Below are 60,004 nucleotides of genomic sequence, written 5' to 3'. Positions count from 1 at the left end.
CATGCAATGTTCTAAGCACTCCTGTTTGTACTTTTTCCCTTATTAGGTGACAATTTAATTCAATATGCTTTGTCTTCTCGTGAAAAACAGGATTAAGTACAACATGTAAACCAGTTTGGTTGTCACAAAATAGTAACAAGGGATGAGAATGATGCTGATGAAGATCAGATAGTAAGGACTAGCTATATTAATTCACAAACAGCATAAGCCATAGATCGATACTCAGCTTCTGCAGACGATCTTGAGACTGTTGTTTACTTCTTAGATTTCCAAGAAGATGAACTTGTTCCATCATCAAGTAACTCACCATCATTTTTAGACAATTTACAATGAGAATCCACAGGAAAATTAGCTAGTTTACAGCCTAGCAAACCAGTATTTGAAATCAACTCCAATGCATATTTTCTTTGACATAAAGAAATGCCATTTTTGAATCGAGCAACCATGCCTAAGAAATATTTAACAGGACCTAAGTCCTTTAATTTAAAATATGTACTTAAAGAAAATGTAATGTGCTAAACAACTGACATATCAGTACTTGCTAGAAGTATGTCATCTACATACACCAATAGGGCCACAAATGAGTCTTCATTCTTTCTTGTAAATAAAGAGTAGTTCGAGTTGGATTGAACAAAACAAATCCAGCAAAGAACTTATAATATGTTGACGCTTTTGATACTTAAAAATAAACTTGTTGCTCCACAATTACAATTTTTATATGCCCCACATGTACAATTTGGCATCTAATTATAATTCGTCAATTCATCCCACAAACACTTAAATTTGCAAGAATAGATACTCATAGAAGTTTGATCTTGGAATAAAGATGAGAGTTCCTTTTGTAATTGAAAGATTCTTGGTCCATTGCCTTGACAGAACTAATTCCGTAATTCATCCCGCATTTCTCTTGTTGTTTTGGCATATACAATTGTTTCCCCAATACAAAATCCATCATAAAACCATGCTGTTGCATCTTTCCCACACATCATACAGAGAATTTGACTCATTCGGCTGAGTTACGGCTCCATTTATGAACCCTATCTTGTTCTTTGCCTTTAGAACCATCTCCATCGATCTACACTAATTCTCGTAATTGTCTCTTGTAAGCAGATTAGAGACTAACACAGAACCAGGCAAATCTCTGCTTTGCAAATGTTACGGACTGGAATTTTCAGCATTGAGTGAAACAGAGGCTGATGAAGCCATTCTTGCAGCGGAAAATTGATTCTTGGAATGAAAAATTGATTCTTGCAGTGGATATAGGCGAAACCCTAAGGTATTCGCTCTGATACAATGAAACAACTTCAGTTAATCTTTAGTTGAAGAGAAAAAAGGAAACTTCTGTATATTCGACTTAAGAGTTTACATCAGAGAGAGTTTAATATTTATACAGAGTAAAGCAAACTACTTAGTAAAATCACCTAATTGTAAACTTCTAACTAACTATTTACACTAAATACCGTAAGGATTAAACAGTAATTTTATATACATTTGATCTGTGATATTACTTGTCAGAAAAACTGTTTCAAAACAATTTTGTAAGAGTGTTTAAGAATGCCATGTGCTCGAACTGTTTTTATTAATCGGGCCGGCAAACGTTAACAATAAGCGATGTTCTAACTTCTGTCTCGATAACTAGGAACCCACAAATAATAAGGCCGGGTTTTTGCCAATTAGTGATGTTCCCGTCTCCATTAAGAGTTGCTTCTATGAAAGCTGGAAAAGCCACCTAGAATTTCTAAGCGAATGAGGGATGATCCCTGTATCAATCACATGCCAATTGTCATAAAAATATCAGACCCATCTCCTAGTATTGATTAGAAATACGACAACATTAATGTTTTAATCAATGCGACCAAAGTGTAGTCATTTCCAAGGCCATTAATGTGGCCAGTTGGGTTGATTGGAATCGAAGCTGCCCAACAGCCACGTGGGTTTTTGGTATGACATTAACAATACAATGAAAAACAATGGACCTGCAAAGGATATGAACTTATGTGAAATCTACCCACCCTAATTGCCTCGCTGTAGACCTCTTCCTGGCCTGGCCTGGCCTGAGCAACTTTTCGTTTTTCCTTTTAATAATGTATAAATTCATTGTATTCGTACCATAGACATGTTTTGAATCAGATCGAGCTGAAAACAATAAAATGCCAAGGTATTTCCAAGTTGTCTGCCATATGTTTACATTCCAACAAGAGCTAATCACATGCATCGTATCATGATTTGTTTATTTATTTTTTTCTCCTGTCAAAATTGAGGGTTTTTATTTTTATTTTTGGGATATCTGATTGGAATAATTCTTGCCAGTAGGAATCGGAATGTTTACGATGTTTCTCAGAGCAGCAGAGATACCCTCTCTCTTGATTACATTTACTGATTGAAAGAAACTAATGAAAGCGTATAAAAAGGGCTCTTCTGTGCATGAGAAGTGGATTTGAATAAGCCAGCTAAGATATCCCTCAGTGTATGGCTAGAAAACACATGGGAGACAGCAACAGAGTTCATTAAATAAAATTGGTCGGTGCCCTTGATCTGCATTCAACGTTGTCTTATTTGATATTTGGTCTTTTTATATGGCAGCATGTCATTGTCATCTAATAATATTCCAGATAGAAACAACCTTATGAATACTAGCTATAAAAATTCATTTCTATGGGCAAAATCAACTGCACCGAAACAATACAGAATTCATTCAAAAGAATCCCATCTTCATGTGAATGCCAAATTGACTCTAATATAAGGAAAAAAGCCACTTAGATTTACTGGTTGACTAAGGAACCAAACCTTGTTCGATACTTTTGGTCGCCGTTTAAAAAACTGGACTGCAACTTCTCAAATTCCACTCGCATCTACATATCTATAAAAAATTAGAGAGAGAGAGAGAGAGAGAAGCGTAACATCAAACAAATCGGTAACGTGAGTGGAATAGAACAGAGTACCTAAAGAATAACTGTCACATCAAATGGTGACTTTCTCCGCCATTGATCAATTTCTCATCCTTTTTGTCATTCCTGATGTCCATTGTAAAGATGCCCAACCCAGAAAGAAGTGCTTGAATTATTCGTTGCATTTAAAACAAGCCAAGAAAATAGAAACAAGTGATTTGGTAGCTTGAGCACTACGTCCATAAAATGATCCTACTTCTTTGGTGTTGATCATGCTATTACAATCTCGACAAGTGCTTTGTTCCCAATTCAAAAGGGTCAGATTGAAGTTTTTCCTTCCTTTTTTCGATCATCAAGTCAGAGGCTTTTGAAGGGGTAGTAATCGGATTAGGTGATGCATTGACATACGTAATACCAGTACCACCATTGCATTTTGATTTGAAGGCACAATAAAAGCAATTCCGGACGGCATGTTGCTTTCAAATTGGGTGGACAATGGACATTAGTCACTCCAACTTATGCTATAGAGGACGTTGCCGCAAAAAGTCCATCGTTGTCGCCCCCCGAGACTTTGAAGTCTCGATTGTTAGCCGCACTTCAAAGAAAAAGTCGCTACATGCTTCTGCTCATACTGTCCAAACACTCGTTTCGCTTATTATACAGGTATTTTAGTTGCTCCATCGGTCCACGATACCTTAAATTGGAAGAATTATATTGGGAAGATGTAGTCAAATATTATGCGAGTGTTCTCTGCATTTGAATAGATTGCATTCTTGAGTGAAGTGTAATAATTCAAACAACTTACAGCATGGACATTTTCTATATATGACTCAAGAAAACGAGCATTGTTTGTGGATCCCGATAGGGGGGGATGCACTAGCAGAGAGGACAAATCAAGAAAGAATCTCAGATATATATCCTCAGGTATCTTCAGCCACTTTTTTAAAACATGTTTTCATGTTATTCCACCATGTAAATGATTTTGCCGCAACGAACTCGAACAAAAGCAAGTGGCCATATGACTACTTTTAATAGAAATTGGACACCTAAGCATTACGAGGATGATATAATGGAAAAAGCAATATAGGATTAGTGCATGTCAACTTGTCTTGGCGTTTTATGAGCAAATATCGAAGCTAATTATGGCTTACCCGGGGACCAAGTTGTGTTTGTTGAAGATATATTGAGTTGATTTTTATAATTATTAAATTATTTTGTTTAGATTTTTATAATTTTTAATATATTTAACTTATTTTATCTTAATGTAATCTTTTTTATAAATAAAGACGTATGTATTATATTTAATAACAATTGAGAAAGTAAAGATATAGCCCTTAAAACATATTTTCCTCTTTTTCTTTTCTTCATCTTCTTTAATATTATAATTTATTTTCTGCCATAGTATTAGAGCCCTTACCTAATGCTAGGCTCAATCCTATAGAATATTTATTTTTCAGCTAAGTTTACCTCTTACAAACATTTTATTGCCGTTCAATTACGTATCATTTCAAATTAATGCATTTGGAGTATCTCTATTAGCTGTAACATTTTTTTTATAGGGTTTTAATCTATTGTAAGCATTGTTTGAAGCCCTAGATCCAATTTTGCCATTTTGATTTTGGTCCAATAGTTGACCAAGGCCATATAACGCCCATGTTGGCCATAACTTCAGATTTAATGGTCCTGTTGCCAGCCACTTCATCACCGTAGAGAGTACTAAGTTTCATAAAATTCTAAAATGTTTGAATTTCTATATATTTGAATTGTGCGTATACAAAGACTAAACATAACATAACTATAACTATTATCTTACTTAATTGCCTATACATTGTATGAATTCAAAATTTAAAATTGTCAGCTATACTTCTAACGAAATGGAGTCTATTGAGGTATTTTGAACTCCTGAAACAGAGGAGTCTTCTGTAGATGAACAATTCTCGTTGACCTGTTCTTCTACATGCCCCCTTAGTTGAAAGGGTGAGGAACAAACCCTGAGATTGTCACACAAAAGATGAAATCAAATAGAGGGCAGTGGCTTTGTAAGTGTATCTGCATGCATACTGGTCCTTGGTAGAAACAAGTTGAACATGAAGTTGACTACGAAGGACTTGATCACGAACATAATGAAAGTCAATTTCAATATATTTCATTCGAGCATGAAATAGCAGATTATTGGTCAAATAAGTGGCTCGTGTGTTGTCACATTAGAAAATCAGAGCACAAAGATTAGTTAACGACTTTATCCATTGAATTTCTGCAGCAACATTTGCAAGTGCCTTATATTTGGCTTTTGTGCTACTACAAGCAACAGCTACACGAAATTAGATTTTTGTCCAAATAAACATAGTAAGCACCAATGGGGCTCTGATACCATGTAGAGAGTACTAAGTTTCATAAAATCTGAAATGTTTGAATTTCTATATATTTAAGTTGTGTGTATACAAGGACTTTAAATAGAATATAACTCTATCGTTATTTGACTTAGTTGTCTAGATATTGAATGAATTCAAAATTTAAAATTGTCAGCTATACTCGTAAAAAAGTGAAGTCTGTTGAGTTGTTTTGAACTCCTAAAATAGAGGAGGCTTCTGCGAATGAATAGGTCTCATTGACATGTTCTTCTACAATCAACGACACTATTATCTTATCGACGATCAATTAATGCATATGAAGGCTATTTTTAAATTTCAAAATCAAGATTTCAAAATTCACATTAAATTTAAAGGGAATGCTAAAGATAATATCAAATTAATAATTATCAAATCACTTTGATTTGATTTTTATAATATTTAAGATATTTACCTTATATTATCTCGATGTAATTTTTTTTTAAATATGTAATAATTGAGAAAATAAAGACGTAATCTTTCCCTCTTTCTTTTTTTTAATCTTCTTTTATATTATATTTTAAAGGACCACCTAGTCACTTTGGGCTTGTCATTGTAGTCAGTCCACTACAAACAAGCACCGTTGCTGTCCTCACATTACCTTATGTCTATCCCCCTTCGCTCTATAGAACTGGACATCCAGTGTGTTGAAGATAATATCAATAATTTGATTTTCGCTACAGTGAGGACATGTGCTGGTGGCTATCCATTTCATTAACATTTTTTTTTTTTTTAACAACAACGGAAGATTTAAGACGTGTAAGTGTTATGCAAGTCATTTATAAAAATTAGACCCGCTACAAAAAAATGAATTTTTGGAGTTTTGGTGCACAAGTCATCGACGTGGTATTCCATCTTTTATTTTAAAATATTTATAAGAATCTAATGAATTGGTTGATCTTGTATGAACAAGTTCTCGAATGCAAAACAGACTGGTTTTGTCTTAAATAGAATTCAAAACTCACCGGCCTGGCTGCTAGGTGTAATTTTCGATATTATCAGTCTTGGCAGATAATAGGTTTTGGGTTTTACTTTTTCTGTTGTTAACGTTATATTCTGTACGTTTGAATAAGGTTTTAGCAACTCAAGCTAGATTTTCACTTGTGAATATAAAGAAAAAAGTGAGCGGGGATTGTTTGGAGAGTCTATGAGGCCTAAGTTAATTTCTCATGAGTATTGTGAAAGCTTTTATATTTAGAGTTAAGAGAGAGAGTCTTTTGTACCTGAGTGGGGAGCTTTTATACCAAGTCTCTATTATATTCTTGGTGTCAAGGTCAAGCCATCTCTTCTGTTTATCTCAACTTAAGTTTTCAATGTGACGTGACAATTTAGGTCAGGGCCTTCAATGAGGCGTGACTATCAAGCCAAGTTTCGGCAGGTGAAAAGTAAGGTCACTTTTAATCCCCTCCGTAAGAGAATGAAGGGCCGTTTGCGTCTTCCATTTTATTCTACCAATGTAAGTTTTTAAAGCTAGATATAACATGGGATGTCAGAGTCGGCATGTCTCAACTGTTCTTTATGGATGGTTTCCCGCATTCTATACCCCTCTTCCAACGATGCGACTTTTGAGGGCTTGGGCACTTTGGATGAATTTGGGACCTAGAGATAATGAGATCAAAATTGGACGCCCAACTTTGGGCTTAGGCTCAATCGTGATGAGTTCGGATGGGAAATACTTCTCCGCTATAATTATTGTAACTTGATACGATTGTACGTTCACCCTATTTATATTTGTAGTCCACAATTAAATAAGAATAATTAAAACATGGCATGGTTAAGTTTGTATGGATTAAAGCAATTAAAAAACGATGAATTGATACTATCTCAAAGATTAAAAGATATATAGACCTATGAAATATTGGATGCTACAATATTTATAACTATTTGAGTAAATTTTTTGAATAACAATAAATATCGTGATCCCACTTTTTTTACATCCCGCCCCCACTAAAAGCCTTAAAATTTTAGACAATATTTTAGAAGATCCAAACCCATAAAAAACGATATTTTTGTTGCCAAATCCTTTCGAATTTCAATTCCCAGTTAAAGGCCATTCAATTTTCATTTAGGAAAAAAAAATCAAGATTATATTATATATATTTATATATGAATTGGGCAACTTTTTGCTGGCGCTATGCAATTAGCTAGAGATAAGACTAGAGAGTTCATTAATGTCAACAGAAAGACGTGAATGGAGACATGGCCACGTTTGAGGAAAAAACATTTACATGCCGATGTCCGTCACCCGTCACATAAAATATTCGCCACTTTGAATATATAGAATTAGAAATTGGCAATTTGATCAGGTTGAAAGTTGGCATCATATCCATCCTTCTTAATTATATATATATATATATATATATATATATATATATAAATAATATAAAATAGGCTTCAACTCTATGAATTTCGCTCAAAGAGGTAGAGAAATGTAGGTATTCACTAGATAATATTGCATGCCTTCTTCTAATTTTCCTGACAATAATAACTAAAAAAGAGGATTGGAAAAGAAGTTGGCATCATGCCCTAATAAGAGGTGTCTATGATGCAATTAGAAATCCATTAAAATTTTATAAAGAATAAAAATTTTCCATTCTGAAATAATTTAGAATCTCACACATTATATACTATTATTTCTATTATATAAGATATCACAACAGTGCTTTGTATTTCCAAAGAAGCTGTGACTTTGTTTTGAATCCAATTAACTACCATCATTGAATCTGATTTCACAAACGTACAGGTCATCGATCAGGTCTTGAATGTTGAGTTTGATGGCACAAGATCTAGTAATCTTGTGGATGACAAAGGCTACTGGTGTTGAGCTAACCAAAGCTCCCGAAGAATCAATGGGGCCGGGAGGAGTTTACAGAGGAGGTTGATCTGGGGAAAAAAACAAAACAAAATTGAGGTTAATTCGTTGTTTCTTATATATAACCCAAAAGACGGAAAGGAGGAAGAGGGGATGGATTGATCCCTGTTTTGGCCGTGCCAAGTGACTAGCTAGTAGTAGTAGTAGCTGGGTAGCCTAGCCAACTCATCATCATCATCTGCATGCTTTTCGTTATAATTTGTTGTCCTTTTGGTTTGTGCAATAGAGAAAAAAGTGGACAGCACATTCTAGACTGCAAGTTGCGTACCCGCTTCTAGTTCTTCTATTTCGTCATCACTATTTTCTCATTTCTCCTATTTTTTTTTTTTTAAATTTTTATTTATCAAAACTTCTGAACATGTATATGTATTTAGCATTGAAAACCACAATCAAATGATTTAAGTAATTCTATCTATTTATTGTAACCTTTTTCATTCGTTTATACAGGAATTTCAACATCTATTATATTTTGGATTACACGAAAAAATCAGTTACAGATTTTTAATTGCTCGGCATTTGAGTCTATTGAAAGTATACCTTTTATTTCTTTAAATGTTGTGTAGGTGGGATCTTTTGGATTTTCATTACAAGTGGATGATATACTACAACTTGTACTAGTAGTAGTGGGCAAAAAAAAGAACCCCACATTGCTTTCGCGTTCCTTCAATTATTAAAGATATTTATGAAATGGAACGAATCGGTAGTATCGGGGAACAATTTCGTCATTCCGAACGACTGAACAGCACCACTTTTGGCAGACATGAGGCCTTCACTCGCTGCTTTTCTTTTCTTTTATTATTATTATTAATTTATAAATTGGGTTAAAGCCTCGTATTCCTTTGCATTACGACATGAAAAAGGACTTTGAAGACAATTATCAGAAGACAAATTGTTACAAAAGCATAATCCATAGTAACCCCACAATTTCATTAAAATCGTCCTTACGATGATTACTTGGAATGAAGAAACAAAAAGGGGATTGGGTCAACATTTTTAGACTCATTTTCTATATTTTATTTATTTTTAATTTCGTGAATTGAACGGGGGTGATTATTGAAACCCACTTCTCTATTGATTCTATAATTTTTTATAAAGTTTTTAACGTCTTAGTTATTTAAAAAAACTAAAAAATATATAATTTTATTAATATTCATTTATTTAATTATTAAATAAAAAAATTAAAATACTGAATGATAACATTCAAGAATTAAGTAGTATTTTTCATTTATAAAATGTCTAAAATCGAGAAAATAATACTACTGTTCTGTCGTTTTCCTATCATTTTTTGCAGTTAAAACTCTCCTAGTCAGACCATCTTTATTGGTTTGATCAAATATAAAGGTTGGTCAAAATTTAAATTATTTATATAAAAAAAATTTACATTAAATTTGATAAATCAAAATATTTTATATTTTTACTATAGTTATTAATTAAAAATGACTTTCATTCACCAAGTAAAATATTAAATATTCTATACCTTTATTTTGAATAATTAAATGATTTTTGAAAATATATTTTTTAAATATTAATTTAATTATAATATAATTATTGATAATATTAGATTAATAGAATTATAAAAAGTGATAAAAATAATTTTTTAAAAAAAAAATTAATTTAATAATATTTTATTATTATGTAGAGAATAAATAGTTAATTTAATATAAGAATTAAATTTAGATAAAATATGTAAAAATAAAAAAACGTTAATATTAGTTAAATTTAAAGATAATTTGATTAAGCCCGATAAGAATCCTCTCACCATCATGTGCAGGAAAGTGACTGAAAGCTTAACCATAACCTGCCTATCATGATCCACCACGTCACAGTCACACACCAAAATTTACAATAATTCATAAAAAGTTGTTATTTATTTCATCCTCTTGTAGCGCCGTCTCTCTCCATCTCCGCTTCGTTACACCGAAAGAAGATGAAAAATTTAGTTGTAAGTATATAATTTATTATGATTAATTAAAAAATAAATTTTATTAAAAATAATATTAATTTAAATTTTAAATATAAAAAAATTAATATTAATATATAAATTAATATGTGATTTTATTTGTAGGTAATAAAATTGAAAAGAAAATGGTGCTCCAAAATACAGAACGGCGGTTCAAATAACAAATTACAGTATATATGCATGTATATGCCTTCCTGCTTATCATACTTTTTTATTTTAATTTTATTTTTTAAAAACTAATTATGCTATTTTACTTATTATTCATACGCAATATATTTAATAAAAAATAAAAAATTATATTATGTATTGTGAAGAGAGTGACGTCTGATGGGTTGCGCCCAATATAATTTTGTCGTTTTGCCTTTTATTTATTTATTATGATTGATAATTTTTCCCACTCCGCCTCTTGTCCTTTCTTCTTTACACCCAAAATCAGCCGATTCAGCCCCCCTTTTGTTTTTACAAGGCGAATGATAGACCCCTCCCCCCAACACCCCTCGCCCCACGCTACTTACTAGGCTCTGATCCAATCCCGCACTTTAACTGTTTTCCAACCGTTGCCGTCGGATTCCTATACCGGAGATCCCTACCCTCCAATCTTTCTCTCACCATGTTGGTCTCGTTCGAGCCGCTTTTCGGCCTTGCCGACTTTCACTTCGCTCCGAGATGTTCTTCTTTCGTGCGTCGTAGATGAATCGTCATCTGTCGATTTGGGCTTTGTACGGATTTTGATAAGTGTTTCGGGTTTTGCTTTTTTAATTGATTCGTTCGACGGATTTCGGTCTCGAGATTTGAGGGGCTGGAAGCGTCTGAGGCTATCTTTTACTTTCTCCATCTTCTCCAGCGGGAGAGGAAGAATTATTGTTTCCTAAAGAAGTAAAAACAGTAGATAATTTTGTTTCCCAGGCGATATCGTGGAGTTCTGGTAGCGATGGAGGATCGAAACGTCTCCAGAGTGCGTCCCGGAATGTCTGAGGTGGTTATCGGCTGCGTGATGCCGTATATTCACGACCCCAAGGACCGGGATGCGGTTTCCCTGGTGTGCCGGCGCTGGTACGAGCTTGACGCGCTGACGCGGAAGCACGTGACGATCGCTCTATGCTACACGGCGAGCCCCGATCGATTGCGCCGGAGGTTTCGGCACCTGGAATCGCTGAAGCTGAAGGGGAAGCCGAGGGCCGCGATGTTCAATCTGATACCCGAAGATTGGGGAGGTTACGTCACTCCCTGGATGAACGAGATCGCCGAGTCTTTCAATTGCTTAAAGTCGCTTCACTTCCGGCGAATGATTGTGAGGGACTCCGATCTCGAGCTTCTTGCTCAGTCTCGCGGGCGCGTTCTTCAGGCGCTCAAGCTGGATAAATGTTCTGGCTTTTCTACGGATGGTCTTCTGCATATCGGTCGGTCCTGCAGGTAATTTTCTTTTCCTTTTTATTTGCGATTTGGATTCTATAATTGTTAATCAGAATATATAATTTTAGGATTGTATTAAATTTTAGGTCGGTCGTGAATGGTAGTTATCAAGTGAAAATGTGAAAGTGAATCTAACAATATTTGATGCTTTATTAAGAGAAATAAAAGGTAGAACAGCTTATTTAGGTGTATCAATCTGCTTATCTAACTCTTTCTTCCAGCTTACAACGTGATTGCGTTTTTTGTTATGACCAATAGATGCTGTAGTACGTGTAACTAGTTTAATTCTTCCGATCGCGTGGCTTAGCCGGCTCTCTCTTTTGTTTTTGGAGGAAAATCCGCCAATTTGATTCTTTATTGTGATTTTCTTCTTGTTGGATTGGTTAAATGTTAAATACGGTCTGCAAGACTTAATTTTCTTTTTGAGAGTGGGATTTTATGATTTTCCTTTATCTTCGTTTAGTTTGTACTTCCTTTTCAATCATTTCTTATCCAAACGGTGCAGGGTTCTAATTTTTGTTCAGGGGTTGAGACTTTACTGGTTGACTTGCTAATTTTTCTATTCATCCTTGAATGTCGAAGTAGTTTTCATCCTTTAATGTTGAATAAACTACTAGTTGTTTTAACGATTCACCAGAACAAAGTCATTAGACTATCATTAAGTGTTTATCCAGCTACTTGCTTGTGCCAAAGAAATAATGTCTCACTTCTCTTCGGGAAGTTGTGGTTATTGGGTTTGAGATAGGTTCAGCACTGAATAAAAAATTAGATAATGGAAACAGGGGAATGAAGATATTTTCATTTTTTTAGAATAATAAACATCTTTAAAACGCTGAATCATTAGTTAACTAAGGCAATATACAAAAATATATTATTTTTACTTACCAAAAAGAATATGCATATATTAGGAATACAAAGCCATTCTGCCTGAATACTTGGAGAAAGGATGGAATAGAACTAAGAATAATGTCATAACAAATTGTAAATAGTGAAGACTGATTATGAATCTTATACCCCCCCACCATAAAAAAAAAAAAAAAGAAAAAAGAAAAAGAAAAGCTGATGAGTCTCCGATATTAATTAACGCAAATGCTTCAAATGTAGAACTGAGACGAAAAACTTAAAAAAGTAATTTTGACCTGCATACGTTTGTGAAACATACATGCATGATGATTTAAGTGAGATCGAGAGGTTGCTCATGCACTGATGCCAAGCTTTTCATTTTAAGCAACTGCATCTAGGTGTCCTTTCTTGAATGGAAAAAGGTGAATTATATTTCTGCTTTTGCTTTCAAGTAAACTATCTAGTTTCTATATCTTGAAACTTCTGACTGGTTAAAGCCATGTCATTAATTCCATAGTTCATGAATGCGCTTGTTCTTGTAGAATTTATAGATTAAATTGTACTGAAGAACTAGTATTGATTTAGATTGGAATATAATACAAGTTGAATGTGGAGAATTATGTTGCACTCAGAAAATCTTTCACACCCTTGAAAGCTCTCTATGCTTTGTTTCTTCGTTTTGCTCTTATTTTTACTGTAGATCTTAGAAATTTCTATGCATTTCAATTGTGTGGAAAATCTGTGCTCCCTGTGTATGGCTTGCTGATGGTGAGCCTGGCCTTTAAAGAACAAAGAGAAAAAAAAGTGTTGAGAGAGTGGAAGAGAAATTATAACCTACTAAAGGCAATGTCATATATTTGGAGAAACAGGATTTGTACGGTGGTGCCACAAATTGGTTCAGATAAGCCTTTTCTTTTTAAAAAGTTGTGATGAATATGGTATTTTAACTGATCATGTAATTATATCTAGGTTGGTAACTGTGTAGTTTGGCCATAAATAGTATGAACACGAGTCATGTTTTGAAAATAAGATTTTACCATGTTAAAAATTTTAAAGCTTACATTGGCTGGACATATATTATATATTCTTATGAGTTTTTTCCTTTTTCCTTTTCATATCTATGCAATTTTGTTACTGTGGATTTGGAAGCACAGTTGTCAGTCGGAATGAATTGTGCTTTTGGCTCTGGAGCCCTGGTATATCTGGGTTTGCTATTGACTGATGTGATAATTCTTTATATGCTTCCTCAGGAGTTTAAAAACTTTGTTTATGGAGGAGAGCTCAATAAGTAATCGTGGTGGTGAATGGCTACATGAGCTTGCTGTGAACAACATGGTTCTTGAAACTTTGAACTTTTATATGACGGATCTTGTAGTCAGCTTTGAAGACCTTGAACTCATAGCCAGAAATTGTCGTTCTTTAGTTTCCGTTAAAGTTAGTGATTGTGAAATCTTGGGCCTCCTGCGTTTCTTTTGTGCTGCCCCTGCTTTAGAAGAATTTTGTGGGGGTTCCTTCAATGAGCAGCCAGACAATTACTCATGTGTATCATTACCCCCAAAGTTGTGCCGTTTGGGGCTAACATACATGGGGAAGATTGAAATGCCAATTGTATTCCCCTGTGCGCCCCTACTCAAAAAATTGGATCTCCTATATGCACTGCTTGACACAGAGGACCATTGTATGTTAATCCAAAGGAGCCCCAACTTAGAAATTCTTGAGGTAGAATCGCAAAACCATTTCTTCTTTTATCCTTTCTTTTCATTTTTTCCTTCAGGCAGAATCATCTTTAGATTGTTCTTGTTGCTATATATGTGTACATCTTCCTGACCAGTCTCTTGTTACTGCTTTTTCTTGTCCAGATTTTTTGCAGTGTTTTAACTTATCATTAAACTCCGTTCTTCACTAAGAATGTCTGGAAGTTCTTGATAATGTATTATTTGACCTTGGTGTCTGGGTTTAAAAGACTAGATTTCTAGAGTTTTAGCTTGTTTATGTCAATTTAAAACTTTCATTTTACCTGTAAAATCAAAAACAAAAACTCAAATTCACTGTTCACCTGGGTAATTGAATGCCATGGATTGGAAAATTACTATTTACAAATTCGAGGACGGTAGGACAATACAAAATGCCCAGATTCTGATGTTCTAGAAAGTTATTACTACCAAGGGGAATGGTTATTATGTGTTCTTTGGACTACGAACTACTTCTGAATTTTGTTTTTTTATTTATTTATTTTTTATTTTTTATTTGTTATATATATATATATATATATTCTTATCTGTTTTTCTTATGGACAGACAAGGGATGTTATTGGAGATAGAGGATTGGAAGTTCTTGCTCGGAGTTGTAAGAGACTAAAGAGGCTTAGAATTGAGCGAGGTGCTGATGAGCAGGGCATGGAGGATGAAGAAGGTGTAGTTTCACAGAGAGGTTTGATTGCTTTGGCTCAGGGCTGCCTAGAACTGGAATACTTGGCTGTTTATGTTACTGATATCACAAATGCTTCTTTGGAGTATATCGGTAAATACTCTAAAAATCTCTGTGATTTCCGCCTAGTCTTGCTTGACCGAGAAGAGAGTATAACGGATTTGCCTCTGGACAATGGGGTTCGAGATCTGTTGAGGGGATGTGAAAAGCTAAAAAGGTTTGCATTGTATCTCCGACCTGGGGGCTTGACTGATGTGGGTCTCAGTTATGTTGGGCAATACAGCAAAAATATAAGATGGATGCTTCTAGGTTATGTTGGGGAGTCTGATACGGGGCTTCTGGATTTTTCTAGAGGCTGTCCCAGCTTGCAAAAGTTAGAAATGAGGGGCTGCTGCTTCAGTGAGCGTGCACTGGCTGCTGCTGTATTGCAGCTGACTTCTCTGAGGTACCTATGGGTGCAAGGATATAAAGCCACCTCTGCAACGGGTTGTGACCTTCTGGCAATGGCTCGCCCATTCTGGAATATTGAATTAATTCCTTCTAGACGAGTTGTTGTCGCGGATCAACTTGAGGGGGCTGTTCTGGTTGAGCATCCCGCCCATATACTTGCATATTACTCCCTTGCTGGACCAAGAACAGATTTTCCAGATACTGTCATTCCTTTGGATCCAGAGGAATCCTTGGTTACTTAGATCTGTATATACCTCTTCTATCTATTAAGGAGTTTTTTTCCTTGTCATGTCTTGTTCATAAATTTTTTTTCCCTTTGGTAAGAGGTTTTCGATTTTAATTTAATCTTTTTCTGCCCTAGTTCTAGACATTAGTCCTGTAATAAAGTTGGGGTTTTCTTTTGTAATTTGGAAGCACTTGCATCCTTGGTGTTACCGTCTCACTTCATCACTTGGGGAACAGTTTGGCCTAGACTTCGACATTTTGGTGACTTGTATTAATATCCCGAGTCAATCTTTTTGGAAATCATTGTTGTTTTCTCGGTATGATGTTGGGACGTTTCAAGTTTGTGAATAAAAAGAAAGTTAAGTGTGGTTTTACTAGCCATGATTTTGTGCTCCCGCAATATATTTTCCCTACACGCATATACGTGCAATGCTTGCAAATAATTATTATGGTAAATACTAAAGATGAGCTTTGGATTTTCCGGATTTTGAATTTTAACTTTGAACGTGTTCTAGAGACTGATCGAGACTTGGTCCAGAAGGGTTTGTGAAAACGTACTGATTTCTTTTTCTTTTTCTTTTTTGAAAGGGAATCGTTTGGTGGGAGTTTCTGATTTGACAAAGAATCAGAAACATATTTTATTATCTTGAAAACGATCAAGACTTTCAAGTGGAACAAGCTAATCTCTCTGTTCTAAAAAAAAAAAAAAGCTCTCAACAAATTACGCTTCCCATGTGCAGTGATGGCGGAGTTACAGGTGGGTCACTGGGTTACACTTTCCATGTGCCATGTTGCCCCCCTTAAGGGCAGGATTAGTGCCGATGGGGAAACATCAATATTTGCAATCCCTTAAAAAGAAAGAAAAAAGTTAAAAAGTTAATGAGTAAGGGACAACGTAGCTTACTGTCTTTGCACACATGATAACTTAACTAATATGTCACCTTTGTTCACCACTGAAGGAAATCAAATGCAACCATATATGGTTAGCATAAAAAAAGTATGGTACTGTTGTTTTTATTTTGATTTTTTATAATTGTCATTGGTTTCACATCAAACAGTAGAATTTGAAAGAAAAACCCGTACAACAACATTTTGTTAAAAGCAACTTAATTCAGTTTTACTGGGGGGTTATTTATCAATATATAAGGTGGTGTCGCACCTCAATGCTGTCGGCATGTGGAGATTCAAATGGTCAATCTAAAGCAAATGCATAGCTGTAGAGGAAGAGGAGAGGGACACAAGTAAAATGGGTGTTCATCAAGCAATTATGTTTAAGAAGTCATCATCATCTGCGCCTGTGTATTAGAATCTTGAATGCATGGGATACTGAAATGCGCTCAATATATAAATTTCAATACTTCAATCATTTAACCAAGAAATTTTCAACGTAAAAGTTAAAATTGTAGTGGGCGACTCCATGGATGAAGTCAATTCCCATTCTGAATAGAACAGGTACTTCTTCCCGAAGAGAACCTATTTGCATTGATTTTGTCCTCATTCTTCAAAGATACTTCTTTTCACCATTTTGTGATGTCCAATTAGGAGTGTAAAAGACCAACAGAGTTATGTGCACGCTTCTTGTCATCGCACAGTATATATGTATGCTCCACTATATGGACAGGTCATTACCTAATAATAGAGATGTCGTACAGCTGTTTGGCTTTTCTGAGGGACCTGATACTGAACCTTCTATGTTGCTCTGTTCCATCCCCTCCAGACTTCTCTTTCACTTCTATAAAAGCTACAAAAATATGTAAACTGTAAATATTTCAGTAACTTAGTCATAATTAGTCCACAAGGTCTACCCATTATATCAATCTCAATTTGCATGGTTCTCAAAAGGATTTTGAAGAACAACCTAAAATATTTGTTCTTTAATTGGAGCTTCAACACAAGAAAGGATGGCTAAGTGTAAGATTTACCATCCTGAAAGGTTTTGATCAAAATTGGAATAAAGTGGCCAGGGTGCTTTCTGATGCAAGTTGCAGAAAGACTGTTTTTCTTGAAAAGTAATACAAAGTTGATAGTAATGTCATTTATTGAAGAAAGAAGAAACTTTAACATGAATAACCAAGTTGCTCATGTTGCTTTGGAGATTTTAATGCTAAATGTGTGGCTGAGAGATTGGTATATGCAAAGTGATTTGGGTGGGCACTAAGACTTTTTCAAAACAGTTGCAGTAGCAGCAACATTGGTGGTAGCAGAACCCAAATTGTAATGGCAACTAAAAGAAAAACAAACACAGTAACAGCATATCAGGAAATATTATTTGTTTATTTCATTTGACATTTGTGGAACGCCTACCTTTGAGATAGTGATCCACCATCACCCATTTCATGGCCCCCAAAAGAAGTATCCCTGTATTTTTTTTTTTTAATTAATTTCTCAAAAATAAGATTGTTATAGAATAATCTACTATTTTGCCTGGCATATATCTAAGTGAATTTTATTTTTGCGCACGCGAAGCTGTGGTAATTAAGAACATTCCGTGGATAAAAACTATAAGCATTAGTTCCCTGTTTATCTGCTCGAATTATCAACTCATAGACTGATCAAAGCTATTACACCAAACAAAAATGGGAAATTATACCAAAATTCTGCATAATTTCGAAGCTTGATTCTCTGTTCCGATTAATAGGGTCAAAACGTGAACAAAATATGAACGCAAGTTACGCAACTATAACTCCTTGTTGGATTTGCAAGTAAAATATAGAATCACCACAAAGCACGATGCTTCCGGGGACTAGTAAAAGCTGCAAATATGCTGATGCAACATTCTTGCAACCATCGACAATTGGATTGGCGGATACAGAAATATAAAATATACTGCAAAATTGGATAGGCCCCCCCCACCCCACCAAAAAAAAAAAAAAAAAAAGATGATTTGAAAACACGTAAACCCCATTGCATTGGCATTCTTACGTGGATCTTCCAATGTTCTACAGCGGATTAAAGCATGGGATGCTTTTTAAGTGGAATGCAAACTCAGCTTCGACTAGGCGATGAACGGATGAAGCATGGTCAACTTGGCTATATCATACCTGATAAAGGTGAAACTGCCGGCAAGTGTACTGAGAGAAAAGTAAGCGATCAGATACTGTGGAATGTCCAAAGAGTGATAAGTGAGTCAGCCGGTTTGCCTACTTCACCCAAAGAACATGGCTGCTTGTGTGAAACAAAAATCACAAAACTATTTCATAGTTTAAAGCATACGGACCCTGAATGCAGCAACAACTTCTTAAATATTCATGGCAAGTTATCTTTATGGATCTCAGACAAACCTAGAAATCCAGGATTTTGAATTATAGACTCAGATTAATGGGACTACGTATTTGCAGAACTGGGTAGCTAGCCATCATATTTAGGTTTTGATCTGTCTAAAAATGCGGACAATAACGAAGGGCTAAAGATTACTAAGCACAAACTAACATGATTGCCTGAAACCCAATTGTGCAAGTCAACAACCTTATATTTTGATAAGCAACCTCATTGATATCTTTAACTGGTTATGACTTATGTTTAATTCATCCTCAAACTGCCTACCGTCCATTTTAGTACGTAATGCTAACTCAGTCAAAGCATCCACAGGGATTGATAATTTGATACCTAGGAAAAAATTAGTTCTTCAAGAGGAGGGAAATATGCACATAAATTGAAGCGTCTTCATTTGATTTCATACTTAAGTCTGAGATTTGAATCATTATAATATTTTCTCCTTTTGGATCGTTCAAAAACAATGAAGCTCAAGCCCTCAATCAGGCGATCACACAGAAAAACCATCACAAAAGCACTGACAGTGAAACTATACTGAACATGATCAGCCTAGACTTGTTAAATCGTGATAGCTGCCTTATCCAGGTATTTGATGTCTTGAGGATTGGAATTGAAAGATCGAGTTGTGCGGCTTGGTATGAGTTCCATAATGAGCATTGCCATACAGATTTCGCCCTTGTGCTTTAAAGTCATGTGGAGATGACATTAAAAGGTTTCCACGAGCTGAGTCAAAAACCGTGACTGCTTCATTGGGAGGTTGATTCCAGTCAAGTGACATTCTTGGAGCGCTGGTTGGCTTTTGCTGTAGTTGCAGCACAAAAGACTGATCATATGGGAGAGGTTTATTATTTTCCAGTGTGGTGTCTGTTAGACTGACAGTTGTGATGTCATGGATGCTTGGCCTTCTCTTATCTTTCCCTCCTGAAAGCTGCCTTATAAAGTACTTCTGAGCATGACTTGCCACTTGAGTTGGAGTCTTGGTGATTACATAGTTCCGGGAGATATTTCTCCAGTCCCCCCTACCGTACTTTTGAAGCCCCATCAGAAACCGCCTGTAATTCATTACAAAACAGCCCCAACTTCAAGAACAAAAGCATGACATTCAAAAGATTTCAAACTGCAGAATAGACAATCTAGAGATGAAGGCGAAGTTCAGAATGCCAACAAGTTTGAGACTTTTCAAACTCATCTCCATGTTAAACGACGTCACGGGCCCTATTTACAATTGCTTTGAGCTTCTTTTGTTCGTATTTTGGGCTTTCAAAATTCAAATTACCACTTCATAAACATCTACTAGAAAAACTTAAAAAGTACGACTACTTAAGTAACAATGTAGCATAGTTGAAAATTTATTTAGCTAACAACCAATCGGTTGAAAAGGACTTTTGTTTGGTTATTTTTCTCAAATCGATGACCAAGAAAAAAGAAGTTCAAGTAAGCCAAGCACAATCGTGAGATTAAATCGGTTAGAGCTTTAATTTCATTTAACATTATAATGGAACAGCATCATGTGAGACTACCAATTTGAGATTTTCTTTTCCTTGGTTTCCACAGCAACTGATAAAGGCATTGGAACTAAACAGAGTTTTTAAGAGTCCATATACTCACCTTTCTTTTAGTTTTCTCAACAATGGAAGAAAGAAAACGGTCACCAAAAACCTCATGCGTTCTCACACCTAGAAGCTAAACTCTAAAGATTCCAACGAAATACAAGGGAACTCACCTGTGCTCGTCTTCTGTCCATGGCACTCCTTTCTTCCGTTCCTGATCAGGACCACGAGCTGTTGAAGATTTTCTTCTATGGGCATCAAAGTTGCGATCATCAAACAACTCCATTGTGAAGGAAGAGGAAAGGTAACCGGGAATCGGAAAACGCCCTGCTTCTATATCACTGACATCATCTTCCAACTCCTTGTACTGCTTGATCACATCCCACACAGTCTTTCCCGGTATCATTTCCGCCACTTTTGTCCATCGGTCCGGAGTGTTCTCATCGTATATAGCAAGCGCTCTCTCAAACTTCTTGTTTTCTTCTCTAGTCCATTCTGTGCTCTGGCTCGCTTGGACAAACCAATTGGAGTTTGACATAAACGAAGCTGGATAGAGAGTTTCCATAATTCCTAGTACTAATACACAACAATAGCCCGATAATTCATTTAAGAAGCATTGAAATTAAACTTAAAAAGTGAGATAAGTATTAGAAACAGAGACAGAAGTTAGAAGTTAGAAGGAATGTAATCTTTACAATGATTTAAAACGCATTGATTCAGAATCTTTTACTGGGAATCAAGAATCTTCTTTTCTTAATAGCATCAACTGATAATCTAAAAAAACCCCACCTTTTGAGAATCGAAGGGAATCTTGGAAAAACGTAAGCAATTTTTGTTGCTTCGGTGTAAACCCCAAGAGAGAAACCAAAACCCAGATGGATTTTATTTATTTATTATTATTTTATTTATTTTACTTTTTTAAGCAAAGAAGCCGAAAACTTTCGAAGAAATGAAGCTCAAAAGTGAAAATTTTGAAACTACTCCGAAGCTCCAGAAAATCATGAAAAGAGAGCAAAATACGAAGAACCAAGGAGCAAGATCGTAGAAAAAGGAGGACAAAGCATGACCCAGTGGAGAAAAAAGACGGATTCTGAAGAATCCGGAAAGGAAAAGGCGGGAAACATATATTTTTTCTTGGTTTCTTTGACAAGAGAAGGGTAAATCTATATAAAAAGGATCAGTGAGAAAGCCAAGAATCAATGAATCAAAACCAGTTAAGATTTCTCGGTAGTTTTAAAAGAATTCACAGAACAGAAAAACCCGGATAGGGAATTGGGGGCATGAAATGTAGCAAGTTGAGACTGGAAGAACAGGCCCAGCGACAGTTCCCTCTTATTATTGTAGGGTGTTTGATAATAATGGTTTTTCCTACGCCTAAAAAGAAAAAAGGGTCGTGATTTTTCTCATCTTTGCTTTCTTCTTTTTCCAATGGGCCAAATTAGGTTTCATAATTGATACTATCCTCCCAATGTTTAATTAGGTAAGTTTGATCGATAAATTGTAATGTTGGTCTATTCCTTTTAAGTTTCAAATTATCAAGGGTTTCACCATTTATAACACCCCCCCCCCCCCCCCCCCCCCAAAAAAAAAAAAAACAACTTTTCTCAAGTGCATAGGAACTTCATGATTTTAGTGTAATTGAAGCCAGTGATAAGTCACTCATAACCAATTCTTTTTTTTTCTTTTTTTTTTTTAATTAAGGCGAATTCTGGTTTTGTTTTTTAGAGAGAGAGAGGAGAAAGGTAAACCAGATCTTTCAAACACAAAAATAATCTCTCTTAGAAGGTCTTCAAAAAACAAAAACTCTCGAGATGCACCCACCTTGATTAAAGAAATCAGCAATTTGGGTTGCTACTCTGTAATGTGTTTCACCTGTACAATTAAAACTTAAACCTTGGCAGCACACTGAAATTTGATCCAGAACCTCAAACATAGGCCAAGGCGCTCCACCTTTGACCAACTGCCATTTAACCACTACCATACAGTTAAGACTACTTCGATTACATTGAAAATGGAGCTTACTGTTTACTTGTACACAATCCAAAACTGCACGTACTTGTGCCATATTATCAGAAACAATCCCATAGTTACGAATGGCTGGTTGAGCCAAATAATCCAAATCCTTCCTCGAAAGCCTCTCTGCATTGTGGGAGCAGATCTTGCAAAAATCGAGCGCAATGGATGTTAGAAAAATGAAAGTTTGAACAGCACGACACTTTGTTGAGTAGTCTGCGAATGAAAAACCATCATTAAAATTTGTCTCGTATAATACTCTCAAATTGTCTGTGTTGTCCAAGGATGGTTATACGATGAATTAGACCGTTGGGGCGGCATTCCTGATTCTAAAGTGAAAGAATCAACCTTACTGTAGCTCAGTGGATGGAGCGTCTGTTTCCGAAGCAGAAAGTGGTAGGTTCGACCCCTACCTGGCGCACTTCAAGAGACCCGAATCTTTTTACTATTTTAGTGTAACTACTTCTACATCCACGAACTATATTTGTATTTTAGTAGTATTTCATGTACTTACAAAATATATTTTATCAATTTATCAATAAGTAACATATCAAAACGTATTATTATGTAATTAAAAATACAAATAACATTTTCTATGCTAGTTTATCCCTTGGATTTGACCTCTAGCGTATTTTAATTTTTTTTTCTTTTTTTAAATGTTTAAAAAAGTTACTTTGTGTTTTTTTTTAAATGTTTAAAAAATATTTAGAGAAAAAAAATGAGATTGCACTAGGCGGCACACCCGACGGTATTCGCTGGGCGGCACAGTAGAAAGATCCTTCATTTTGATATATGGACTTATTGTTATGTAATTAAAAATTATAAGAACAAATAGCATTTTCGTTTTAATATATGGATTTTACGTTTAGGATCATCGGGAAGTTTTTTGAACTGAAAATCAAAATTGGTAACAATGTACATGTCGCGTAGCTTATCGATAATTTTCAGCTAGTGTTATCGTTGTTTCACAGGATTTCAACCTTCAATTTCCAAAGTCTCACCATAAGTTGAGTATTTCACTCGTAGAAGACCCACTTATACGGAACCCACTTAACTTGGTTCAAAATTAACAACCAAAAGCAACACTATTTCACTTATGCAGCAGCTCCAACAGGCACCCCAGCCTCAAGCCTGGAGGATCCATATAGAGTTTTTTCGAATCGGACAATCTCATTCTTGGATCCATAAGCAACTTGGGTTCTGTCGTCAAGATTGTTGATCACCTTGTCTAGTACAGATTGACGGCCATCACTGCTGTAACCTCCAGCATTCTCAATCAATAATCCCAAAGGAGCTACCTCAAATAAGAGTCTCAGCTTGGCTTTGGTCGATGGGGAAGTCACATTAGTGAAGATACCCTTTTCTTTCACGATAATCTGCACACATGGAAATCTTGAATCTCGTCAGAATACTTTAACATTCTGAAAAACCACAAAAACAACACAGGATGTTTGAAAGCGAAGGACACACCTGGTTAACATCCGGCACCATTCCTCCGGTGTACCTCAACGTGTACTTCTCGTTTACATAATAGTTGATCAGCTGTTGGGTCACAAATTAAATATCTAATTAGCGGTCTGCCATAAGACTATGATGAAATTTCAAGAATATTAAAACCAAGTAATTAGTGAGACCTTGTTGTAGTCAGGGTTATCAAATGTGGCCCTCAAGTTTCCAGGGGAGAATAGCTTTCCTTCGCCAATTTCTGTTGTCTCCTTGACATGTTGCCATTTTCCTGACAAAATGCACCATGTGATGAGAGGGAGAAGAGAGAGATTCTTACATTTTAAAAACAGGGAACCCTTCATTTCTTGTCAGGTAGGCAACCTTTTTTAATCATTTAAAGAACAATTTTTTGTATAGAGGAAACATGTTTTCCACCAACAGGGGCCTCCAGGCTCCAGTTTTATCATAAAATGATGCGGAGAAGATTAGAAAAAGAAGTTCCAGAAAAAAATCTGGAATTTGATTATATTGTGGAAAGCAGACCTTCATCGAGAAGAAGGAACTCGTGGGTGCCGGGAAAGTCTTTAATAGCAAGAACATATGTAGTTCTGGGACCATAAATGCCCATGGCTGAAGCGACTTGATCTCTTCCTGTCACCCCAGTTAGCTTGTCTCCAGGCCACACCCCAAAGATGGTGCCTACTGTAAAATTTGTGTCCACAATACTGGAGCCGTCCAGTGGATCAAAAGCAACACTAAATCCACCTGTTCATAGTACAAAACCTCATGAAACTGTATTTTCATATATCCTTCTTTTAAGTACTAAAATTTCCAATATTCGAATTTCTATACAGGTGAAATGACTTTTAGACCTTTAACCGGGCCTCCCATGTCTTGGAGTTCAGGAACTTCTTCAGAGCAAGCATATTTGCAGAAATGCGAGTAAGTTAAGGCCTACACAAGAAAAATCAGCGACATTGATTCTGAACTCAAGAATTTATTCAGGAAACAGGAGTAAATTTGGGGGGAAATCACTTATGATTGAAAACGATGTGTAACTTCTTATGCGAATTTCAGTTTATATCACAAATCCAATAGCATCAAGGAATGTTTGTAGGGGTTGCTCATAAACAAGTAGGTAGCTGGAAAGGTTAAAAATGCTACACTTTGTACTTGAAAACAGAAGCTTCGTTCAAAGAAGCATGTCTAAGGCTCTAAGATCTACGATGTTTATTTTAATGTTTCATATCACTTGAAATGTCACATCTACATTTCATGGAATTTAGTTTTGACATTAAGTTTTTACATATCAACTGCACCCTTATCACATCAAAGAGAGAGTCGCATGAAGATGAATCCATTTAAAATTCATTCTAGTGATCATTACTTATCAATGTTTCCATCAGTCACAAATCAAACAGGATTAGAGTAGAAAATAGAACAATTTAGAACACATTGAATGGGGAAACCGAGTCCAACCTCAAAAAGAAGTTTGTCGGCTAGCATATCTACAGCAAGCTGTTCGTCTCCAAAGGAATTCACACATGCTGTTCCTCCACAAGAAGCTGTCCTCACTTTGAAAGATATGGTCCTTAATGCTTCTCCCATGCACGTCATCAACCTGATTAGTCCCTTATCTGGGGTAGCCTTTGCAAGGAACTCTTCCTACAAGTACAAAGTCATATAAAATCATACTTTATCCTTGCTTCCTGAATTCCCTCCTTCTACATGGCTAGATTTCACTAGATGTGGAATTCAGAACATGTATTACTCACACAGGTTGTCCAGCTTTTAACAGATTAGGCTCATGAAATAGAATTAGCCTCCATGCAACTTACCAAGCTATCGCCGATTTCGCATCTTGTTTCAAGGGAAGAGCTCTTAGTCTTGGAAACTTTCAGTGATGATTTTGGCACCACTCTTAATGATTCCCCAAAGAGTGAGCTTGATTTCAAACTCTGCCATGCATGTCAGAACACTTTTTTACAAATTGGATACAGTTCATAAGTTTGATTGAATAAGTACTATATCATATGAACCATTCAATGATTTCATTCAAAACAAAGTAAATATAGAAAGGTTAACAGGAATATTTGCACCCATATGTGGTATTAAAACTCTAATTTTTCATACCCGGGAGGTGAAAGATGGAGAGATGGATGGTGGAGATACTAGAGCAGTTGAATGCTGAGAAGGAACTGTACTAGGCAAGAATGCCCCACGTGTATAGCACGCTATGCCGGTCTCCATGCTCACAAGTGCAGATTGTAATTCAAAGCAAAGACCAAAATTACAAGCAGCCACTTAGGTTGTAGTAATGTCTTTGGGTGTGTGCTATTGCATCTCACGTCTTTCGCATGGAAACTGGGGAATGGTGAAGGATAGCATATGAGTGGTTAATAGCCGTCAGCCAGGTTGCATAGATAGCTGATAATGTGGCATGGGCTAAGGTTAATCAAGTATCCGCTCAGATTTATGTGGCTCTGCTCTGATCCTATAAACAGACACAATTAAAAGCCCCACCTGCGTTTGACGGCCTGTATTCGGTAGTCTGCATACGTATTGGTATTTAGTTTGTTAGTGGGAGATTTTAGATAGATAGGATTACTACGTACTCACTCAATGCCACAATGTCGGACTGCGACTTGTTTAACAAGTAGATTATTATTTCAGATTTTCCATTAATGTTTTGTCTCTTTCTACGAATCGGTCTGTACGAGGGTCACTTGGGCCAATCACTCAGCATGACAAATAATTAATGGGAATAGATTTTCAATATATTTCTTTTCATTTTCCCGTTCCATGCATGTAATGGAAATTATATTGTCAGATAAAAAAAAAAATAGATATTACAATATGACGTAAGGATAATAAAAAGGTGGTTACATAAAAAGCCAAAACAATAATAAATAAAGAGAAAAAATGAGATTGAAGGTGAATATGAGGGGCCAGGGCCCACTTTTATACACTTGATTGGGCCCGTTATCCTTGCTTTCCGACCCAAATCATGGGCCCTGTTCTGTTGGAGCTAGCCCACCAATAAATCAGTCCGCATTTGGACGGATAAGTATTAAAAACCAATAAATCAATCTTCATATGATAATATCCTCCACTATTCAGTACGTACCTTCTCACACATAAATCAAGTCATTATATGTATAAATTAAAATATAAAAAAGATCATCTAATCAGTTTTTTTAAATTAAAAAGCAGAAAATCAAAACAATTTCTTAATTAATTCCTAATACGAAATATAGTTAAAAAGTTTTATTTAAACAATTTTCCATCCTAAGTTCCTACTTACTCACTTTCGAAAATCAGTTCAAGATTTTTCTTATCCGAAAACTTTTCATCTTACCTGCCCACCACTTTATATAAAAACACATCTAAAAAATTTCAAAAAATAATTTCTTTACTCTTACAAATTTCAATAACAAGAATTAAAATATATATATATTTTTAAAAAAAGGAAAAAAAAATAAAAAAGAATCACTTACCAAATATCTCGTTGCTTTTGTGCTTATTATTAAAATCCTTTACGTTGGTAATCTCGGAGAGACCCCACGAGGCACGCTAGCTATCATTCTCGTACCAAATAATACGAAGGAAGCTTCCTTCGTCAGATCTTGTGGGAGTCTGGAGATAGCCAGAGAGTAGCGGAATATCAGCCCTGGAGTTTGCTAGAGCTTAATTCATCTTAGCCTATGCCCTCTTCCTGAAATCACCTTCTCTTCAATGTCTCTCTCTGGTACTCTCTCTATCTCTCGCATCAAATTTGCCTGATTAGATAGCTTCAAGTATTTACTTTGCTGGATGACTTCTGTAGAATATTTGCTAAAAAAAAAAAAAAGAATTAAAGGATTAATCCAATTATGTTGTTTCACGACCACACCAATTGAAACTTGAAGGGTTCCAACAATCCGATCACCTTAGCGTTTTATGGACCCAATAAATGATTTTATATTATTTGCATCATTATGGCTGATCGGATAGTTTAAAATTTTTAAGATTCAATGCCTTTTCTTTTTCCGGGTCTTTATTTATTGCTAGAATTCATACTGATGGGCATATAATGAACACGATGTTTTGAATGGGCAATTCTGAAGAATATATTTTATCGGAAGACTGATTTTATTTTTGGGGGGGGGGGGGGGGGGGGGGGGGATCATTGTAGTTGGTCTGTATCTTATTAATCGGAGGTTGAGAAACTCAATAAAAACCTCCACTGATTGACCCCCTCCATCAGGATAACCTTTCATTTTTTAGGCCATTTAAAAAAAAAAAAAAAAACATGTTCATTCCTCGTCAATTTCCTATATTTATTTTTTTTCTCTTTTTCAAAAATAAAACAAGATTTTTTTTTTTTTTTTTCAGAAGTCATGTCGCTTCTAATATAAATACATGATATTCTAGAAAAATCACTATCTGTTTACTTTTTAGTCGTTCTTGATTTCTTGGTATAAATGTGATGGACAAAGAAGTTGAGATGTGGTACAGATGATTTTTTTTAACGTAGTAAATGAAGCTGCTTGTAAGTTATGGCTTTATTCAAATATTAATATTTTTAGTCATAGGAGTGCATATTACTTTAAAATAATGTAAACCCAAATGAGGCTGGTGTTTGACGAGTTTGAACACTGTATTTCAGGTGTCCATTCTATCATCCGGAAGCAATTTGAAGATTCTTGTGTGCACTGCTTTTGCCATTGATTTTTAATTTAGGAATCATGTCTGCGTATGCCCATGAAATGGAGCGGGAGATCTCAGCCCGGAGTCTCTCCAGTAGAAATTCTGGTATGTGATACCTTCTCTTACTCACCACTTTTTAACTATCTTATGGAGTACTAGTAGTTTATGCCATTTGAGGGTCATTAGGGCAGTATACAAGTGCTATTGTGAGAATCTAGAAACTCTCTCAAGTTCCAATTCATAGAAATCTGTTTATTGTTGCGGAACTGTGTTATCATCAACTGTTTTATCTGCAAAATGTTTTAAACAAATACCTAAAACCTTAAATTACCCTCTTATATTTGTTTGCAAAGTTGAAATTGTATTAAACTTAGGAACAAACAATGTAAACTTGGATAATGGAACTTCTTGTGTTTATTCAAAGAAGGCCTTCAAGTGGTACACCGTTTGTGCCTATCATCATGTGCCGCATGTACTGGGCCACTGGCCTGCTTGGTAGGCTATTTGACATGTATTGAAGCCAGAATACATTTTTAATTGTCTTTGGGATTAATTTTGATATACGTCCTGTCTGATTCTTTTTCTTTGGGCACAGAGATGGGAAGCCGGTATGTGATGGAATCAGGGTTCTACATGACATCTTTTGCTGCAACGATCTTCATTGCTTCACTTGTAACTGTCGGGGTTTTACTAATCACTTTGCTGATTACATTAACAGTAATGTTGCAATCTTGTCAGAGTAAGAGTTCAGGGGTTGTTGAGATTCAGAAAACAGTCGATGATTACAATGGTTGCAAGTTTTTTGCTCTGTATCCAGAGCTCAACATCTTGGAAGCAGATGAAATCCCTTCAACTTGCCAGGCTTTCGCTATTTGGTATATTAAAGCTGGTCAATATGCCAAAGATTTAAATGCTACCATGCAGGCGGTCGAGAATTACTTCAGTAGCATTACATCACCAAATGATGGTCTTGACGTCGTATTGATGGACGTAGATGACATTCTTTCCTCAGATCCTCACCATACTAATCTATTAATGCACAGGTATTTTCCTGCACCTTTTTAAGTTGTTCTTTTTTTTTTTTTTTTTTTTGGTTTTTTTTTCCGTTTCATGGCAGAGTTTTGAGTGGGCTTCATAGATTGGATTTCTGAATCTAGTGAAATCTTTTTGAAATTTTATAGTCCTCATGTATGGTTAGGTTGGTTTTCTGTAAAGTGCCTGTTCATTGTCAAGCGTCTTCTAAAAAAAGTCACATTTGAGTTCTTCCAATCTTGATTTACTGAATTAATTGGTTTAGTACTTCATCATCCTATCAAGATGAAACTGATTCTCCTTGGTACAGATTTGAGCAGTTCGGTTGTCATGATTGTGTCAAAGAGGCTACGCATCTGAAGCACCTCCTTATATTTAGATTATACATGAAACTTCGAGCTGGCGGGTGGCCTTTGGTTTTGTTATCAAGAAGGTCTTTGATACAGAAGAATGCCACTGTAGGGCATCTTATTTCTGCAGGATACAGTGGTTGGACCTCATTGATTATGAGGTATTGTTAATATGTTGCTTTATTTTATTTTAACCCTATAGGTGAACTGCGAGCCTTTTAAGCCGTAACGAATGTTTTCTGTTGTCTTGGTCCCCCTAACAAGGCTTTTCTGAAATAATTATTTTTATTATTATGAAGTATATGCTGTAATAGTCTTCTATTATGCCGCCTATGCTCTTTGCTAAAATGTTCATTATCCATGCAGATCAGACGAGGAATTGCAAATGGATACCTGTCAGTACTTCTCTACGCGAAGGGCTCTAATGCAAAGAGATGGCATCCGAATAACAGGCGTGATAAGCAGCCGCATGGATGCTTTAACTGGCCCATATTTAGGAAAGCGTATTTTTAAGCTTCCAAATGCTCTATATTACAATTTTGAGAGCACATCTATTTCAGAATAGATGAGTTCATGGCTAAAAATTCTTTGGGAGTTTCCGATTGTAAACTCGATGCAGAGATCTCCAATTTAGTTGATAATTGTTATTATCAGATATTTGTATATATTTGTTCAATCTTTTCATATATTTTACATGAAGTGACTTAAAGAACAATAGAGTTCAACCAGAAGAATATGTCGATGAATGAGTGAATTACTGATGACAGAAGAAAGAAGGCCATAAGGCATGGTTGACAACTCCACGACATACTTTCCAAACAACCTGGAAAATACAGGGTTTAGAATACCCAATAATTTTCAGCAACACAGGTACCTGAGGCTGGAAGTAGGGCAGAGGTTTGACCACCAGTGGTGCAAATAACATCCCCTGGACGAGTCGAGGTGAATCTGTGCCGCCCGCACTAGCTTGGAGATTCAAGGTGGTGGTTGGAGGCTTCATTTGCATACTTCTTGTGCCGATTAGCTTAAGACCAGAGTTCTTTGTGTTCCTTAGTGATATCCCGATGAATTTGTGGGAGGTCAAATTACCATTGTTCGTTCCACTTGTGCCTAGTCGAAACTTCTATGCATCCAGCATTTATTGTCCCATCCAAGATAATTTCTAATTTGTAAGTAAGCTACAGTTCCTTAACATCGAAATTGTGCAGCTTCTGGGTTTGCCTTTTCAGGTTGAAGATTTTAACAGTACTAACTGCTGACACAGGCACACAAAATGCCTTTAAATTTGGGTTTCAAATAACATACCAGCAGATGAGATTTTAGGTGAAACATAAGCGGTAAGCCACATTTCATTGAATTTGTTTTTTTTCAAAGACCTCACGTACATCGTCAACTTGAAGACAGTTTTCGGCCATTAATGTACCACTACAAAGTCTCAGCCTAACTCGCCAACTTCAACGAGAAACGGAAATCTCGACCCTGAGCCAAATCACGTAATAACAACTCTGCCATAGAATTATCGTCTCTAATACAAAGAGACGTATCAGCTCAAACCACATCTCCTCAAAATCTTGTTATCCAAAGGAGCTTCAACACCAAAGAAACAGAGCATCACCAGCTGAGCAAATGCAAAGGTCCACGTATTAAATTTACTGCAACAGCAACCGAGCAAAGATAGAGAAAAGCCCGACTCCCTCCGGTGCTGTCTGATCCAGAGAATTCGATCTCGTACTTCTTGGTCATATTGGAAAACAGAATTCCCCAACTGCGCTCATGCCGAGTCGTTCCCCGCCTAATTTCGTCATCAAACAGCTCGTATATGTAAGCCTCCGCCACCCCTTCCTTCCTCAGCGGCGTGCCGAGTCCGGATTTCAAGTGCGCCACGAGGCCTCGAAGGTACATCTCGGCGTAGGCCGAGTTGGCATCAACCTCCAGCGCATCGCCCGAGCTTGGCCACCCTGTCTCGGCCACAACCACCGGAATGTTCTCGAAGCCCACCGCTGTCATGGCACTGATTGCGGCATCGACCATCATGTCGAAGAGGTTCCGGTAACGAACGCCGGTGATCAAGTCGTCACGGAAATTAAAAGGGTGCTCCTGAAACAGAGCAAAGCCAATGGGAATCTCGCAGTTCAACCTGTACACCTTGTAGGGATAGATGTTGATCAAGAAGGACGAGTTGGTGTCCCGCAAGAACTGAAGCAACGGTTTGATCAGATTATCTGAAGCCAGGCCTTGGAACTCGGCAGAGGAGGGAGGAAACGGAGTGGAAATGATGTTGACGAAGGAGAAGGAGGTGGAGACGGAGATCTTGCGGATGCCAAGATTGCGAAGCGCCAGGTGTACGTTACGGATTGCGGGGAGGAGGAAGGAGTAGAACCCGGAGGGGGAGGCGGAGAGTAAGTCATTGCCGACGGAGATGGTGGTGATACGAGCGCGTGGGTAGAAGGGGACGACGTGGACGTAAAGCCAGCGGAGGGCCATGGAGCGGTTGGAGGCGATGGGTTGGACCAAGGGGTTGGGAATGGTGAGGAAGAGGGTGGTATTGGTGTAGGTGAAGGCGCGGGTGAGGGTTGGGTCAGGGTTGAGGACGCGGATAGAGTTAAAGCCGAGGGAGGAGATGGCTGTGGCAATGTGGACAGGTGGAGCTGGCTTTGGCTGAGTGGTGCTGGGGACGGGGGTGAAGTAGGTGACGCCGAGGGTGGTGGGAAGCGAGTTGGTGGTTATTAGGAGGAGAGAGAAGAGGTAGAGAGAGAGAATGAAAGTGGAGGAGGAGAGTGGAGGAGGAGCCATGGAGGCTATGCCGTTAGTTCGGGAGGAGGGGGGTTTTTAGATTAGGAAGTTTTGGAGGGTCTTGGGGTTTTGAAATTGAGAGCGCTAGGGAGGAGGTTACTTTTAGGCCGTTGGGATCGGTTGAGTAAAGGCGGTTATTAAGTTTTGTAGGAACGGAGGGAGGGAGGGTAACGTCAGGCGAATCAGCTTGACAAAAGTCTGGTCAATGCTGTAGCTGGGATCTTTTACCCTCGAAAGTACCTTTTCATACAGAAATTATTATTTATAATCATGTGTATTTTTATGATATAATTTAGGTGGTTTTTTTTTTTTTTTTTTTTTTATATCAATTCAAACCACTTAAAAACTATTCTGTGTTTGAAAATAATAAAGATAGTATTTCCCTCTACACTGTAATGTTTTACTATGGACCACTGATATCTGCATTGCCCAAATCTTATACACGGTTTGGGCTCCATGATCACTCCGGGTCTGCACAAAATTAGGGGGCTCTAAGGCAGTTGAGCCTCCTCTCCATCCAAATCCTCCCCTCCCCTCCCCCTCCCCCCACATATTAATTTCCCATCCGGAGACTTGTTTCCTGCTCTTTCTTTAGTTCCAGAACCCCCAACACAATCAAGGCTTTGCTGGACAATGAAGAAGAATTAAAAAAGGCAGTTGGATGGTTCTTTCCTAATTTAGTTACTCACTAACTATTTGGCGGTGAACTCCTAGTTTTTTCAAGCTGTTGGGGATTATTCTTTTACTTGTCAGGCCAAACACGGTATCACACTCTTAAGCAGTGAATGTAAAACACGTGAGCCATCCCCTTGTGAAATGCTAACCTAAAAGTTTTCTACTCTATATTAATCTTTCGTTAGCTATTTGTATTACATGATATACATACCAACGGTTGTGGGCTTATGCTCGAGAAATATGGAAACACCATATATTAAATAAGGAAAGTTATATAGTGCTCATAATTACATGTAAACGGATCCCAAAATGAGCTATTTACATCATATCTTAAGCAATAGCGCATTCCGTTTGCTTCCGAAAGATCATTGAATGACCTGCATCACATACCACAGGTTAATAGGTAAGAAGAACAGAACATGTATGAAATCACGATAGGACCTTCGGGTAGCCTAATAATAAAAACAGCATCGAAAGGAGATGGAACTCGATAAGTTCGCTTCAGATCCCCTCCCCCCTTGTTGAAATTGTTTTACTAGTGCTGCTGATAGTTTACAGCATGCCACGCTCAATAAGCTCTCTTAGGGCTTTCAATTGAACCAACCACACTGCAATTATTATTCATGACTTCATGTGCAGCAACAAAGAGCATAATTCTTACCGTCGCTGTGTCTTTTCTGCTTAGTGATGACTCAAGATTTGTCAAGTTTGGATCATCCTTGTGCTTGCCCCAGGCTGCTTTGAATTGCATACCTTTACATCTTGTGATTACAGGAAGAATATCAAAACAAAAATCATCTAAGAATAAATCCTGTTAAATTTCATTATTATCCTGGAAATCATGACACAACCCTTACTGTTGGAGTAAGATCAATATCTGAACAATTTGTCCTCTAACTTCTTTGTGAGTCCTCTTCAATGCTGCCTCTTTATACAAAATAGTGAGTTCATCAACCAACCTGACACCAAAGCATGGAATTGTAACCACAACAGGATGCATCAATTCTGGTAATATACACTTAGCTTCTTAAAAAATACATGCTTTAATCAAGTCTCAGTTGGGAAAAATGGGAAAATGACAGGTAAATCCATTGACAGCCATAACTTAGAAACAGCATTGACCACAAACCGGACGTGAAGAAAGGTGACACAGATAGGGGTTCAGATGCCTTTCTTTTTTGCTGGAATTTTTTAATATAAATTATGTTCCTTCTTGATGGCATTTAATGAGTTTGATTCTTGTTCTAAACACTTGTTCAATGAGGTAAAGTGAAAATCATAAGATTCCTACCTCATTCTATTTGACATATGTAAGTTCCGATCTTTTAGACCATCCACTATATATTCAGATGCATGCAAGACAATGAAATGAATATCATTGCAGAGAACTTCCAAATGCTTCCTAAATGTACATTCTATGGATAATAAAGCATGATTACCTAGAGGTTTACCTTCCAACATATAGTGTGTTCCTTATCCATGTTAACCTTAAGATAATTTGGATCCTTTCCAGAACCTGCATGCAATTAAAAAAAATTCAAAACTTGTATATCAGTTACTGCATCCAACAAACATCAGCTCCAGTAAATTATGCTAGGCTTTCCCTAGACTAATTTTTCAATGAGAAAAGCACAAAAAATGAAACTTCATCAGTGAGGTTGTGAAATATTATATTAAATTTAAAAAGAACTTGTAATTATTCTCACCAGTAGAACAGTCTCATCATCATCGGCATGCATCCACTTAAAGAAAAGGGGAAAAATACGCCTAAAATGAGCTAATAACACAAGACCAACACCACTTAAAAGTGGCTCAATATATTTGAGCCATGCAATCCGACGCTCCTTGTTCCTTGGCTGCCGCTCCAAGTGACTTAACATCTCATTCAACATCCTTTCAAACCTAAACAGTGGGACACAATAATGAGTAAACAACAATCTCCATAAATATGCAATAGCTGGACAACAAGAGGCATGTATACAACATCTCTAAACCTGCATCAAACAGCAGCCTAGAGTAATATATTCATAATCACATTGAACTCTACAAAATATATTTATATAACTGATCTAAAATTAGTGATATTCAATCAGCCAGACAAAACTAGGCTGTGTTTGGTTGTTGGAGTGAGTTCAACTCATCCCAAACCAATCATTGATGGGACCCACTACTTTTTTAACTTCCCATAAAAAAGTTAAATTTATCTCAACCTACTTTATACATTTAAACACATATCTCAACCTATTTACATTCAAACGCAGTCTCCCGTCTCTGATGCAGTGTGTCCAGAAAGGGTGAAAAAAGTCAACACAATCAGGTACCTTATATAACATATTTGACTTGCATGGGGAAAAGAATAAAAGATTGCTTTCATTCTAACTAATCACTGACTAGAGTAATACCAGAGAAAGTTTCCTTTTGAAACTCTTTTTAATCATGATCCATATTCAAAGTTTATGTTAGTACTTGATTACATAAAAAATATTCCCCATCAAGACATACCGTCCATGATTATAACATGCATAATTACGTTCATTCGTTTTTCAAAAGAACACCTATAAAAACTCATCAGAAATAACAGTCAAGAAGTGAAGGAATGTAGACAAATAAGCATACCATGGGCTACGAGGATTGCCCCTCTGAGTACAAGTCACAAGAAGTGTCGACATCTCAACTACATGGTGCCATATATCATCACTAGAAGCAATATTATGGCAGCATGCATCAAGAATCACATCCTCATACCCGCCCAGATCCGTGGCATCAACATTTTTTGCAAGATGTGTAAGGCTAATCATGCCCTGGCCCTAAAAAAAGGAAAAAAGAGTATCATGCACCCAATGTGACACCTATCCAGTATAAATTTATTTTATTTCTTTGCACATATTCACTCAAAATAAGCTCTGGCTTCCCATTGAAAATATATCTTACTTGAAGCTGATACTACAGAAAAAAAAATAAAAAATAAAAATGCACATACTTTCACCTCCGCTGACCAGTGATCAAGCGCAGTCAATGCACAAGGAATCACCAAAGTGCACAGTTGTCCCAAATAAGGATAACCAACCTATCAGGCAAATAAATGTAAATAAGCTCACATGAGCATGAAAAATCAACATTTTCCTCGTCTTCACCCTTTCAAATCTGAAAAAGAATATCCAAAGCACAACCTGAGTGACAAACCATCTAAACTGATAAGCTGCTACGATGGCGAACCCTACCGGAACCCGAGCCGACGCGGCCAAGGCCTCGTGGCTCTCGTCCGACTTATCTATCGAGCTCTCCTTAATCCTTTCCTTAAACAATGGCAGCACCTCCGGAATCAATTCCACCACAAGTCTCCTATCTTCAGGAATCGAACCAATATCCACACCCAACTCAACGATCCTCTTTGCATTTGTTTCGCCAAAAACGCCACAGTATGCTTCGGAGAGCTTGCAAAAGGACGAGTTTGCAGAGACCGACAGGTGCTGGGGAATCCACGAGAGGATTTCGTGGGTCGAGGACTGGGAGGAGGATATCAAGGCGCAAGCGAAGGTAAAATCTCTTATTAAAGCATGAATTTGGGCCTCGGCGATGCTAGGGTACAGCGAGGCTTTGTGTGGGAGGAGGGGTTCTATTAGGGCTTTGACAGAAATGTAGGAGCCCTCTGGTGGAGTGTATTGGATTTTGGAGAGCGACTCCGTTATTGGCTCCGATAACCTTCAAAAAATTAAAATGAAATTAATAGAAGGAAGACATGGAGAGAGAGAGAGAGAGAGAGAGAGAGAGAGAGAGAGAGAGAGAGAGAGAGAGCAATTACTGAATGAGAAGGTGATGGAGGTCGGAGAACGATTTCGACATTATAGACTCGGTTTGGATCTTCACTCACTCGTTAAGACTCTGAGGAGTTCCGAATTCGGTTTGGGGAACGAAGATGCTATCCATTTGCTCGCAGAGGTATTACGAAACGACTGTCCTCAAACGGGCCGTCGTTGGCATGGTGAAAGTCGTGCACTTACTAGAAATCTAGACCCAACCCAGGTTTGTTCATGGGCCATGGCCCATGGGTCATCCATCCTCTGCCTGTAATTTTAGTTTTTCATTAAAAATATTAATTTTAATATATAATCGTCCACTTTTCCAAATGAAATTAATAAAAAACAGACTACGTGTCTAAAATTATGAAAAAAACGTTACATTATTTCTAAAATTATTCTATCTAATATATATTAAAAAGTAATATGGAATGATATAATAAAATAGCATTTTCAAATTATAATATAATTTCGGTATGGCTTTGTGTTTACCAGATGTGTAATTGACAATCTTTCCTAGCCAACATTACTTGCATTAGACCCTCATCCGTAGTGAGAAAAATAACGTTTCGCATGGATTCAATAAATTACAAAGATAAATATGAATACTAAGTCCTACATTTTTTAGTTATCAGATGAAATAGGACTCTAATTTTTACAAGTAGTCATTCATTTTTTTTCCAAGGTTTTACAATTAGGACATGTATTTTGAACTGGACATTGACGCGTTAATCAAACATAATTTTCGTGATTTTAATTTTATATTTGAATAGTCAAATAAGATGAGATGAGATAAAGAATTTATAATAATTTGTATTGATTTTTTTAAAATATTGTTATAATATAATTTTTGTTTTGATATTTAAAAAAGTTAAATTGTTTTGTGTAATTTGTTTGGAAGTTTAAAAAATTTATAATGATTAGATCCAAAATTAAATATTTTAAATTAAAAAATATTATATTTGAGTAATACTTAGAAAAGAAAGAAGATCAAATGGAATGAAATAAAACCATTCTATCTTCCAAACAACACCTAATCAATAAGGCACAATCCCTTGTATTGAAGTTTAATTAAAAAAAGATGTGGGACAAATATGCTTTTTTTTTCAGACATCTTGTTTTCATGTATATAATTAATGTAACTAACTTTTAGAGACCAAAATTGACATCAACATAACTACTAGGCTTGTACATCATTGTCAATGTAAAGGAAACATGAGATTAATCCATGATTTAGTTTATCTTTCTGATAGCCTTTAAAAACAAAAAAATCCTGATTACCTGTCTGACATAAGAGGTGGAAACGAAAGAAATAAAATAACGTCTGGCCCACCGAACTAGGAAGAGCGAGCGCGAAATGTTTAGATGCCCTCACGACCTCAACGAAGTTGTCCGGGTGGGAAAACCGCGTAATCGAGCCGTTGAACGCACATAGTGGAGCCAACAAAGATATTTTGGCGTGCTTTATTATTATTATTTTTTTAAATAATAATCTCATTAACCTCTGTCTCTCGTGGGTATACTAATTTATCTATATTTTCCAATTCGCTGCATAAAACGTCTCTGACCCTTCGCGTTCGATGATCAGTCCCCATTTCCGAACTTGTTAGCTTTTAGATCGAGCCAATTCCGTGGAGCTCTCAGATCCACAATTGCTCTATTTTTCGAGGTAAATTTAATCTCCCAAGGAATCAGATCTTGTCAAATCTCTCTTGTGCTTAAATAGATGTGCGCATTTCTTTGGGATTTCTCCTCGAGATCCCTACATTTTACCATTACGTGTTTCAACAAGTCTCCAATCGATTTCGGAGAAAGCTGGGGAAAATTAATGAAAATGGGTATATTTTGTGTCCTTTCAATATAACGGACGAACACTTTTCTCAATCCAAGTCAAATATCTCTATTTGGTTCTACTGAGTTGGATGTTAGGTTTATTAGAAAACCCATCTAAATAAATCACTTAAAAATTTTAAAATCTTGGGGCTGTCTTTCAGTTTTATTGCCTAGTTTTCTCCGAAACCAATCATAACGAATGATGTATTTTCCCTTCTTTGACATAGTCTGGCTACGTTCTTGATTCTGTTTGTTCTTTAAAGTTCTTGGTAGATAAGTTTGTTGCTGGAAAGAAAATCTACTTCCCTTATTTTGGAACCGATCTATTTCCTTGGGGTTGGCGGTAATTTTAGCATTTAGAGAAGAGCTAGATCCGAGGCAGGAGATATGTCTTTCACTGGAACCCAACAGAAATGCAAGGTCTGTGAGAAGACGGTTTATCCGGTAGAGCAGCTATCTGCCGATGGGATTGTTTACCACAAGTCTTGCTTCAAGTGCTCCCACTGCAAAGGGACGCTAAAGGTATATCTTTCGTTATTCCTGGCTCTTTTTTGGCTTAATAGTATGCATGCATGTTTCAGCGCCCGTGGCAACTATGGTTCTGTTTTTTTTTCCTCGCCTTTTTGGCTATGATTTCACTGAAATTATTAGTGTTAATCACATGTTTCACACACCGGTTACTACGCTCAACTACCTGCAACACGAGGAAAGTGGTGTCTTGGGGTTGATGAAACACCTCCGATACCTTAGTCAGTTTTCAACTCTTTAGAGAGAATTTCAGTATATTAGAGAATGTAAGATAGTAATTCTGACCTAGTGCCCGTCTTTTATACTACCTGCCGAGGTGGTCCTCCATATCCCGTGTCAGAAGTGTTTGTCTTCCATTTGGGATACCACATTGTCGTCTTTAATGCGGCGTGACCTCCCCAGGCCATGTCCTTGTGACAAGTGGGTGAATGTGGCCACCTTCCGTGCGTTCTATCAGGGACAGGGGGTTGCACCGTGCACTCTATCAAGGGCAAGGGATTGTGTCGTGCACTTTGTCAGGGACAGGGGGCCTTACCATGATCCTTGTTCGCGTTTCGTATTTGTCCTTTAGAGCGGCATGGCCCTACCACTACATGCATGTGCAGGGCGGTGTCAAAAATGTCGGCATTCCATCATTCCACGTCTACTTTCTTCCTGCACGGGGCCCTGAGCCTCTTTCCCATTTCACCGACTTGTGGGCCGACTACACTTTGGTCACTAGGCCGCCTGGGATAAGTTAGGCCCAACCTGGTAGGGGATGTAAACATCCCTTCCAATTGAGTCTACTCTGGTTACGCTGAAAGTTTTATGATTAAAAAAGAATAGAATAATAAATCTTTGGTTCTATATAAATAAACTATTGAGAGAATTACTTGTGCTATTCATGTTGCTACTATTCGGGTTCATAATGTAAGCAAGAATGGTTTGCATTAACCCTGATCCTGTTTAGTGAAGATTAGCAACTTCTGTTTTTGTTGGTTGATTCTAAATAGGCTATTGAGGTGTGTAACTTATATGTTTTCAGCTCAGCAACTATTCTTCAATGGAAGGGGTTTTATACTGTAAGCCTCACTTTGAACAGCTATTCAAGGAGACGGGTAATTTCAACAAGAATTTTCAGTCACGTACGTCTTTTCATTTACAAGAGAAGTTCTATATTTCTTTTTCTGTTGAGAGTTTCTCTTTTGCATACTTAAGTTGCCATGGATTTCATTTTTAACAGCTGCAAAGTCAGCTGAGAAGTTAACTCCAGAGCTGGTAATTTTCCATATTGCACTTCAAGTTTTTATGATTCTATTATGAGTGGACAACTTCATTGTAAGGAATCTAATCTGTTTTTGGATGTTGTCACTGATTCTCAAAGGCTTGAGTTGGTTTCAGACTAGGTCACCAAGCAAAGCTGCTAGCATGTTTTCTGGGACACAAGAAAAGTGTGCTACCTGTGGTAAAACTGCATATCCACTGGAGAAGGTAAGATTCTAAATTTCTAACAGGTTAATTTGTTGTTACATGCTACATGGGAGGTTGCATTGAAGTTTTATTCAGTTGCATCTTTTTTCCATTTGTGTTTTCTCCAAAGCATATTTTTTCCCCTTTTCCTGGTGGCAGTTCAGATGATCTTTTTAATGTTTTAGTTGATAGTAAGAAAATAAGTTTTTACCTATAATTTTTTTTTATAGGTAATCAAGTTTTTACCTATACAATAAAAGTGAGGAAATAAGTGTAGAAATTAATGGAATGTTGCTTGGGGATCAGGTTGGTAGTTATTTGTGGAAGAACGAACAGAACAGATAAAAGCCATATAGGAGCCAAGCTGGGCCAAGTCTGAGACTAATGAAGATGGGCATATAGTCAACGAGGGAAAAAAAATAAAAGAAGATAACATATATTCAGGGTTGGCTTGGTCAAGTTTTCTTTTGCAATGAGTGAAGCCTTTCCCATAGTTGCTAGTTCTAAACTCCAATAGTAGTATATATAATTATATATACTTATAAAAAAAGTAGTAATTGTATGTACAAAAGCAGATAATAGCGAAATGCAAATAAGGGAAATTGTCCGATGGGTATTTTACCAATAAATCCAAAAGCATCTAAAACTTTTCTGTGACCCGTGCAGATCTTGTTTTTTTTTTTTTTTTTTGATAGGTAGCTTTGCAAATCTAGTTCCCAGCCAATCCACTTTGGCTGTACATGCATAAAGTTATGCAGGTAGATGCATACAGTGTACTGCAATTGTTGGCATCATTAACAGGGTGATATAAAATTAAAATTAAAATGATCCCCCTTATATGTAATTTTGACCCCAATTAGATTCAATCATGTTTTACGCCTCCTGATAACGTGGATTACAAATGGGTTTTCCATACAAAAAATTTGCAGGTGACAGTGGAGAGCCAGGCCTATCATAAGTCATGTTTCAAGTGCTCACACGGCGGTTGTCCTATAACCCCATCTAATTATGCAGCCCTGGAGGGGATTTTATATTGCAAACACCATTTCTCCCAGCTTTTCAAGGAGAAAGGGAGCTACAACCATCTTATCAAGTCTGCATCAATTAAACGTGCAGCAGCAGCAGCCTCCATTCCAGAGGCTTAAAGTCCCAATCCTTTAACTATGGATTTGATTACATTGCTTTCTTTTTTATTATTGTGTGTGTTTCTTCTGATTCCTGATCTCAAGGGTGGGGAACTGGCAAAACTTGGTTCTTCTCCGTGTTCCCTTTTTGCTCGTCAGTGTTGAGCATACTGTTGTGTTTGCTTGATATATGGGATGCCAATCCAACTGGTGTAAAATGATTCGCAGGACCCATTTGCAGAACTTCACGAGCTTTATGTACTTTTTGTATTGGCTTGTTACAAGGATATGGAGTGTGAAAAGGCCGCATATTCTTGCTGCTTTCTCATTTGCCAGAGCTTTACGTTGGGAAAATGTCAATTCCGTTTTCTATTTCACTTAGTTGGGGATTTCTTGAAAAAAAAATATATATATATATATAATTAGTAAATGTTGTTGTGCTTATAAGAAAGTACATACTATATGGTAAGCTTTGGAAAAATTAATCTTCTTTTTGTATCAATATAATTGGAAGAAATATAGACTTTAGCATGGGGGAGAGAAGAAAGAGTTCTTTCTCAATAGTCCGATACCACACACCTGCAAAGAAAATAAAAACAGGCGTGTGGTGTAAAGGTGAAGTACCGAGCAATGCAAACTTAATCAAATTAATTGTTTTTTTTTTTTTTACCTGAAATCAAATTAATGGTTTGTTGGTGCTTAGATCTAGTGACTGTTATAATGGGCACGATCATGGCCAATGCATCATAATTATTCATAGATGCAAGTTGCGTGAACAACAGTTATAACAATGAATGTTACTAAGATCTTGTTTGGATGCACAGTGGGTCTCGTCTTATTTCATTTGATTTTAATATTTAAATATTATTTAAATATAAATATATTTTAATTTTTTTAATAATTTTTCATCTAATTATTAGAATTTCTTTAAAATTTCATGTAAAATATAAAAAAGATTCAACTTTTTATATTTCAAAATAAAAATTATATTCTAATAATATTTTAATTATATAATATTTTTATTCAACTTTTATTTTATTATTTCTCAATTTTTAATAAAAATTTTAATTTAAACTATTTTATTATTATTTACAAATTATTTTATTATTATTCATCAATTTATTTTTGTCAACTATCCAACTGAGCCGCAAGACATAGCGACGATTTAAATATACTTTTTTTGTTAAAAAAGAAAATTGTTTTTATCATTTGACAATGTTAACCTTGACCTGTTTCGAAAGAGCATTAAAGAGCAAAGACACGGCTCCGAAAACGGTTTCGTTTCCATATTGATTCTGGCGGAACTAGCATTATTCGTTTCGATTTCCCGCCAAAGAGAGTGCCACAACCACATGAATAACGCTCTCTCTCTAGCGCGCGCGCGAAGATCTTCGAAAGAAAACTAAACCCCAAAATTACTCTGAAAATTTGAGTTCGCGTTCTAACTTATCGAAGTCACAGAGAAAAATGCTGGAGCTAAGGCTGGTCCAAGGCGGTCTTCTAAAGAAGGTTCTAGAAGCAATCAAGGACCTTGTCAATGATGCCAACTTCGACTGCTCGCCCGCGGGGTTCTCACTTCAGGCCATGGATGCCAGCCACGTCGCCCTGGTGGCCCTCCTCCTCCGATCCGAGGGCTTCGAGCACTACCGCTGCGACCGCAATCTCTCCATGGGCATGAACCTCAACAACATGGCCAAGATGCTCAAGTGTGCTGACAACAACGGCATCGTCACGATCAAGGCAGATGACGGCACCGACTGTGTCACCTTTATGTTCGAGAGCCCTAGTAAGATTTCACTCCCTTTCCTTTAAATTCTATTTGTAACTTTGGTGGTTTCCGAGGAAATGTGGGAAAGGGCATGAAGAAAAGGCGCAAATCAGTTCTGTTTGATTCTATTAATGTTTGAAAGTTTTAATCTCTCTCTGTCTTTTTTTTTTTTTATTTAAATCTTTTATCTTTTCTATGTCGTTCTCTTGGGATTTTGTTTGTTGAAAGAATGTAGGAAAGGAAAATTGATAGTTGCTTTGTTCTGAAGGTGAAATCCCGAATGCCTTCTTTATGATATGGTCTCGTGTGATTTGAGAGTGAGGAAAAATAATGGAAAACTATCTATTTTTCTAAGTTTTTGTGAATGCATAGAAATTCCATCAAATAACAAAATAGTTTCATAGGAGCATTGGACCAATATTTTGGAGGCTTTTCTTTTGATGGTCTCCTACTACAGAGATATTAAGTTGAAGATTCTAGACTCAAGATTCCTCTCATGATATATCATTTTTGTGGCTCTTTTAAAATGCAAATTATGAATTGCTGAAATTTTCTGTGGTTTCTAATCTTTTAATAAATTTTTTGTCGCTCCGTTGGAAAAAAATACTCGTAGGTCTGTAAATTGGCCCGATTTGGTAAAAATTTACTGTGCTTAAGCTGTTTGTCGGGATGCATGAGTTTGCTACATGAAATTGGGACTCTCTTCACTGAATGTGGTATGCTTTTTATTCCCTTTGAGAGTTATTTGATTGGTTGCTGCTTTTTCTTGGCATGAAGCTCAAGATAAGATTTCTGACTTCGAGATGAAGCTGATGGACATAGACAGTGAGCACCTTGGGATCCCATAAGCTGAGTTCCAAGCCATTGTTAGGATGCCATCGGCTGAATTTGCAAGGACCTTAGCACCATTGGTGACACTGGTATTCTGCATTCTCACTTTCTTCCTTGTTACAGTTACTTTATAATTATTTATGAAAATAGTTAATTTGTTTCATGGTGTAGACGTGTCAGAAATTCAGAACTCTCACTCTGGGTGTAATGGTGATTTTTGTAGTTGTTATATCCGTGACAAAGGAAGGTGTGAAGTTCTTTACCAGAGGTGATATTGGGACTGCCAATATTGTTTGCAGGCAGAATACTACTGTGGACAAGGTTAGTGACGTTCTGTAGTCTTGAAATTAATTGTATAAAACAGAGCTATTTGTAATTTTGAGACTCAACATGAACCATTGGAAAGTAATATAGGCAATTGGTTATATACTTCTTAGCAATGTAGGGCTCTAGACATGCCTGCTTCTGTTTTCTCTAGAATTGAGAGACTGTCCCAGGACGGACTTGCCTATGGGTTCTTTTGTCATGCTGATGTTGGTATTTACAGCCAGAAGAAGCTACAGTCATAGAAATGGAGCCAGTCACATTGACATTTGCTCTGAGGTATATGAACTCATTCACAAAGGCAACCCCTTCGGCAAACCAAGTGACAATCAGCCTGTCTTCAGATCTGCCTGGGGTAGTTGAGTACAAAGTGGCGGAGATGGGTTACATAAGATTTTACTTGGCTCCCAAATTAGAAGAAGATGAGATCGAAACTCAAGTTGAAACCAGGCCTCAAGTTGACATCAGGCCTAAAGCGGAAACCAAGCGCAAAGTGGAGGCCAAGCCTAAAGTAGAGACCAAACCTAAATTGGAGATCAAGTCCGAAGAGGAGAGGGAGCCTCAAGTGGAAAGCATGGCGGTGGAAACCAAGGTCGAAGCCGATCTTATGGATGATGAGTAGTTCATCTGGTGTTATTGCCTCTTAACATCTAACGTATCAATGCCTACCTAATTCAATGGTTAGATTTTTGCCACACTATTATTTTTAGAGTAATGCTACATACAGTCATTTTTGCGCACTCCCTGCACACTCCACTGATATGATTAGCTGGATTAACTTTTTTTTTAATACACAACCAATCATATCACTGGAGTGCACAAAGGAGTCTGCAAAAATGATTACACATAAAATTTTCCTTATTTTTATAAAGGGTATGGTTGACCTGGTCCTCTGAAAGTGATATCATGCATTCTGATTTTGGTTCTCTCTTTCACTTCAAGTCATTCAGTTCCCCTTTACTTTGACCCGGGCATGCATCTTAACGTCCCATGGCGTCCTTTGTTGACTTTTCCGGAGAAAAAAGCTCTAATCACCGTCTTTGCATCGCCAAATCTCACTGTGGACTGGTTCTTGGTTAATTTTCATGTTTGTATACTCACGTGTATTTGATATCCTTGTGCGCTATGTATTTAGAAGAAATTCCTTAAATGCAGCGATGTATAAGTGCAGAATGGCAAGATAATGAATGATTTTCATTAATTAATCAATATATGTGAAATGTTAATTAACATATCGATTGTGTATAGACCCAATCTACAGCCATTTCCTGAAAGAATAATAATAGTCAATAATTTAAAAAAAGAAACAAAAAACAAAAAGGCATTCCAAAACCCCAAACAGGGAGTAATAGATGCATATAAGTCACTTATTGAACTTTTCTACTTTTTGGCTAATCTGGGTTGTTGCTGATACAAGTGGAAGCCAATCTCTGGGCTTCCAGGCAAAAATTAGAGGGCAATATACTGCTCATGCTACCAACTGTTAGCATGTGGCCCAAATCCCCCCCCTCCACGGGCGTTGATGCTATACTTGCTTTTAGAAAATCAAAATATAGGAACATCCACTTCATCCTCTCCCATAATGATATCATTTGCTTCGTTTCTTGGCTTCACTGTACAGTATAACTCCAAAGACTGTGAGCGAGTAACCGAGCATTCCAGTAACCGAGACAGGATTTCTGAAAATTAAAATTGAAACCACCACAGCAACAGCTCCTTTTGCATTTCCCAGTACCTGAAGCAACCAAGGACTCTCGTTTTACATAGTTCAAACTTCCAAATCATATAGAAGCAATAAATGAAAGGAAAAATAAGGCAACATTGCATATTATATGCATTGAGCCCCTTGAAACAAAAATAAACGGGGCAGCAAGATTGAACAAGGGTAACTGAACAATGTGGCTGGGACAGCTTTAGGGCAAAACATACTGCTAAACATTTTTAAAGTGAGTTATCAGCAAGCTTTTATGCTCTGAATAAGTAAGATTCAGTAGTCAAAAATAGCCAACGTAAAGCTATACCACATGAGATCTACAAAGTCTGTAAAAGCACTATCCTCCTCACTTGGAATTTGGGGACATGGACTTTGTTCCCTGCATCTTCAACCCACATAATTTTAACCATCCTTCCAAGAGCTGCCTTTGGCTTAAACCAAAGCACCCCCCTCAATGGTACCAATCTATTGCATCCCATCATCCATGAGCAAAACCATCTTAGATGATTCTTTCACCACGGTCTTGATTGGCGCCCAGAGCTCCAACTTATTAATATCCCTATTATCTCCATACTTTTTCAAAAATACAAAAATGATGGTTATAACTTATAACAAATTGCTGCAATTGAGTTTCTATGGGCACCAACATAAGAGAGAACTGCTTATATTCAACTGTTAACTCCTTCCATAACCACCACAAGTTGCATGAGGAGATGATCTCGAGGTAATAACATAAATCCATTGTAATTTCTCACCAATTTCCGAGCATATCACTCATGGATTTTGCAAATATCCAAGGCATCCCAATAGGAAATATCTTATTGGCAATGGAGCAGCTAAATTTTGGTGATTGGCAAAGTAAAGATCATTCCTCCTAAACAGTCATAACTACATAGCCAAGGAGAATATTGATTTCTAACAGCTCAAGGACAATACAAGTAACTAACTGCAACCATAAAAATTAAAATGCAGGATAACAAATGGAAATTAGTCCGTATTTAAGAGGCCATACCTGGAGAGTGAGAGCACTGGTGTGTTTTGTGACCAAAAAGTTGGTCAGGTTCACAAAATATGCCAGCGACGAATTGAATAGTAAGTACCATATGATCTTTATATCGTCTCTAGCTAGAGCCAGGGTGATGCCAACCACATTTTCTTCCATAATAAGTGTTGCGGGTAGCAGAAAGACAACAGCTATTGGAGCCATGTAAAGCAGGAGGTTCATAGAATTCAGCTTCTCCCTAAAATAATATTGCAGGCCTCTCAGTACCCTTTTTAGTTTTAAAATAATCCAAACTTTAAATTTCCAAAAGCCCAAATACAGAACAAAGTTTTATCCCATCAACTTCAGTCTCGAGATGATGGATGCATAAGAGTTCCTTACCCTTCAGAAGACAGCAAAATCCCTTGTAGAACAGATTTAAGCGCCCTCGCAGCCGTAGCTGCTACACACATTATGAACCCAAACAGATGGAAACTCGGTTCACCCTGTGACCACAAGGAAGAAAAAAAAGACCACAAAATTTAGAAGGCATCTACCTCATACTAATGATGTCTCGCTAGAAAAGAGACAACTGTCAATCAAAGAACTACAAGGTAATTAATAGTGGGAGTGTCTCTAACCAAAAATCCATTAATGATTCAACCAACCATATATAAATCTTCCAAAACAGAAAACGAATGATTTCTAAAGTTTTGAAATCAAGGTTATGGTACAACACAAATACATACAAACCTCAAAGATTATTTAAAATAAAGAAACGGGAAGTGAGATTAAATCAACGTATTAAGTTCGATGCAGTCAAACAAAGCTCCATCCTTAAATGTTAGCATCCAGGCTAAGAGTTGAACTAGGTTCAGCTGGGAGAAACTGAAAGATAATTTTTCCTAGATTTTCCAGCCGAACAACCGCGACTTAATTCTTTTATACATTCCTCCCCACCAATTTGCAGCAACTCCAAATAAAACTGGAGCCGATTGCATAGCAAAGTAGCTCGACACATCCCCACCCCCCAAAAAAGAAAAATCCACACACACAAAAACAAAAGGCAGCTCACCTTCAATTTCAAAAACAAAGATCCACGTTTCAAATTAACTCCTAATACTATTGATCAACTGGCACAAACTAGAAAAAAAAAAAAAAAAGTAAAAGAAAAAAGAAAGAAAGAAAGATGTGACATACCCCGCTTGCTATGATCACCCCGGTGACAACAGGAATGAGGGTCACATAGGTAAGCCAAGCCTCCCTCTTCAAGGTCATGAGGTAGGCAAACACAGCAGTGAAAAACGGCGTCGTGGCCCCAATAGCCTGGTTGAAGGAGACGGGCAAGAAGCGGAGCGAAACGTTGCCAAAGACGACCGAGATGCAGAAGACGAGGCTGAGTGCAGAGATCTTGAAGAACTGGACCCGGGACCGAATTGTCTGCATGGGGACAACCTTCATCCATGCGATGGCAATATAGCTGAGCAGAGAGCAAGCGGTCATGTGGCACATGGTCAGGAAGATCGGGTACTTGAAGCCGTAGTTGCTGAGCAAATATTTGTTGAGCAAGAGGACCCCAATGTTGGAGGAGTACCAAGAGGCCACGAGCCCGATCGTGAAAAATCGACTTGAACCCTTCATTTTCGGAGGTAGGTATTGATCGGGCGGCTGAGATGAGATGAGATGAGATGAGATTTTATCAACAACCAAACAGAAGGAAAAAATACAAATAGGCAATATGCAGGCAAGTTGGGCTGTACTATGACAAGAACTTGGATAGGATCTGTTAGGGTTTGGGCGTATCAAGATCTGGATATTGATGAATTTAGTAAAAACGAGAGACACAAGATAATATTGCAAAGAAAAAATGGGTTGGATTCCACGGATCTGAAGGGAAATCGAAATTCATTTCTCTTCAAAGAGAGGGAGAAAGAGACATAGACGGGTAAAGAAACAGAGGCGGGCCTGGCTGGAAAGGATTTGTGATCGTATTTTGAGGACAAGAACACGATCCACGATCAATGTACCCCTGCAAATAGGGGGGAAGAGATACCGACAGGCGGAGGGAGAGAGAGTTTTAAAGCAGAGAAGGTAAACGCGTATGGTGGGGTGGGGGTGGAGCTTGGTTCGTACCCATTTCCCACTAATTTATTGGTAATTGGTCGTAGACTTGTAGTCTTATTGCATTCATTTACCAGTATTTTTTTATTTATTGAACTTATTTTTTTTCTTAATCATAATTAATTTGTTGTCACCGTGTTTTAGAGGTGTACAGTTCAAGGAAAGTAGGACTTTGAGTGATATTCATGTTATATAGGTGATTTTACAAAGAAATTGCTGCTTTCAGAAGCGTAATTAAAAAAGAATGCACAGACTTTTATTTTATTTTATTTTTTATTTTTTTGTTAGAGACATTTTTGTCAACATTCCTTGTAATTATTTGACTGAAAAAAGAGACTTGTATGATAAGAGGATGATTAGGAGTATAAAAAGGTGTAATCGAATTGCAAACGGAAACAACACCAACATGTCAATCTCAATTTTTATACCAATTTTTGTCTAAATTCTTGCATGCCATACATAATAAGAGGCCTTTTCTTTTTCTTTTTTATTTTTGCACTTTGTTGCCTTCTATCTATTTGTGGGTTCATACAAAACAAATGCAAGGACCCATTCAAAGAGTAACCTGACCTAAATTCCAAAACCCCACAAAAAAATTATGATTGCAAACCCCGAATTTCCCAATCTAAATCCAAAAAAATTTATAAATTAAAAATTGGGAATTATTTCGTGATGCGGTCATATATGACCAAATAACCCATTCAGGGACACGTTCTCGTTGACCTTAAGTAGTGGAGGAAGGAAGATGAAGAAAAAAAAGAAGAATGCGTACTATTGTGACTTAGTCCGTAATCAGCGGAGAATAGTCAGAGTGATTAGAAACTTAAAAACTTTTAGGCAAAGGCCGGTCCATATGCCGCCATTTACTGTCACGAGATCCTGTGAATCTCATTGGGAGCAGCAGCCTGAGACTCGTTCGGACAAGTAATCGGATCAGATGGTACTTTCCAGTTTCGATATAAATGAGGAATTAATGTTCTTCAACCTAATTTCTAGCGGGTCGACCTGAAATTCTTTGCGTTAATAGTAACATTTGTAATGAACATATATAAGTTAGTATGGTTTGGACTCTACATAGCATTTCTTTCATTTCAATGAATAATATAGTATATATTTAACGTATATGAGGTATTTTAATTATTGCATTTTTTTTTAATAAATACTAGATTACCAACTGAAATCACAAACACGTCAAGAAATGTATAGAACTAAAAACCATTAAAAAAAATAAGGATTTTAGATATATACTACAATTCAATATAATAAAAATATGATAGGGGTGTAATATAGACAAAAAAGATATATACCACAACTTCATCTTACTCATACCTTATCGGGAAGATATGATATTATTTATTAACTTTTAAATTTGTCGTTTTACTGATCTAGAGGTAGATGAGTATTGTCACATTAACACAGTATAATGAAAATGTAATCAAAATGCAATACCGAATAGTGAAATGATTTGGTAATAAACAATCGGGCTAATAAAAAAGATATAACGATCGGGCTAATAACGATCGGGCTAATAAACACCCAAAAGCAGCCGTCCATTCAATGGTTGCCATGTAAGGAAAAACACTATAAGAAAAATAGGCTTCACCACACAAATCGATTCTTGTTTTTCTTCATCTGGTTTTAGAAAATACAAGCCTGTGATTTTGTCTTTCCCATCTCAACAAACATCTTGCATGCATACTATTCTTTCCATTTCAACAATCTTCCATATCCATTTCCATCATCTTTCCCTCAATACAAACAACAAACCAACTAGAGTGTTTGATTACTAGGAGTGTTGCCCAGATGACTAACACAAGAGGGAGGATGAATTGAGTTGTATTAAAAAAAATAACAATTATAAATCAAATATATAATATAAAATATAAACAAAATATGAAATAACAATAAATATAAAGAGTAAGGGTAAGAGAGAAGCAAACTCAGTATGTTAACGAGGTTCGGCCCCACTGCCTACGTCCTCGCCTCAAGCTACCCCTTGAGGATTCCCAAATTCACTATTCAACCTCCTTCAGGTGGAGATAGAAACCTATTACACTTTTGAACAACACTGCTACAAAGGATCCGTGTAGAACACCCTCTACACTTGCAATCACCTTACACGTGGTGATTCAACTATTCCCTGTGTAGAATACTTTCTACACGCACAAGGGTTATACACACCCTTTTTCTGATACAAAAGCTGATAGTGGGTAGGTTATCAGAAAACACTCCTCAATGAGTGAAATAAGAACAATACAGCGCAAACTATATATCTCAAAATGAACAATGATTAATGCTCAATGCTTAGAGAAGAGAGAATGAAAGCTTTGAATGAATGTTGTATGCTCCCGGTGTTGTGAATGTGAAGCTCTAAAATGATCTATTTATAGGCATATGAGACTTCATATTCAAATTTAAAAAGATTCACATGTCAAAGACAACATCATTCACTTTTTCAAAAAATTCAAATAAAAGGTTCTTCTTTTTCAATTGTCAAAGACAACATCATTCACTTTTTCAAAAAAATCAAACCTAATCTTTTACTTTTGGCATATGATAAAATGAGCACATTTTCCTTTTCAAAAAATTCAAACCTATTCTTTTACTTTTTGCATATGACAAAATGAGCACACTTTACTTTTCAAACTTTTCAAACAAAATCATCTATCTTTTGTATAAGTCTAAAAAAGCATCAATCACTTTTGAAAATATTCAAATAAAACATGCACATGTGAAAGATGACAATCAATCATCTTTAATATTTTTAAAGTTCAACCCTTTAATCAAGGCATGCACATGCAAAAGATGACAATCAATCATCTTTCAAAATTTTCAAATTTAATTTTCAAAAATATTCATGCATATGTAGAAAATGTATTTTAATGCTTTATGATAAAATATTAATTTTGAGCATTAATCCTAATTTCGAATTTTAAGAGATTTACAACATTACTCTATGACTTTAATGTAGACTTATTTTCTTCTTGCTCATGCTTGGTTCTTTGATATGCTTGATTTCATTGTGTGAACAACTTGAGCTTGAAACTCCTTTATTCTTTGAATTCATTTGTTATCATCAAAATCCATGTGTAGATTTATAATCACATGAAACTTGAAACCTTGGGTTCAACAAAGAGAGAGAGAAAGAGTGTGATGAGAGAGAGAGAGAGAGAGAGAGAGAGAGAGAGAGAGAGAGAGAGCACACAGAGAGAGTAAGCTGTGAGAAGGATAAATGGAAAAGGTGCAAGTGGCTTATCGTGAGGAGGCTAACGGACTTGGGGGTGGCAACCTCCGGCATTTTTTTGGGCAAGTGTTGACAACGCAGAGGGAGCTGGCGCTGTTGGGCTGCTCCGAATGAGAGAGCACTAGGCTGTCGATGTTCTGTTTTTTAGGGTTAAAACAGAGTGTTTAGTGGTGCACGACAACAATGAGGAGGAGCTGCGCAGTCGGGTTCAAGGGCGGGGGCACGGTGGCTCGAGGGAGGAGCTACGATGCTAGGTTGAACTCGGGCTGAGATGTGGTTGTGTTGAAGAGGCAGCAGTGAAAATGTGAAGGCTACCATGTACCTCATATGAGAAGCAAATCAGTCATAACAAAAAGGGGAAATATCTTGAAATGCTTAGACCACAAGCAACCAAGAAAAGTAAACTTTCAATAGTTCCTATTTGTCAATCGAGAATATTGAACCAATACTACTCCATTATAATTCAAATGGTTTACTTCCAGTGGCTACAACGAGTTGCATCGTTCATCCTACTTTAGTATAGCAAATGTTTTCCTTTTTCCATAATTTTTGAGCAACCAAATAGTAAAATCATCTAAGAAACGGAGATTTAGGATCTCTTCAAGGCTAAGCATGCCAAATTGAACCATACATTGAAGGTGAGATTCGTTGCAACTGAAATTTTTGCATTTTCAACATGATGTTTGTCATTCCTTAGAATTTCTGGTGGCAACAAGCCACCGGTCAAGCTTTGTCAGGGGGTAGAGTTGTCATCAATATGAGTATGGGAGTCGAGATCTTTGTTTGGGAATGTGATGGAGTGGAAGATGAAGAAGTAAGGGAGGCACAAGAGGGCTGAATAGGGTTGCAAGGAGTCTCTGATCAAGTGAAGGCTAGTGCAGATTTAACACTATAAATTTCCTACATGTCGCCATCTCATTAGAGGTTTGCTCTTCTAATTTTAACAGCCTAACTGCTCCCCTACTTTTCTCTAACGAATAACTCTAACCTCGAGCTAGAACAAAAATGCTAATCCTACTGACAATTGGGTTTTGATAAGTTTTTTTACTTAATAATTAATGAAGTATTTTTTAGTGATGTTGTGATTTTTTTAATAAAAAAAAATTAAGAATATAAAAAAATAACTTTCAAAAAAACATTTTTGCTCTCGTCTCGTGCTACATCCACCGCGAACTAGAATTATGGGTACGACGTATGGGTTCAGCTACAATGAAACATGGTTGCGCATCATTCCTCTACCAGCAATTGTGGAACCGCATAACGTGCATTACCAATATTTCCTACATAATGGAATAAGACTCAAGAGGCAGTTTATACTTCATAATGATAGACGTGCAAGGCATCAGTGGAGACATCATTTTTTTTTTAATCTATATATAAAGGAGATTCTGAAAAAATGTCTATCTTGAAAAGTGAGAAGAGTCACAATTAGCTAGGTAGGGGAATATTTTTTTTTAAATATATATTAGTCATGGGGTAATGAAATATGCAACAACTAAAATTGCCTCTTTTCTATGTTTCTGGCTTTGCAAATTAAATAGATATATTAAAATGAATTTTTGTTATGTTTATGTGCTTAATCGATCTTTCAATTATTATATACATTTCTTTTTGTATATAAATTACTCTCTATTCATTTGATAAAGAGAAAAGTTAGAGATATATAATTACCACATAGAATGGAGGGACTCGTTTAGCTCTTGATAAGGAGTAGGCCCAATATAGAGACCCAATCCAACAAATAGTGAGGGATCAAGACATCAAGTCATTGAAGTCTTAATGACCCATACGATTCCATCTTGTAACTATCAAATGAGCTGGAATGGATAATTGAATCAGGAATTTGGGATGAATCTAATATCCTGGAGATGAATATTAAATCAAAAGAACATGAAGATAAGACTCAACGAGATGATCATTATTGGTATCTATCTATCATTAACTACCTATGCCTATATATACTAAAAGAGTTTTGTCACACATAAGTCTTATATATCATACATCACATATATATTTAAAAAAATTTCCATTTTTTTTATTTATTCTTATTAAACTAATTGAATTCTTCTACTCATTATTTATATATTAAATATTTTGTAAAAAAAATATATATATATGGTGTGAACTTATATTTAAAATTTTTCATACTAGAAATAGGCAGCTTGTTAAGGTAATAACTCATCTTGATCGCTGTTTTGATGATAATTTCATATTACTGGTTTAGATATCAAAGGCGCATTAAGCATATTGGACCAACATCTCTATTGTTGCAGGCAGTGAACTCTGATAGATTGTGGAACAAGTCCTTGACACGCAAAAAGAAGAAGAAGAAGAAGAAGATAAAAAAGGCAGTATCACTCGTACTATGCAAGGATTTACCTGATGTCATGTTTAGCAAACAGATGTTCATGGCAGATAACATATTATTATTGATCAGATATGCCAGACCCCAAGAGTGGAATTTGGAAGTGATATGAAATGAGAAGATTTTAAATAAAAAATAAATATTATTATTGTTTTAAGATTTAAAAAAGTTAAATTTTTTATTATATTTTGTGTGAAAATTTAAAAATAAAAATTTTAAAAAATTATAATGATAAGATTATCTCCCAATCCAAACTAAGTCTTAGTGATTAAAAAAATATTTTTTTAGTGATATTATGAATTTTTTTTATTTGTTAAAAAATATTTAAGAATAAATAAAAAAAAGAATAGAAAAAAAATTTTAAAAAAATTATTTGGAGACTTTTTTCGGTTGGTTCTCGGGCTGTTGCCACTACTCTTGATCGGATATGGCACGTTCTATCTGGGCCCCATCAGATATGGTACATTCTGTCCCGCCCAAGTTGGTGTAGATTCATCAGAAGAGCCAAATCTACCCATACAGTATAGAGGTGCAGATTGCTGAGGCAGGTATTTACACATGGTGGGTTCTATCATTAGGATCTTTCTCAACACAAAACGACGCAACGTGGATCAATCGCAGACCCACCCTTGCGCTGTGCACCAAGGTTTGATTTATCAACTCCGCTCCTTCGTTTCGTTCCAAAATCTCCGTGTCTGTTTGGCCTCGCTTTTTACGAAAGTGCCATTTACAACAAAAGCAATTATATTTGTTTTATAATAAAAATAATTTTATAATTTAATTTATTTTAAATCATGTTAATTTATAAATCTGACGTGAATTTATTTATAAATAAAGTATTTTTCTACTTTTTATTATGGTAGAAACTGTCTTTGAGCTCAAGAATTTGAGATACAGAGTAGGAAGAGTGGCTTACCTGTGGCTGAAGGGAGCACTGATATTAGCCGCCTCGTTTATTTTAAAAAATAAGATAAGATAAGTTGAAATAATTTGAATAAAATATTATTAAAATATATTATTTTTATATTAAAAGTTAAAAAAGTTGTATTGAGATTTTAAAAAATTGAATTATTTATTTTATTTTATATGAAGATTTGAAAAAATTATAATAATTAAGATGAGATGAAAATTTTGTGAAAGTAAACAAGAAAATACTCGTCAATCTAAAAATATGTCATTTCTGATTAAAACTAATGCATTGGACTAGTTAAAAACGAACGATGTGAACCATTGATTGAGCTAGAGGAAAAATCATGTTTGGCGTGACGCTGCTCACAGACCAAATAATTATTTTAAAATAATGTAAAGTGTGTAAACGTTATGCGGTCGTTTTAAAAAGAGTAAAATTTATAATTAAAAAATTAATTAATTTTATATAAATTTTGAATTTATTTAGTTTTTTAAAAATAATTATACGATATTTACACTTATGACTATAAGTATTATTTTTTATTATTTTATTTCTAAACGATTATATGACACTTCTGTATTTCATAATTGTACGTTACACTTTCAAAGTCTAGAGCCCACGTAAACCAAGTTTTGCGAAAATCTCCACTCTTTTTTATTTGAAAAAAAAGAATGAAATCCTACTACCTGGATTAAAATGTAAAACCGGGTTGCAATAAACTCGATACCCATCTCATGTACCGTAACCAACACCTGTTATTTGGCATCATCGGTTTAATTACTTCGACACCTAAAGTGCAAATGAGTCTGGCCAAAATTTTAGTTGAAACTCATTGAAATGACTTCAAAAATTAATCAGATTCTATATGATATACAATTAATTCAGACTTTTTTTTTTTTTGAAAGGCAATTAATTCAGACTTGGCAATACGTAAACAACATCTTTAAACATATATCCACGACAATTTAAGGTATCACGTATTACACTAACTTAAGGAACGTTTGGACATAAAGTCACTACAAGAAAATACACTTGTCGCAGCGTTTTTTGAACTGCTGAAAATAAACACGCTGCAAATGGGTATTATTTGCAGCGTTTTTCACATCGCTATAAATATTTAAGCACATTTATTACATGTCCGAGAGGAGGGCACTGGAATTTTTATTTTACAGCGAGTTTTATAGTAATAGTGGCAATTAATGGCGCTGCAATAAGAAATGGACTTGTTGTGGCGCGCAGAGCTACGTCGGGATGAAGCTGGGCGCCAAAGTAGTAAATACATTTTAATTTCCCCCCAACCCCCGCCCCAACATTTCGCAGACCACAGTACCTTTCTTGTAGTGTTCAGAGAACTCTCTAACCGCAAGCTTCTTCGGCAAAACCTATTTGCCCTACCTCCACTTGCAAATCGCGAGTTTGACCAACTGATATTGTGCGAACCGAACTTGAAGCTAGAAGGATTCACAAGGCACACACTTTCACGGAAATTCTCTTTCAGTTTTCGGAGTCCCATTTTCCGACCCCCTTCCCCCCTAGTTCGTGTAAATTCCTCTGTTTTTGGGCTATCAATTTCGACTATAGAGCCCCCTTCGCTGAGCATTAGGTTTTGGTGCCCTGTTATGGTGCTGTTTAGCTCGGATTTGGGCTTCAATTTGCAGCGTCGACCGATGTTGATTTTCAGCTCATAGTGGTCATTGTGAAGGTATTTTTCTTGTCCCTCTAATTTGCATAATCACTTCTTAATTAACCTTGTGTTCCTCCACCGATTAATGACCACTAACTCACTGCCTCCACCCATTTGGTGCTTGCGGAAGGAATTTCTGGGTTTTCCTCTTAGGAATGTAAACACCAGCCCATATGTTTGACGCATTATGCTGAGATTTTTTCCACAAAATCCTCCTTTTTGTATATACTAATCCCCTCTGTTATTGTTGCAGCACGATCCTTTTCTTGGTGGCAAAGGGTTATTGGTATCGCCTATTCCCCTTCATTTCCTCCACTCGGTTGGCATGATTTATAGCTGTTAAGAACCTCTGCTTTTTTCCCCAATTTTATTCCCAGCGTTTAGGTCAAGTATAAATTAGCATAGACTTTTTGTACATTAATGGAACCTCAATCCAGTTAGCCTAAAGTAGTTAAAAGATATTGGGTAATTTGTCTCAGATATGCCTCATGTATTTCATTTTGTTTGAAATTGCTATTTAATTCCATGGTGTAACCAAAATTATAAGTTACTTCAATATTTTACTTCAAATTTAGTATACTTTGTGCACTAGTATTCCCTCATATTCTTTGAAATTGCTTGGAAATACTGAAACTTTGGAAGCTGAAATAATATGCTAACATTCGGTTGATGTAGACTTGTGTTAAAAAAGCATTGACCATAGTTTACTTGCAGCTTGTTGTTGGTGTCTAGTTAGCAAAAGAAAACATAAATAAGTAGATCTCTAAACTCTTTATTTGCAGCGTTTCATTTTCTGAGAAAACTACAAGTGTAACCCTCCCCTTCTCAATATGATCTTGTGGATAATATTGACGCCCACATAAGCTTCTTTTACCCATTTGGAATGAAAAATTTAGATAGGAATTCTGTAGTTTCATCTCATGAAGTACTGCTCATGAGATTAAGTGATTATGGTTGTTGATAATAATTCCTCCTGGTAAAATTTGAAGGATAGAAATAAGATCTTAAGAACTCTATTTGTTGAATCATAAATGTATCTGAGAAATCCCCTTAATTACATTCGGAATGCCAAGTTTTGAATAAACCCATGCACCTCAACTACGCTGATCATACGTACAGGCTGGGAATGCCAAAGAGTTGAAGCATTGGATTAATTTTGTACATTTGCAGCTGGATCTTTGTTTGCAACAACTAACATTGAAGGGGTATGTAACCTATGGTAAAATTTCATACATGGGGGGGTGCTGTAGATGTTCCAGCAGCTCTTGGGGTAGAAGCTTCATCATCTCCAGTTCCATGAACACCTAAACCTGCTGTATTGGGCTGTATTTATGGAGAGAACTTGAAATTTACACATGTATTTCCTGTTAGCTTGGCTCCGAAACATAGTAGTTAAAATTCCCTTCCATTAATGCACCAAGCTAATGTATTGATTACTAAAAGATTGTAACAATGTTGTATTGGATTCTCTTCATTTATATTATATTGAAAATGTTATGGTTGTTAAAAGGCAAATATGCTTCTCTCTTGGATTGTGGACTGAGTTGGATTGAATTAGGTACCAAACAGTACGTAACAATTACGTACTGGGTATGTCTAAAAACAAGGTCATTCGCGGCGTTGAATGAGGCGCTGTGAAAAAAAATTTGGTTTATGAATGTTATTTGCAGCGTTTTACATCCCGCTGGGACTAATTTGTAACGGAAATGTTATTAGATTTTGCAGCGTTACAAACGCTGCTAAAAATATATTCTCAACGTTATATTAAAATGCTACAAAGAAACAAGGATATTTGTAGCGTTCTAGTTGTCTTTTGCAGCGTTTTATAGCGCTCTTAAAAAACCTATTTATAGCGTAATTTTCAAACGCTGTTAATAGTGTACTGATAGTAGCAGCGTTATTCGACAACGCTGCAAGAGTCCAGTTAATTTGCAGCGATTTTAGTATTATTTGCGACATTGAAGCTACGCTGCATTTTTTTTTCTCAGCGTTTTATGGCCATAGGCAGACTGATATTACCAGCGTTTTTTTGATTTTTTGCAGC

At 36.4% G+C, this 60,004-nt stretch overlaps 8 protein-coding genes and 1 pseudogene across 14 annotated transcripts; 4 read left to right on the top strand and 5 right to left on the bottom strand.

The window, feature by feature from the left end:
• Positions 1 to 10,523: 10,523 nt before the first annotated feature.
• LOC122291815 (coronatine-insensitive protein 1) lies at positions 10,524 to 15,846 on the top strand. The gene is made up of 3 exons (XM_043099808.1): positions 10,524 to 11,520; positions 13,614 to 14,082; positions 14,661 to 15,846. Exons 1-3 carry the CDS (start codon positions 11,039 to 11,041, stop codon positions 15,480 to 15,482), a joined length of 1,773 nt encoding a protein of 590 aa, XP_042955742.1. The 5' UTR covers positions 10,524 to 11,038; the 3' UTR covers positions 15,483 to 15,846.
• A 3,261-nt stretch (positions 15,847 to 19,107) lies between these two features.
• Positions 19,108 to 21,701, bottom strand: LOC122291808 (transcription factor DIVARICATA-like). Its single transcript, XM_043099794.1, has 2 exons — positions 20,462 to 21,701; positions 19,108 to 19,790 (listed from the first exon to the last, which is right to left on the bottom strand). The coding sequence occupies exons 1-2, from the start codon at positions 20,851 to 20,853 to the stop codon at positions 19,316 to 19,318; spliced, it is 867 nt and encodes a 288-aa protein (XP_042955728.1). The 5' UTR covers positions 20,854 to 21,701; the 3' UTR covers positions 19,108 to 19,315.
• Positions 21,702 to 23,205: 1,504 nt separating this feature from the next.
• On the bottom strand, positions 23,206 to 26,187 carry LOC122291799 (sedoheptulose-1,7-bisphosphatase, chloroplastic). Its single transcript, XM_043099783.1, has 8 exons — positions 25,881 to 26,187; positions 25,586 to 25,705; positions 25,227 to 25,412; positions 24,620 to 24,701; positions 24,291 to 24,512; positions 23,936 to 24,036; positions 23,772 to 23,843; positions 23,206 to 23,677 (listed from the first exon to the last, which is right to left on the bottom strand). Exons 1-8 carry the CDS (start codon positions 25,995 to 25,997, stop codon positions 23,396 to 23,398), a joined length of 1,182 nt encoding a protein of 393 aa, XP_042955717.1. The 5' UTR covers positions 25,998 to 26,187; the 3' UTR covers positions 23,206 to 23,395.
• A 1,102-nt stretch (positions 26,188 to 27,289) lies between these two features.
• On the top strand, positions 27,290 to 30,533 carry LOC122291739 (uncharacterized protein At2g39920). 2 transcript variants are annotated; one of them, XM_043099685.1, is made up of 5 exons: positions 27,290 to 27,484; positions 28,396 to 28,541; positions 29,032 to 29,479; positions 29,779 to 29,979; positions 30,185 to 30,533. In XM_043099685.1, the coding sequence occupies exons 2-5, from the start codon at positions 28,475 to 28,477 to the stop codon at positions 30,381 to 30,383; spliced, it is 915 nt and encodes a 304-aa protein (XP_042955619.1). In that variant the 5' UTR covers positions 27,290 to 27,484; positions 28,396 to 28,474; the 3' UTR covers positions 30,384 to 30,533. The 2 variants fall into 2 exon arrangements, with proteins under 2 accessions (XP_042955619.1, XP_042955610.1); XM_043099676.1 differs by having other exon boundaries at positions 27,291 to 27,495.
• Positions 30,534 to 30,767: 234 nt separating this feature from the next.
• Positions 30,768 to 33,131, bottom strand: LOC122291720 (glucan endo-1,3-beta-glucosidase 11). The gene has a single exon (XM_043099639.1). The coding sequence runs from the start codon at positions 32,609 to 32,611 to the stop codon at positions 31,430 to 31,432; it is 1,182 nt and encodes a 393-aa protein (XP_042955573.1). The 5' UTR covers positions 32,612 to 33,131; the 3' UTR covers positions 30,768 to 31,429.
• A 394-nt stretch (positions 33,132 to 33,525) lies between these two features.
• On the bottom strand, positions 33,526 to 38,426 carry LOC122291711 (uncharacterized protein At2g39910). 4 transcript variants are annotated; one of them, XM_043099616.1, is made up of 10 exons: positions 38,422 to 38,426; positions 37,089 to 37,135; positions 36,457 to 36,988; positions 36,267 to 36,353; positions 35,903 to 36,093; positions 34,993 to 35,188; positions 34,738 to 34,802; positions 34,144 to 34,245; positions 33,948 to 34,047; positions 33,526 to 33,663 (listed from the first exon to the last, which is right to left on the bottom strand). In XM_043099616.1, exons 2-10 carry the CDS (start codon positions 37,127 to 37,129, stop codon positions 33,652 to 33,654), a joined length of 1,326 nt encoding a protein of 441 aa, XP_042955550.1. In that variant the 5' UTR covers positions 37,130 to 37,135; positions 38,422 to 38,426; the 3' UTR covers positions 33,526 to 33,651. The 4 variants fall into 4 exon arrangements, 2 of the variants coding, with proteins under 2 accessions (XP_042955550.1, XP_042955541.1); XR_006236741.1 differs by lacking the exon at positions 38,422 to 38,426 and having other exon boundaries at positions 33,948 to 34,039; positions 37,089 to 37,239; XM_043099607.1 differs by lacking the exon at positions 38,422 to 38,426 and having other exon boundaries at positions 37,089 to 37,239.
• A 63-nt stretch (positions 38,427 to 38,489) lies between these two features.
• On the top strand, positions 38,490 to 42,345 carry LOC122291750 (LIM domain-containing protein WLIM2b). Of its 3 annotated transcripts, none has more exons than XM_043099715.1 (6): positions 38,490 to 38,752; positions 39,270 to 39,438; positions 40,469 to 40,568; positions 40,667 to 40,701; positions 40,825 to 40,914; positions 41,823 to 42,345. In XM_043099715.1, exons 2-6 carry the CDS (start codon positions 39,304 to 39,306, stop codon positions 42,036 to 42,038), a joined length of 576 nt encoding a protein of 191 aa, XP_042955649.1. In that variant the 5' UTR covers positions 38,490 to 38,752; positions 39,270 to 39,303; the 3' UTR covers positions 42,039 to 42,345. The 3 variants fall into 3 exon arrangements, with proteins under 3 accessions (XP_042955649.1, XP_042955640.1, XP_042955631.1); XM_043099706.1 differs by having other exon boundaries at positions 38,493 to 38,752; positions 39,190 to 39,438; XM_043099697.1 differs by having other exon boundaries at positions 38,495 to 38,752; positions 39,180 to 39,438.
• Positions 42,346 to 43,147: 802 nt separating this feature from the next.
• On the top strand, positions 43,148 to 46,053 carry LOC122291728 (annotated as a pseudogene).
• Positions 46,054 to 46,113: 60 nt separating this feature from the next.
• LOC122291733 (probable sugar phosphate/phosphate translocator At3g11320) lies at positions 46,114 to 49,781 on the bottom strand. Its single transcript, XM_043099664.1, has 4 exons — positions 48,837 to 49,781; positions 48,039 to 48,142; positions 47,667 to 47,895; positions 46,114 to 46,675 (listed from the first exon to the last, which is right to left on the bottom strand). Exons 1-4 carry the CDS (start codon positions 49,275 to 49,277, stop codon positions 46,529 to 46,531), a joined length of 921 nt encoding a protein of 306 aa, XP_042955598.1. The 5' UTR covers positions 49,278 to 49,781; the 3' UTR covers positions 46,114 to 46,528.
• Positions 49,782 to 60,004: the final 10,223 nt, after the last annotated feature.

The sequence above is a fragment of the Carya illinoinensis genome, chromosome 1, assembly GCF_018687715.1.
Source record: "Carya illinoinensis cultivar Pawnee chromosome 1, C.illinoinensisPawnee_v1, whole genome shotgun sequence".
NCBI lineage: Eukaryota > Viridiplantae > Streptophyta > Magnoliopsida > Fagales > Juglandaceae > Carya > Carya illinoinensis.
The sequence above is the reverse complement of the archived record's forward strand: the minus strand, read 5'-3'. Positions and strand labels throughout refer to the sequence as shown.

Excerpts from the sequence above, each read along its gene's own strand:
- LOC122291711 (XM_043099616.1), bottom strand. The coding sequence starts at position 37,129 with ATGTCGAAATCGTTCTCCGACCTCCATCACCTTCTCATTCA. Across the intron at positions 36,354-36,456 it reads TTAGATGGTTTGTCACTCAG|GTTGGTTATCCTTATTTGGG; the intron begins GTTGTGCTTTGG and ends TTTGCCTGATAG. Across the intron at positions 34,803-34,992 it reads ATGATGAGACTGTTCTACTG|GTTCTGGAAAGGATCCAAAT; the intron begins GTGAGAATAATT and ends AATTGCATGCAG.
- LOC122291739 (XM_043099685.1), top strand. The coding sequence starts at position 28,475 with ATGTCTGCGTATGCCCATGAAATGGAGCGGGAGATCTCAGCCCGGAGT. Across the intron at positions 28,542-29,031 it reads TCTCTCCAGTAGAAATTCTG|AGATGGGAAGCCGGTATGTG; the intron begins GTATGTGATACC and ends CTTTGGGCACAG. Across the intron at positions 29,980-30,184 it reads TGGACCTCATTGATTATGAG|ATCAGACGAGGAATTGCAAA; the intron begins GTATTGTTAATA and ends TTATCCATGCAG.
- LOC122291815 (XM_043099808.1), top strand. The coding sequence starts at position 11,039 with ATGGAGGATCGAAACGTCTCCAGAGTGCGTCCCGGAATGTCTGAGGTG. Across the intron at positions 11,521-13,613 it reads CATATCGGTCGGTCCTGCAG|GAGTTTAAAAACTTTGTTTA; the intron begins GTAATTTTCTTT and ends ATGCTTCCTCAG. Across the intron at positions 14,083-14,660 it reads CCAACTTAGAAATTCTTGAG|ACAAGGGATGTTATTGGAGA; the intron begins GTAGAATCGCAA and ends TCTTATGGACAG.
- LOC122291808 (XM_043099794.1), bottom strand. The coding sequence starts at position 20,853 with ATGGAAACTCTCTATCCAGCTTCGTTTATGTCAAACTCCAATTGGTTT. Across the intron at positions 19,791-20,461 it reads TGGACAGAAGACGAGCACAG|GCGGTTTCTGATGGGGCTTC; the intron begins GTGAGTTCCCTT and ends AATGAATTACAG.
- LOC122291799 (XM_043099783.1), bottom strand. The coding sequence starts at position 25,997 with ATGGAGACCGGCATAGCGTGCTATACACGTGGGGCATTCTTGCCTAGT. Across the intron at positions 25,413-25,585 it reads GCGAAATCGGCGATAGCTTG|GAAGAGTTCCTTGCAAAGGC; the intron begins GTAAGTTGCATG and ends TTGTACTTGTAG. Across the intron at positions 24,513-24,619 it reads CATGGGAGGCCCGGTTAAAG|GTGGATTTAGTGTTGCTTTT; the intron begins GTCTAAAAGTCA and ends TACTATGAACAG.
- LOC122291750 (XM_043099715.1), top strand. The coding sequence starts at position 39,304 with ATGTCTTTCACTGGAACCCAACAGAAATGCAAGGTCTGTGAGAAGACG. Across the intron at positions 40,702-40,824 it reads AGAAGTTAACTCCAGAGCTG|ACTAGGTCACCAAGCAAAGC; the intron begins GTAATTTTCCAT and ends AGTTGGTTTCAG. Across the intron at positions 40,915-41,822 it reads CTGCATATCCACTGGAGAAG|GTGACAGTGGAGAGCCAGGC; the intron begins GTAAGATTCTAA and ends AAAAATTTGCAG.
- LOC122291733 (XM_043099664.1), bottom strand. The coding sequence starts at position 49,277 with ATGAAGGGTTCAAGTCGATTTTTCACGATCGGGCTCGTGGCCTCTTGG. Across the intron at positions 48,143-48,836 it reads GGGTGATCATAGCAAGCGGG|GGTGAACCGAGTTTCCATCT; the intron begins GTATGTCACATC and ends TTGTGGTCACAG. Across the intron at positions 47,896-48,038 it reads ATTTTGCTGTCTTCTGAAGG|GGAGAAGCTGAATTCTATGA; the intron begins GTAAGGAACTCT and ends ATATTATTTTAG.
- LOC122291720 (XM_043099639.1), bottom strand. The coding sequence starts at position 32,611 with ATGGCTCCTCCTCCACTCTCCTCCTCCACTTTCATTCTCTCTCTCTAC.